Source organism: Phalaenopsis equestris, unplaced genomic scaffold (assembly GCF_001263595.1).
Source record: "Phalaenopsis equestris unplaced genomic scaffold, ASM126359v1 Scaffold000134, whole genome shotgun sequence".
Classification (NCBI taxonomy): Eukaryota; Viridiplantae; Streptophyta; class Magnoliopsida; order Asparagales; family Orchidaceae; genus Phalaenopsis; species Phalaenopsis equestris.
The window spans coordinates 1704737-1772058 of record NW_018164576.1 but is presented as its reverse complement, the minus strand read 5'-3'; the positions used below and the strand labels follow the sequence as shown (position 1 = coordinate 1772058).

General features: G+C 35.4%; 3 protein-coding genes across 3 annotated transcripts; 1 reads left to right on the top strand and 2 right to left on the bottom strand.

The window, feature by feature from the left end:
* The first annotated feature begins 11552 nt into the window (after nucleotides 1–11552).
* LOC110021523 (activating signal cointegrator 1) lies at nucleotides 11553–49312 on the top strand. The gene is made up of 4 exons (XM_020720050.1): nucleotides 11553–11729; nucleotides 22412–23059; nucleotides 40223–40321; nucleotides 48858–49312. The coding sequence occupies exons 1-4, from the start codon at nucleotides 11583–11585 to the stop codon at nucleotides 49173–49175; spliced, it is 1212 nt and encodes a 403-aa protein (XP_020575709.1). The 5' UTR covers nucleotides 11553–11582; the 3' UTR covers nucleotides 49176–49312.
* Nucleotides 49313–49918: 606 nt separating this feature from the next.
* LOC110021379 lies at nucleotides 49919–55887 on the bottom strand. The gene is made up of 8 exons (XM_020719852.1): nucleotides 55759–55887; nucleotides 55232–55565; nucleotides 54109–54180; nucleotides 51365–51426; nucleotides 51073–51229; nucleotides 50868–50945; nucleotides 50675–50764; nucleotides 49919–50290 (listed from the first exon to the last, which is right to left on the bottom strand). Exons 2-8 carry the CDS (start codon nucleotides 55493–55495, stop codon nucleotides 50168–50170), a joined length of 846 nt encoding a protein of 281 aa, XP_020575511.1. The 5' UTR covers nucleotides 55496–55565; nucleotides 55759–55887; the 3' UTR covers nucleotides 49919–50167.
* Nucleotides 55888–60502: 4615 nt separating this feature from the next.
* Nucleotides 60503–64007, bottom strand: LOC110021390 (vacuolar amino acid transporter 1-like). The gene is made up of 3 exons (XM_020719874.1): nucleotides 63754–64007; nucleotides 61730–62334; nucleotides 60503–61185 (listed from the first exon to the last, which is right to left on the bottom strand). Exons 1-3 carry the CDS (start codon nucleotides 63893–63895, stop codon nucleotides 60670–60672), a joined length of 1263 nt encoding a protein of 420 aa, XP_020575533.1. The 5' UTR covers nucleotides 63896–64007; the 3' UTR covers nucleotides 60503–60669.
* Nucleotides 64008–67322: the final 3315 nt, after the last annotated feature.

Here is a 67322-nt window from a genome sequence, read left to right as displayed (position 1 = left end):
TAAGCCTCACACCCTTAAGATTTCTTCTCTTGCTCTCCTAAGCCTCGCACCCTCTCTATTTATAGCAGCAAGAGAGTGGTAGGTGGGAGGTATGTGAGCGGTAGGTGAGCGGTAGGTGAACGGTAGGTGAACGATAGGTGAGATGTGGTAGGTGAGCGGTACCACATTACAAAAGTGTCATTTTACTTTAGTTCATTAATTGATGGTCAAAATAACATATCATTAAGACATATAACTATTGAAAAAACTATATGTGATCAAGTGAAGCAATTTTTGTGGACTAACCGATGGAGTGTTTTGGAAATGGTTGAATTTATCAAATTGACTCTCTCAAAAAATACAAAAAAACCTGCATTCTTTACTTGAAAGGGAAAGGAGAAAAAAAGAGTGATCTGACTACTAAATCTTAACTCTTAAAGTTCTGTCAATTATTGCTAGTCATCGAAAATTGTGGCAGATCACTTGAGTTCGCCGTTGACCACAAAAGATCATCATCGACCACCAGAGGTCATCGTCGACCACCAATCGTTGTTGACTGCCACCAACTAATATTTTTCATATTTCCACTATTATAGTCTACAACAACTATGACTTATGCAACCAATTATGGATGTTATAGCCACCAACTATGATATTGGTAGCTCTACTATGACTGTCATAAGCATCAACTATGGCTTCTATAGCCAACCAATACTACCATAACCCCACTATAACTATTATTGCCAGGCTACAACAATTTTATTCCCAAGTATGCTTAAAAGTTATATATGTTTGGTTATTTCAAATTCGTTAACATTTCAATAGTATCTTGTAATATCTCATTCCCTAATCCAAGTGAAGAATGAATCTTTGTGCTCTTGATTACATAATGGAGAGCCAGACCCCATGATTTTTCCATATCCTGAGTTTTTCCATGTAAAAAATTGTACTATCACTTCCCACAAATTTTCTCTTATCTGCAAATATGTTGGATCTTCGTGCAATCCTATAACATTAAAATATCAATCTATTACCACAAATTTTCTAGCACGCAATTGGTATATTCGAAAAATATAGTTACAAAACTCTTTTTGACTTGCACATGGTTATGTTGAATTACCCACTGCCATAAGTTCATATATTTAAAATCATGAATTGTGAAGATAATATAATTATACGTAAGTAAATTTGTTTATGTAAACGGTTTTGAAAATCCCACCTTGGCCATAAAACTAACGTTCAGAAATGTCTTATTTGGAGTGTGTTCCTTAACTTGGTCATATTTGTTATTGACATATCATATACATGCAATAATAAAATGGTATAATATTTTACATAATAGCAATGAGCATCATGTGCTTAAGTCAATCATGAGCATGAACCAATTAAATTTTTTCATGCCATTGACAATGTATTTGTTTCAAATCAATTTCTTTCTGGTTTCTAACATAATGCTTTCTTCCTTCAGTTCAACATATCATTCAAGTTTGACTATTTATATAGTTGTATGTTCTCCTTTAAATTATTGATGTGTAGAAATGTGAGATGATAATTCCTATATTTTCTCAATTATTTGTGTCATTTTTATACTTTTTCAGCGTATATTTGTTCATATATACAAGATATAGGTTGAAAACCAGTTAAGAGGAGCATAAGAAGCAAATTACATGCTAAATCTCTGCCAAGCGCCTCAGTGCTCAGTTCAAGTGTTTGTGCACCCGACTAGCACCTCATTCGACCAGAAGAATAGAATAGGTGGAAATCTAATGCCTGGTCCTATGCCCAAGCGCTTGAATTAGCCATATCCATTGTGTGTAAAAAGACAAAGCAGGTGGAAAAGCATCGCTCACAAATGAAGCCTAGGCACATCAGCCTAGAAACCCAATGCCTCAATCTGGCACCTAGACACATGAAGTGGAAATTCATATGCATGTGAGATTGAAAGCATGAAAACCCAATGCCCTAGCCTAGTGCTCAGACGCCTAAAACCAACCTTTGATGATAGACATGATTTTGACAGGTTTTGGTGATGAATAGCATGTGTTCAAATGAGAACATGCTCTAGTCTAATGTCTTCATTAAACGTTGTGTGAGAGCAAAGTGAGATATTGGGGTGTGTAGGTGTGTTTGTGTTTAGTGTGAGCCGTGTGAGTGCATCTTCTATATTATGATCATGCGAGAGGGTTGATGTGTGTTGGAGAATTTATGGTGACAGTAATGAATTATTATCTTAACATAACATGAGAATCCATCACACACTCAAGTAATAAAGATGATAAGTAGAAACACCAGAAGTTTTTATGTAGAAAACCCGAAAAAGGAAAAAATCATGAGGCCTACCCCTATTAGAATAATTCATTTTGAGTTGGCGAATACACTGTAGGCACTTGTCCCATTGATGGGAAAATGGTTACACAGTTTCTGAAGTTGCAACGATCGTGCACAAAAGAGCTTGTTGTCCGTGGTATGGAGCGATTACATTGATGAGTAGTTTTCAGAGCTTGAGTACATTATCTTCAAGGTTGACACAATATTTAGGATGATGCACTACTCCATATGATGCTTCATGCTTTGTGACTATATGGCGGGTAGTGGTTGATAGTGGTCAACGGTTGCATGAGTGGGAGAGGTTCATTAGATCATCGGTGCAGAAGCGATGCTGGGCTTGAGCATCTTCAACCATAATTAAATCACTAGATTCAATGACTTGACATAAATTAGCAATTTTTTGTAATCGACTAATTTGCTTAATCGAACAGGTGTTTGCGAACAATGAGGCGGAAGATTATCACCATCCATTACTTGTCTAATCATTTAAGTAGAAATAAGAAAAATTATATGAACAACATTATACAAAATAATTTTTTTATAACCCATAAAAAATTATTTATTATTATTATATTTATTTGACAAAGTTTAATTCAATCAAAACTCGAAAGATATGATTGATATATCTCTTAGCTGTTATAATTAAATTAACTAAATCATCAAATATTCAAAAACCGATTTAAATATAAAGCCCCCAATCCAAATGCTACATAAGAATGTGACATCACAAATGGGAAAGGTAGGTAGCTGATATGAACAGACCCATAAACATAAATTATAAATATAACGTATCACTAAGTATTATTATTTAAATTTTATTTATAAAAATTATTATTAATTGGTGGCTGGTCTTATTCACACTTGACGCCTAATGTGGAGAGGGTTAAATGTTCATATTTATATTGGAATAATATAAATTATTTTTTTTTCTTATTTTTAAATGTACGTAATATCATACACGTGTGCGATTGTCTGTAGGTAATATATAAATAAAATATAATTAGATTATATAAATTTTATCAATATTCTGAGTGGCTACAAAATTCCACATCAGCGGAATTGATATTTTTGTGTTATATGAATTTTTTAAATGCAAGTAAATGTTATGATTAATATAAATCTTTTGATCTTATCATTACTTTTTTTTTTTAATAAATGTGCTAATTTTTATGAAAGCATAATGAAAAAATAATTTTACTATAAATTTGTAAAAAAAATAAATCAAATAAATTTATTATTTCATCATCTTCTTAAAATAATATGAAAAAATCAAAGGTATTAACGACACTAATATCCATTGAAATTATTATTAATAAATATTTAGACTGAGTTGTGATGTGTATCCCGACCTAATGATTGGCATTCACGGTATATGATCCCTCAGGTCAGGTGTTCGAATCATCTCTGGCACAGTAAGCCTTAAGAAGAGGGTATTCGAATTGTTAGTCTGAATTAGACAGAGTTTCAATAATTGTTATTCCATCCATTTTTCAATTCATGTTTAACGAAATTTTTTTAGCTTAACAATATATTTTAAAAATAATTAATGATTTTATTTAACATATCATTATCATGTCTTATCTGACACTGATTTTATGGTTATCTTTGCTGATATTTTTATGATGACAATAATTTTTTTTCACAAATCTCAATATTAGTTTATTGTTACCAGTCTGAATATATTATCACTAAGAAATAATATTGTTTACCCAAATAAATTTAATCCGTATATTAATAATAACTTTAACTTTGTTATTATATATCATCACTTTTATTTATAAAATTTAGTTTTAAATTGTTAGTTTTTTATTTACGTGGCCCAATATTATTTATTTTAATAGTAATTCATTAGCTAAAAAGCAGAGGGTCATGTCTCTTCACAGTAGACACCGCATTCTTTCATTTTAATTAATTAATTTAATTATCCTAAATTAATTTAATTATCCTAAATTAAAAGTCATGTCTCTTCTTAAAAGACATCGTATTCTTTCGCTTTAATTAATTAATTAAATTATAATAAATCCTATTGGTCAATAACCATCATGATGGATGATGGTTAATAATGGATAATTAAGAGAGAAGTTGTGTCTCTTCCCAATAGACTTATATTTTCTCTTATAAATAAGAGAAGGGTCATCTCTCTCTCTAGAAGAAGAAATATATATTTTCTCTCCATCAGAAAGTACATAAAGAAATAGAGATTAGAGATCTTTTCTCTCCATCAGAAAGTACAGAAAGAAATAGGGATTAGAAAGAGAAAATTTATCTCTTCAAATTGAATTCTACGATCATGAATACATGTACGTATATCTCATTTATGGGTATGTGAAAATCATAAATTCAAAGATCTTGGTCATTTAAATTTTATGAGTTTGTTAGATTTTATAAATTTAAAAATCCTAACATAAATAAATTAGAGAAAATTTAGCATAGTAATCTGTTTATATTAGCTTAATTTGGACATTTTCAGAATGCTGATTTATGATTGGAATCTCGCAGAATCTTCTTCTTGCTCGCGGGCTCTTTGATTTTTCTTTCTTTTTGGAGCATTTACATAAAAACCACCCACTTCTTAAGTACTTACACATCTAACTCCTAAGCTTTATATTTGAAAAAAAAAATCATTTTCATGGTTAACTAAAGTGTCATATATGTAAAAATTGAAGTTTAGGTGTTAGATATGTAAATACATAAGAATTAAGTGGTATATTTGTAATTTTTTCCTGTTTTTATGAGTCACAAAAATATTTTAATATATAATAGTGAAAGCTTCATTTATATAATAAAGAAATATAAATTGCTTATCTACCCCAGCTAACGAAATTTTGGGTTTTGGAAGTATCAGGCAATGAATAGATTAGTTTCACATCAGAAATTGAAATCTTGATTAAGAAGTTAATGGCATCTTAGATAATTAAGCATATTGATTATGGAGCTTTAGCATTCAGATTAGTGAGATTAGTTTAACTTAACATATTAATCTAATATTTATTATTTTTTAAGGTGTAAAACTATGTGATGGCATTGTAATTATATTATAACCAACCCCAAGAAAATATTGAATTGCAAAAAGAAACTCCAAGGTGGGTTTGAGTAAATTCGAAGCATGCATGCAAAATTATATTTGGAATTGTGTAATGGCCATTAATGCATGCATTTCTACATGATAGAAATTGGATTGCTGGTTTAGTAAGATGCCTGTATTGTTCTTGGTGCGAAGTACAGTAAAACCCTCACTTCCATGGCCGTATTAGCATTAATGAAACTTATTTTTAGATTTATTTTGAATTGACTAATCAATCTCTCATTTTTTAAAATGATTTTATAAATTTAATTCGCTTAAAATTTAAAAAAAATATATTTTTTTTGTGTTGACTAATTAAGTTCTCTCGCCCATTTTCCTCTCCCTCTCCCTTACGGTTTCGCTCAAAACCATAGCCTTTTTGAACAAACCTTTGCGATACTATTGCCATTAGAGCTAGTTGGGGAGAGAACGACCGGATCGTGGTGACAAATGCCATCGAAACTCCCCTCCTCCCTTAGCTCCACTCCTATTAGAAAGCATTGAAGAAAGCAAGCATATTGGCGTTATTATTTTCATTCATATGTGGTATGCATGCAAAAATGAATGTTTACGTGTTTAGGTGTATGAAATGTAAAGGTGATGTGGTATATATGTAAAAATTGAAGTTCTGTTGTTAGGTAAGTATGTACATAAAAGTTCAACGGTATGCATGTAAAAATTGTAGTTTCTTGTAGTGTCAATCGAATATTAATCTAGTCTAATATGAATTATTCTACGAATGCATTGGTTCATTTATAACCCTACTAGTGGGATAACATCATCTATTTCACCAATAATTCATAGGAACATTCACATACATACTACCCAATTCCTATGTATGCATATATATCTCACACTAATTTATTTTTTAAAAAAGAAAATACATATTTTGTTAGCGCTGGAGTCTGATCCCTCCTCCCGTTTCGCGAATAGGCGTCAGCACTCTCGCGAACCGTCGATCTCGCTGGCGTCGCGACTCCAACTCCCAATCCCTCTTTCGATCCCAAAACCCGCTAATCGCTCCCACGCTCGGTCGCAAACTGTTCCCGCGAACAGTTTGTTATTTTGCGAAGAGTCGCGTCTGTCGCGAAAGTTCCTTCATGTTCGTGATAAAGGCTTCAGATGGCTCACATTGAGTTTTAGAAGTCATAGTTGGTGTTCTTCTTCAGGCTTCCTCATGATAGAATGGAGGAAAGTGCAAATAATAGTTCCTAAAGAAGAAAAAAGAAGAAGATTGTTTTCCCTTAACTTCTTCTTGGTGGTTTGTGTCTGAAAAAAAATTGAGTTTATTTCTATCTCGGTGTAAATATTCTTCGGTATATCTCGGTGTAGAGAGAGACGAACAGAGAGAGAAGAAGAGAGAGCAACGAAGTGAGAGTGAGAGACTCCTCTTGTAAGTCGAGGTGATCGACTGGTGTAAATCTCTCAAGTAGTAAAATCTTCTACAACTCCATGGACGTAGACAATTTGCCGAACCACGTAAATCTGTGTGTTCCGCTGTGTTACTGTTTTCTGGTGTGAATTTTCTTGTTCTATTTTTCGTTTCAAAGATTATTCTCCTGTTTGATTTATATATATATATATATATATATATATAACATATCAACTGGTATCTATCTCTCGCAACATATTTTTCATTCTTCGATAAAGTGTTATACATGTAAAAACTAAATTTTTGGTGTTAAATATATAAATATAAAGGAGTTTAAGTACTATGTATGTAAATCTTCATAAATAATATTTGATAACAACACACTAACAATAGGTTCATTTTTAAATTATTAAAGGGTTATAAATCGGCAGCATTAAATTCATAGGAGTGAGGAAGATTGCATGCTTAAAAAGGTAACAATACTTAATTCTAAGAGCATTGAATATGTAAGTATGGTTCATGGGAATCATACATGGGATGCTTCTATTCTTTCTCGGGCATTGGACAGTTTTGCAAATTTCAAAATTATAAAAAACCCCCCAATAGGTGACTTGGGTTCCAAGGGTTTGACATTGACCTATTTCTTTTTTGACTTGGATTACACGCTTGGCTACACGTTTGGCGAGCCCGAGGTCGGGCCACACAAGGGGACAATGAATGGGCTTCAAATCGGGCCCAATTACTTATTTATTGTATTTTATTTTGAAAATTAAATCGATGCAAAATCATTAATTGGAAGGTTCGGTTGTTGTTGTGTGATAGGGAGACATGGGTATGAAATCTTGGTCATGGGAATTTGTTGTGATAATTGGAATAGATTATGTTTTGCTCGCTTGCTCACATCAATGGTATGTTCAAATTTTTTTTTATTGTGATAATTGGAATAGATTATGTTTTGCTCGCTTACTTACATGGATGATATGTTCATTTTTTTTTTCTTTAAGTTGACATTTTACTTCAATGATTATTTTCATGATATTATTTTTTAAAGTAAACTGCACAAACAATCTTCGATTATTTACATGGGACGGTATTAATCTTAAATTTTATAGAAGTATAAAAATAGTCCACATGAAGTACTATTTGAACTCATTTTTAAAACACTCAGGGACATGCTTTACTTTTAAAATCCGCAATTTTATTTATGTACCATAACTTTGTCAGTTGATTCAAAAAGATCAAATTTCTCTTTAAATTTGGAGCACATCTAACTTTAGTAAACTTTCAAACAGTTATATTTAGAAACTAGATAGATATTCACATCACTCGCTCCCACGATATTATAGACCTTGCTGTCTCCCAAATAAATATTCTCTAGATCACTCTAGAGTGAAATTTTTAAACACCTCTTTTTTAATGCATGCATGGAAAGAGGTGCCTGAATATACTATCTAAGACTTAGAACTAATTAGAGATAAAACTAAGGAGTCCCCTTGAATTTTGTCTGTGGAGACATTTATAGAGAGATTCATTTATTGTCCTCCACCACCAACCTTTATTGAAGCTTTAGAGTCCTTAAAAATGTCATTTATTTCTACATTTTTTAGCATTCTCCTTTGTCATTTACTTTCCTTAACATGGTCTTTCCTCATTTGGACTTGAATAAGTTTATTCCTGTATTAATATCCAGATTCTCCCTCCCGTTTTTAGCATTCAATGCAAAAGTTGAAGATTTACCATTTGCTGCCTTTCTGTAATTTTTTTCACTCAACACTAGCCCCACAATGTCATTGAAGTTTAACTTCATGTTTCTAGAAGAGTTACTCACTTCCATGAACAAATCATCCTAGTTATACGACAATGAAGACAAAGTTAATAGTGTTCTTACCTTATCATCAAATGATCTCCACAGAACACAACTAACTAGTCACAGTATTGAAATTGTTCAAGTGTTCAACAATTGAACTGTTCCCCACCATCTTTATATTTAATAACCTTTTCATTAGAAAAATGTTTTAAAAAGTAAAAGGTTTTTCATATATCTTTATTAGCGCCTCCATAAGATCCATCATGATTTTTCACAATATTGATTGTAATAAACGAAAATGTTTTTCATATATCCTAATTCTCATTTTATTTAGAGTTGTTCGACCAAGCACTTTCCATTCCTTCATAATTATAATTCAGGCTTCTTGGTGATTTCTTGTAGTGACAAATATAATTTGTTATGATATATTAAATCCTTTATTTGCATCATCCACAATGTGAATTGTATCCACTAAACTTTTCCAATTTGTATCTTACTTCGTCAACCATTGCTCATACTTGAACCAAACACCTCGCTCTGATACCACTTATTGGGATCCAAATACACATTTAGAACTTTGATCAATATAAATCAAAAGCACAACGTGGAATAGGATCACAACAACTCGAGAAATTCTGAACAAAATTTTGAACAACACATTAAAAAAAACCCAAAAAAGCACACCCATACATATATGGAAAACCTAAAGAATACAAAAAAAACTATGGAGCCACACCACCAAGAAATTTCACTATGAATCGAAGAAACTTATAGATTATATCACAAAGATCATCCTTCTACAAGCTCAAAACTCACAAAACTTCCCTCCAAACTTTTCTCTCGATCTAGCAAGAGAGAGCCATCACTATGAAATACCCTCCTGATAATTCACCTTCCACGAAGAAATCTTATTGAAAAGAATCACACACGGAGAGACAACTTTCGTCCCTCGCATCGTGACTTACAAATCGTAACATGAGAAACTGTCCTAGTTGTGTGGCCACGACCCAAAGTAGTGTAAATATTTTGTGTGCTTGGTTTCAAACACTAGAACCTAAAGAGCCACTACGCAACCATGCCGAAATGCAACGTAATCACACTACTTGTTTCAGGCGTGCCTGCGCCAAGCTTAGGCACAGAAGCACCCATTTGGAGGCATAGAAGTTTTGCTCCATCTGTTGCTTCTTGCGGTTGTGTGCTCCTGGGAGCTTTATGCTCTACTTCACAACAATCAATATCTTAGATCACAAGAAGTTTTATCATTTAAATTGGTCAAATTGAAAGAAATTAAGATTGAATAGAAAACACACTAACTTGCAATAAAACCATCACTTTTCTTAGGGAATCACATAGAGAAATCTCAATTTGCTCCACTTCAAAAAAATGTTTCATAAAGATTTTTATAAAACACTTTAATATTTTTTTATTTTTTTCATTGAAAATAAAATAAAAAAGTGTTTTATAAAAAAGTACAATCTAATTAAAGAGAAATCTTACTTTGCTCCACTTCAATTCTTCTTTGTACAATGATCTCCACATAGATTTACTCTTGATATATCATGAACAAATTTATGATTTGACATCATCATGATGCATGTCATAAATCATGAGATAACTTTTTGAGCAATAAATGTTCAAACTTTGATTAAAAATTATCCATAACTCCAATTTAAAAAAACTTACAATCAAAATTGTTGGCTCGATGAGATGAGCCCAATGATACTAAAATTTGTCCAACCTGTGTCAAATTAAGCACATATCAAGCTGTTAAACTATTTTTGGAAGGCGTCAGTGCATAATTGAAAGATCAAATAGAATTCAAATTTGACAAGCTTATAGAAAAATCGAGCATCTCGTCAAGACAAGTCCAACGAGTCTAAGATTGGAAGGCGTCAGTGCATAATTGAAAGATCAAATATAATTCAAATTTGACAAGCTTATATAAAAATCGAGCATCTCGTCAAGACAAGTCTAACGAGTCTAAGTTCACTTAATTCTGACATGATTAAGACATTCAAATATTCTCCAAAAGTCGTTGAATTGAGAGAATCTCTCTAGGCCATCTGATGGATGGTCTAAATTCCTTACTAATTTGTAGAGAAATCTCTCTCAAATCCTATAAATAGAATCATACCCTTATTTTAAGAGATAATACATACATTGAGACAGAGACAAACTAAAACTTGAAAATTCCTTCATAATTTTCAAATATATTTATTTCAAAGAAAGTTTAATGAATTCATAGAAATCATGGATAACTGGTCCAATTACTAAAGCTTTAAAGTAGGGGTGTAAACGAGCCGATAGATTCGTGTTCGGCTCGTTTATATTTCGAGCTCAAAAAGTGTGTTCGTGTTGGGCTCGTTTGTTTAACGAGCCGAACACGAGCTGTTCACGAACAAAGAGTCTTTTTAACAACCCTAATCATTTAGCCATAAGACATAAGACAATAAGGGTTTGAGCAAATTTTAAAAATTATTATTTATATTAAAACATCATTCGAATCTAATTTAATGATTTTTATTATATTTTATTTATCAATATTTTAATTGATTATAAATCTTTGTAGTCTTGTAGTCAATTAGATTTTTTTAAAATACTACTTAATATATATATAAACTTGATGAGTAGTATTTCGAGCCAAAACGAGCCGAACACGAACGAACACATCTTAGTTCGTGTTCGACTCGTTAACTTATCGAACAAAATTAACGAGCCGAACACGAGTTTCTTAACGAGCCGAACACGAGCTGTTCGCGAACAACGAGCAGTTTTGACAGCCCTACTTTAAAGAACAGACGACACCGCGCCATTATGTTCCTAAACTAAGCCCAATTCTTCTTTGGGCTTGTTGAGCTAGCCCAACCTCTATTAGGCTAATTTTAATAACATTGTCCTGCCCGGCCAACGATCCACTTTTTCAGATCCATTTCAGGATCGACGTGGTTGAACTGTGATCCGATATCTTAACCTCCGTGACTCCGTCGGTAGTGATCTAGTGATCGCGGGTGGCCGATAGAGAGAGAGGGAGGATGGAGTCGGGGGAGTGGCTGAAGAAGGCTTTGATGGAGGTCTGTGAGAGGATGGAGACTGGTTTGGATCTGGATGCGGATCTCATATCGGGGCTCGTCTCCTTCTGCGAACTCGCGCCGCCGCCTGACGCCGCCGAATACCTCATGGTAAGCTCCATCAACCACTCATGAATTGTTGTCTCACGTCGATTGATATAATATTTATTGCGATTTCTTGTTTTGAGCTAAGTTGGCTATCAAATTAAATGTAGCTTGTTCTGCCATTCAAATGGTCGTAGAGCTCTGGTATTCTTACTCCCTGCTTTTTCATCGTTGATGCTTTTGTTTTGTTCTTTTCCTTCATAATCAAATTTTTATTCCCTTCGAAGCTTACTGGACTTGAACTGAAATACGGGGTTTAATAGTTTAGAGGTTTCAGTTTGGAGAAACTCCCGTTGTTGTAGGAATTATTGTTTGTTTGTGGAGACTATCATAGGTTACCGGAATATTACTGGGGGAAGCCATTTTCGTTAAGAGATAAATATTTTACCACTTTCTACCCTCTTCAATTAAAGGGGTTGATCATATACTTCACTGCTACTTGTTCTTCGAGTGAAGCCTGTAACCATTTTCTCCTTTTCGTTACTCAACCTCTTAGGGGCTCATTGTTTGGATGATATCATCCTACCATGTCTGCTGCATTTTTATTTGGTGTCTATTATTATCACCACTGATCATCTCTCAAACTTCAGTTAAATATTTTTGGCACAAAGTTTTGTTCCTATTTTTAAATATGGCTAGATTTTGGACTTCCAAGGAAGACTATGGGAAGGTTGTCATTTGCTATTCATCGATAAGTTTCCCACGTCAATAAATTTTCATTGGAGCCAAGTTTTTAAACCCTTATCCTTCTTGATTTATAGCTTGGTATAGTTTCTCCCTTTGTATTGCAACATATTGTTGTTTCTGACAACAAATTTAAGCGAGAGGATATCCAACAAAACCCGATTACCTTCAATTGGAGAGTATTGAGATGGGAATGCCAAAAATCGAGGGCATCATTAATTTTGAATTGAATGTTGGATTTATTCTTCTAGATATACTAGAAAGAATAAAGGAATTTGACCCACCTAGTATGTCAACTCTCAAACTTACTATGGCTATTTTGATATACTAAGGTGTCATGATAAAAGTACAAGATAAACTCATTAGCTAGAAGATAGTTGTTTCAATGCTTCAAGGCTTAAATAATGGCATAAAACTCCTTATCTTATTCGAAGTAATTGCTATGTGCCTCTTTTAACTTTTCATTCAAGACTATGATTGGATTTTGGCCCTGACTTAAAATAACACCACTTTCCACATGGGAGGCATCACAATCCACTTCTAAGTCAATTGAAATATGCTAAGCCAACATATGAGCTTTTGTTATATTATCATTTACAACATCAAAATGAGATTGAGTTACTGACATCAATAGAAGCTTCTCTCCTTAGTAGTTCTATCGATGGAGTGAAACCATATTGAAGTTGTTAATAAAATTTTGATGAATGAACATGAGATTACATGAAAGTCCTGAACATCAATAAAAGATTGAGTACACTTATCCATGATAGCCATGACCTTTTCCGCTATGGGCATTTAATAGGCAAGCTTCATTTATATAAGAATGTAAAAAGGCAATTCAATAAAAAATTGTTTAGGCAACTTTGGGGCTTAAAATCGTAGAATAGGCTTAGGTTAACAAGCAAGGAGAGCATGGAAGATATAATAACTCGTGATATTTTCACATGAAGTTGTGAAATTATGAAAGTGTGCATGAACTACTGACTTACAAATGACGGTCCAACATGCACCCAACACAAATTGGTTTAGAAGGCAACCATCGGGAATATTTGTTGGAGCAATATTTTTCCACAAACCCTATAATTTAATATGAAATATGTGATGATTAGTGATAAACTATGAAGCAATAACTTGTGTATACAAACACGAACACGATGCTACATTGACAAGGTTTTTATATTTAAAGAATTACTAATATAAAGTCTATTTTTTTTATTGTTCTCTACTAAAGACATTCATAATTGGGCTTTTGCATAGATATAGCTTATAATTGTAAAAAAACTTAATATGAAATATAAAATAAAAATATGATATAAAAATAAATGCATTTGAATAAGTTTTCCTAAATATACAAGACAAAGGGAAATAGGGGTTCAAATAGATACACAAGCAATTATAATCTACATGAATTTAACGAGTCTATAAATCACAGTGAAATAAATGCTAATAGATGTATTCGAACAAGCACAATTTCTATAAATCAAAATGAAATTTTCTACATTTACATGAAAGCCACAATCTGAGTTGTTGAGACACACGAGACTTCTTCATATCCTGCGTTTGACTTTGTATATTACTTGTGATTGAAAGATCTTCGAACAAACAAGATCTGCTGTTGTTTTCATCCCATTCCATCTACACCATCACGCGTTTGGCTTCAAAATGAACTTCTTGTCTTTGTATCTTCTTCAAAATGAGCTTTAATAAATATATTGGCATCCTCATTATCTTCCGTGTCTCAGCCTGAGAATAGCCAGGTTAGGGCAATACATGTTTTTTATTTTTGGATTAGTTGTGACTCATAGCCCGTTTCTCATGTCTCTCATGTCCTACATTGTTTCCCTACCATATCAGAGCCCAATTTTACAGCTACAAAAATCCCGACATAGTTTGTAATGTGTTGAGCACATCGGGGCTTCTTAGAGCCATATCCTACTTAGACTTGTTTGTTAGAAATGTCCGTGCTTCATAGGCGATAAAGTTTATTTTCTTCAATCGTTAAAGAATATTGCGGGCTTTAAAAATTCTTACCCAACTTTTCTACCATAAGAGAGTGAGTTCTTTCAGATTCTAAATTGGATGTTAGATAAGACATTACCAAAATATTTCAGCATTTTATATGAGTTTTATAATATTGTATGAGTTTTCTTATTTGTGTAAACTCCTATGGTTGATTACTTCTCTATAACATGGGAGAAAATTCAATTAATCTTTGTTTATATGCTCTATAATATTTATTTTTAGTAGTAATAATTTAGATTGGGGAAAGAATGTGCTATTATTTGCTTTGAGTGGATAGTAAGGGAATGATTGCAAGCTCAATCAATATCCTAACTCCTAATGTACCATAATTTTTAGTTTTCATGGACCCGAGTCAACTTATTTAGGGAGGCAGTGAACCCAGCCTACAACAACAACAAAACAACAAGCATTTATCCCATTATGGGGTCGACTACATGAATCCTCCACTGTCATATTTTCATCTAATTCTAATAAATGAAGATAATTTTTTATGTAACATTCCCAAGTCTTTTTAGGTTTGCCTCTACATTTTTAAGCATAAGTCAAATTTACAGCATCTACTCTCCTAACACGGTCATTAGATGGCCGTTTAATGTGACCAAACCATCCAAGACAACCCTCTCTAATTTTGTCTGCCACTGAAGCTACTTCAACCCTTTCATGGATATATTCCTTTTGCATTTGGTCTCTAAGTGTAAAACCACTCATCCACCTGTGCATTCTTATCTCAACAACTCTTAACTTTATTTTATGCTTCTCTTTTACATGCCAACATTCTAGATCATAAAGCATTTCGAGTCTTATCACCATCTTATAAAATTTTCCTTTTAAGTCTACGCGGCGCTCTTCTATCACACAAAAGGCCGGATGCATTCCTCCACTTCAACCATCCAACTTGAATTCTCATCATCATTTTAACAATAGATCTAAGATATCTAAATCATTTACTCATTTAATGACTTAATCACTCATTGTTATAACCCCACCACTTGATCTACTATTACTAATATTACAGTCCTTGTATTTAGTTTTAGATTTACTCGTAGCCTTTAGACTATAAAGTTGACCTCCATAATTTAAGTTTTTTTTCTGAATTTTCTCTAGTCTTATCCATAAGAAGGGTATCATCAACAAATTGTGAACCCAACCTAATAAAAAAAAAAAAAAAGCAACTATGAGTTACATCGCCAAAGAAAGTAGCATAAACTTAGGTTGAAAAACTTAAATAATGGGCTAATTGAAGACAAAAGTGGCTAATTAAAGGATTCATGCCTTATCATGTGCATCTTAAGTCTGATTATTGAAAAGGCCTTATTGGCTTGGGCAATAATTGTAGTAAAATGACACCATCACAATCAAGCTAAGCACACGAACATGAGACGTATGCACGTATGCTAGTTTTCTTACTATCATGGATTTATTAGTTTTCTTGATTGCATATGCTTGATGTTATATTAACTCTTTGTGAGATTTGGTCAAATTTAAATCTATCATCTTTGGCAAACCAGTAAGAAGGATAAATGAATGACAATTTTGAACTCAAAGTAGCTAATGGTTGCTCAAAGTAGGCAATGATGAAGGGTCGTAAAGAGAATTTTAAACAACATTTTTTGTAGGATTACCCGGCTCTCCATAAGGAGAAGAATGCAAAGCCTAATCAATTACATTGACAATGAAGCATGTAAATCAATAAGCAACTCAACTTAACTTTAAATTTCTTCACAATGGTATTTATAAAGTATAAAGCATAAAATTTGAAGAGACAAGGAATATTATGTGCTCGTTGTATACAAAAGGTGTTAATTTGAATGGATATTTTTTTCCTAAAATATGACTTTCAGGTTCTTTGACTCATGAATTGAAAATGATATTTCAGCTTTTTCACATGTTTTAAGTAGCAAATTTTCTCTTATTTATGCAAAAGTTACTTCAAGAACATTCCAAATCTTCATGGAGAAGCAATATCAAGTTTACTCCTATTTTTCAATAATACTCTTCCTTTATCCAAACATAGATCGATTGTCTCATGCTTAGCTCATGAAAAGTAGCAAATAAATCAGTTTTTAAAGCAATATATTGCTTCAAACTTTCTCATTCATTAATATGTCAGATAACTCATTTTGAATATATACTTTATCTAAATATAAAATATAACCCATGAAAATATATCAGAATAACATGAGTTATCCCACATCACCATATTTATTGTGCCTTCATATGTAAAAACTTCTTGTCATAGCAATTGTTAGTTTACGGGCTCTGCTGACTTTACCCTTTATATGTGTTGAGGATTAGATCATGATAGTATTGGGCTATGGGCCTTTTATGCTTTGCCAGTGTATTTAGAGGCTCCGACCACATATAAATGTTCGGTTATGAACTCTGTCAACTTCGTCCTTCATATGTAGAGGATCATGCATTGATATGAGTATAACAACTCCATATTGAAGAACTTCAATGGGTGGAACTGATGACCTTGTATTATAAGAATAACTACAAAGATAAATTTTCTTGTAGTACAAATTTTTCGTCACAAAATATTCTTGAGGTCTTATGCAAAATACATTGCAAAGCTTTATGAAATTTGGCTATTGAATTATTGCTCTTTAATTTGCAGTGGAAAATATCACTTTAACCTAGGTTAAGAATCCATATATTAAGATTTAAATGTTTGTTGGGATGCAGGCCCTATTGACTGTTTTTTTTTTTTGCACAAAGAATTGAGCTTTTTCAAACAACATAATTTTTAGTTTTTTTTATAACCAATTCTTGTTCTTTTTGAAAATTTTTAGTATTTATATGATTTATATTTGACAAAGAATTTTGTCCACGGGGTTTTTCTATTTTCTCTATATTTATTTTGTATTTTTTCCTTTTTTTTCCTTTGAAAAATACTCAATGTATCATTATGGATTCCCAATCTTGTTCAAATTGTACAACCTATCGACACTTAGATGTGATAAAGCTTGATACCTGTCACCCCAGTAGGAAGGAGACTGCTAGAAGATGAATATTGCACACTTTTGAGGTAAGTCAACCCAAGTCAAAGTAGCTTAAATAGGCATGTATTTTGACTTATATTGTCAACGTAATTTTTTATTTTGATCTCCAATGTTCGTCAAAATACATATTGTAGAAATTACTTGGGGATGAAAATTGCCTAAGTTCATTATTCACAAATAGGGTACATATGTATATAGAGAAATAAATCCTTCCTTATTTTGAAACTTATCAGGCATATCTTACCTAAATTAGGAAAGGAAATAATTTTGAATAAAAATAGAAAAACATAAAATAAAATTGGAATAAATTATATTAAAGTTTTTCTAAGATACCCAATCAAATCTTATAAGATTTGGAAGTGGTGGTCGGCCCACATGAGAGAGGCATGTTGAAAGAACTAAATTTATCATATTTTCAGTCGCCCTCAAGCTCGTAGAAGTTTTACAGACCAAGCATGGTATTGAATTCGGAGAAGTTGTTGATAAGAAGAGCATTAGTGCATTTTAACACTAGAATCACATTCGTCGACTCCACCCATCTTGATGTGTCACGAGATTGGTGTTGTTTGGAATTATCTCCAGAGTAGAACTTGAAGTCTTCATCCCGTACTTGGTCATCAACCCTAAGTGTACTTAGGGATGCTTCTAGTTGACTGCAGATTATGTAGGTAGACGGAAGGCTGCTACAGGAAAGAGCTATAGTTAATGTTGTAGGAAAGCCTGCAGGGAAGCAGATAACATGCAAGGAAAGTTGTAGGATGCGGCCTGCAAGGCAAAAAGAAAGTAGATGTAGGTAAGAATTGAGGAAGAGCATGTAGCAGGGAGAAGCTTCAATGAAGGTGATCCAACAGAAAGACTGCTTGCAAGAAGAATTTTGGAGGGCCTACAACAGTGACACTTTCGGCTGCGAAGAGAATTCTGGAGGGGCTACAATAGGAAGAATTTCTAATGTAAGGAAGAGCTACAAAAGGGCTTGCAAGGAGAAATCCAGTTGAGGAAGTTCCAACTGCCTACAGGGAATAGCTTCCGGTGGATGTGAGTTTGCTACTAGGAAGATTCTGACTGTAGAAATTGAACAGAGGAGATCATGTTGGGAGAATTACTGTGCTAGGAAAAAGAGGAGGAGATTTGGAGGAGGGCATGCAAATTGGCTAAAAGAATTTTGGTGGAGGGCTTGTAGTAGGAGGATTCCGACTGTAGGGAGAGTTCCGACGACAAAGGAGAATAGAGGAGGATCTGCAACAAGATACTTTCGGCTCCAAGGAAGAGTGCTAACATAGAAGATTTTCGGGTAGCATGAAGTTATAGAAGCCTACAAAGAGAAATCGGTGTAGGCAAGCATGTAACAGGGAAATTTCGGGGTAGATGTTACTTCTTGGAGGATGGATAGAGTTGTTGATGCTTAATATATCTTTTTGCATGCTTAATTTCCCATTCTTTTTATATTTGTTTATGAATAAAGTTGCACTTTAAATGAAGATATTTTCATGTTTTTTGTGCGAGTATAATAGATAAAACAATTGGAGCGAACTGGAGCGAAAACGGAGCGAAATGGAGCAAATGGAGCAATGGATGTTTTGACCTGAGCTTTCGACACTTAGGCGTCGAACTCTGTAGAATTTCTAGAGAATGTGACGTCTAGTCGCTACATACTGGCGCCTAGGCGCTTTTTTTTCTAAGCCAACCGAGAAGATGATGGTGCCTAGGCACCAAAACTGCCTGAAAGTTTTTTGTGAGTTATTTAGTGGTTCAGGACGATGGAAAAAAGGATTTTTTGTCATTTGGGGACGAAGTTCCAATGTCTGGAACCCCCGAAAGACTGCAGGAAATCCATATTAGGAGTAGGATTCAACTTATTTAGAGGGATTTGAAAGGGAATTTGAGAGCATTTGTAAGGGATTGTATCAACAATTGAAAGAAGCAATAGAGAACTTCAGTGGAAGGATTTGATAGAGATAAAACTAAGTATTGTATGTTTTGATTGCATTATAATCCAATAAACACGTATTTAGTGAATTTATTTTGCTAAGTAGAATTTGTTTTATTGTATTGCGATCCTTTAAATCACATATTTAGTTTAATCACTTTGTTTCATGAAGTTTTTTTATTGATTTTATCATGCTTTGTGAGTAGAAACCCGTGCTTTTCTTTTGTGCTTGGTAATATTTGTAGGGTGTAAAAGTTTAAAGAATAAATCTTAGTTTTATATGTGATGAATGTTTTCCTAGATTTAATTTACATATCTTATCGACCATAAGATTTGTAGATCTTGTTGTGACCTATTAGGAATCGTAAGAGCGGTGGTGAATCAACATGAGAATATTCTCATTATCATTTAACCATGAAACGTAGTAGTTAGGTGGCTGTGCAAAGTTAGGGAGACAAGTATTTTGGGTGGTTCATATAGAGTTTTTTGGGTGATAAGCGGGGCATACCGTTACGGGGAGCCTATACGTGGCACCAAATAGCACAATTGCCAAATATAACTAACTAATTAGTGAACTAATCTTATTCATAACTCGGGAGAGGGTAGATAGAAATATGCTTCTTTTGTCACTACTTTATTCATATTCTTAAACTTCTAACATATAACCTACTTAATTATTTACAAAAGAAAAGCACTTTTTATTACTCTTGAATTTAACCTTATTAATTGCTCTAGATAGGTTTTTTCATAGGATTAGAATAATTATTTAGGAGTAGTGATAGTAAAACCACCTTTATTGGAACTCCAAACTAGGACTTTATAGGTGTGCCGTAGAGTAACCAACGATCAAGTTTTTGGCGCTGTTGCTGGGGAATCGCAATGATAGAAGAAATTTTCAGGGGAATTTTAGTTGAATCTGTAAGACTTAGATTTAGAAATTGTAGTATTTACATAGGGTAATTAGAATATTGTGATTTTTATGTTTAAAAAGAAAAGTTAAAATACCAAAAAAATTTTGAGTGTTAGAAATCTATCATATTATTCAAATGTTTAGTATTTAATGCATAGTTCAGGAGCTGCAAACCTTGAAACGTACGACTCAGAACTATAGAGAACTGTTAAGAAGATTAAAAAACAAAGAAGATTTCAAAAACTCATTGAAGAAATGGCAGATCAAAATCTGGAAATCCAGATATGGATCGTAATGTTAATAGACCTTTGAAGGATTATACAAACCCTACGAGGGATGAAATTCACTTGAGTATACAAAATTCCGCTGTAGAGGCCAACACTTTTGAACTTAAGCCTGCAATTATTCAGATGGTGCAAAATAATCAATTAGGAAGATCTCTATCTGAAGGCCCTAACTTACATTTAACAAGTTTCTTAGAACTCTGTCACAGTTAGGTATGATGGTGTCTCTAATAATGCTGTTAGACTTAGACTTTTTCCTTTTCTTTGAGGGATAAAGTCAAAATGTGGCTCAATTCATTAGCACCGGGGTCTTTAACTCAGAAATTTCTTGCCAAGTATTTTCCAACATCCAAAATAGCTAAGTTGCGGAATGATATCACATTGTTCAGTCAATATGACGGTGAATCAATTTACGAATCTTGTGAACGATTTAAGGACTTCTTAGAAAGTGTCCAAAGCACGCATTACCCGATTGATTTATTATACAAACCTTCTATTACAGATTAGTTGATTTTTTAAGAGCAATTATAGATGTTGCTGTAGGTGGCTCTCTCATGTCCAAACCTTATGAAGAAGCCTATTCTCTCGTTGAGGAAATGACCACTAATAACTTCCAATAGTCATCTGAGAGAGTCAACCTCAAGAAAGTAACTAATATTCATGAAAATGATGTACTTACAATCTTAACATCTCAAGTTGCAGCTATTGCGCGAAAATTAGACAATTATGGGATGAGTCAAAATCAAGAATTTCCTGTCATTGAGGAAAATTCATTTGGACAACTGGTTGATACTAACTCCGTTGATACTGTCTAGGGCTGTCAAAATGACTCGTTGTTCACGAACAGCTCGTGTTCGGCTCGTTAAGAATCAACATTTAGCAATGTAGAGCCCCAGCCTTAAAGTCATTATTTTGTGATTAGATTTATTTTTGAATAGTATTTACCCTTTCAAGACAATATATTATTACAATATTGTATCTAATCCCAAAACAAGAAATTTCAGCATTTGTGTGGTTCTTATCACGTCCACGTTAAGCACTTAGCAATTGTTGGTGTGGGTGAGGAATGCTGCATGGGAAGGTAGTCCTAAAAGGTGGTGAAATGCTAGTGAGTGGAGTTGGTGAGGTGTAGCCATAGGGTGGCAGGCAGATCGATGAGTCTAGGGGTGGTGATGAGCAGAGAGTTGTGTGAGAGGGATTGTGGGAAAGCAACTGTGATGGGAGTGGAAGGCAGGTTGTGTGGGTCCACCATGCAAATGGCATGTGAAGGAACTGATGCAAGGAGGAGTTGATGTGGTTGGTTTCGATTTTCAAGCTTTCATTGTTTTAAGATGGAAACTAGGGGGGATAGGCTGGCTGGGAGCAGGCATCAGGCGGCAATTTTTGTGGTGGGGATCTGCATTAGCTGCTTTTTAAAAAAAGAGTAAAATTTATTCTTTTGTTGTAAGCACGTGTGTTGGTTCAGTTAATTGATCGTTTTAGCACCTACATGAAGTGGGTCAACTATTTGTTGACCATAGTTTAATCCACAATTTAGCATTAGAACGAGCTACAGTCCAATTCAAGGACCTTTTTGTCATACATGAAGATTTCTTTCTTCCATGATTTTTGTGCAACACTAGCTGGTTTTGGGATAGGCAATAATAACACGTTGTTCAATATTCATTTCTTAAACCAAAGTTGACATGATTCTTTTTTGTTCAACGGTTTTCCTTTTATTGGCTTTATTAAAGTGGTTTCTTTAGGTGTACTATTCTTTTTTGTTCAACGGTTTTCCTTTTATTGGCTCTATTAAAGTGGTTTCTTTAGGTGTACTAATTATCAACATGTTTCGTTTCTTATGTTATATTGATGTGCAGAATATCATCGGTTCAGAGGTCGCTCAAGATATTATTAAGGGATATTTGGAAATAAGAGGCTATGGTGATTCTAACAGTAGTAAGTCAGAAGCTCAAACATCGATGTTTCAAGCCTATGTGAAGCCCCCTGTTGATGAAGGTCTTATTGTTGGAAACAAGAAACAAAATAGAATACCAAAAGAAGGATCCATAAACAACAACCAGGACCATAACAAAATTCTACAAGAAAGTTCAGATTCAAGAAACACTCATGGAAACTCGAATACCACTAAAAGAAAAAAGGCTGGAAAGGTGATATCTATTGCCGAGGCTGCTAAAGGGTCTGTGGTTTTCCAGCAGGGAAAGCCATGTACTTGCCAAGCTCGTCGTCACCAGCTTGTGAGCAATTGCTTATCCTGTGGTAAGATAGTTTGTGAACAGGAAGGTGAAGGCCCATGCAGCTTTTGTGGTGCACTTGTGCTGAGAGAAGGTAGCACATATGCTGGTTTGGAGAATTTTTCAATTCCAATATCAGAGACAGAAGCTACTGCTGAAGCATATGCGAAGAGACTTGTAGAGTATGATCGGAACTCTGCAGCTAGGACAAAAGTTATAGATGATCAGAGTGACTATTATGAGATTGAAGGAAATAGTTGGCTATCGGCACAGGTTATTTTCTTCTCCACACCTTCACACTTTTAACTGCATTAGCGACTGCTGTATTTTATTAGAAGTATAATTGATGTTTGCTAAAGCAGTTCTTATTCATGTGCAAGATCCATTATGGACTGCATCAGATTAAATCTAAAACTTTCGTAAGCACTTGTAAAAACCACATCTGCAGTTCTACATTCCTTTGGAAGTTGGCTTCCATGACTTTCTCATGGAGGAAATTTTTAGAATTACAGAACCTACTCTTTTGGACCTTGTTTATCACCTTAAGAAATGTTTGTGAATGCTAGCTAGTCTAGTTAATAAAGACATTAGGAGCCGTTGCCAAAATATTGGGTTCTAATCTTATCAATCTCATAGTAATTCTCATAAGAAAGTTAAATGAATGCATATGCACTCGGTAAATTCCTTTCAAGATAACTTCTTATGCTTCAAGGAGGGTTGTTTTCTTTCACGGTAGTTTTATTTCAAGGAAATATGAAGTTCTTTTTTTTTTTTTTTAGCAAACTGCCAACATGTTCCCAACTAATATTTCACATAATCAAGTATGAATAATGAATAATATTGTTAGTTATGATTCATGTAGGGTAATGAAGAATATATGCTTGCTAATGCATACACCGTAGAAAATTAAAGAAAATATATGCATGAATGTATTCTAACAAACTTTCTTTTAGCAGTAGGCAAAGCGTACTCTTATGTTTGATTAAATAATGTGTTTATCATATTAACTGGCATCCTCTTTAAAGATGAGCAATCCAAATATTATAAAGAAAAAGTGTAATTTGGTACCTTACGATTCAACCTTATGGATGAATCTTTAATCTTTATATTTTTTTGAAGGTAGTTATCATATATTGATGCAATTTAAGTTTGTTAATAAGATTTTTTTATGAATTTGCAAGTAAGAAAGCAAGGGATCAAAAATGAAGTTGATATCATTTTGATTTGTTGACATAAGTTTAATCTGAATTGATAATTCTTTTACGGTTATATTATCAAGTTATTTATGTAATTTAAGTAATTTGATATGTATTATTTGTTCAACTTTTTAATCTGGAGGATTCGGGATTGATATGATCTGATATTTAAAATCAAATTTAGAGTAGGCCTTTTTTAGTCAAATTCAATGTTAGGTTCAGGTGCAAGAATAGGTTCTAACGTGTTTCTAGGTTTTGATGTAGATCTCAGTACATGTTCAAATATTGATATACATAGTATATAATTAATTCCTCAACTTTTAATCATTTCTTAATCTAAGGTACCATTTCGGATCATTTTTGTTTTTATTTTTGTTTTTATTTTTATTTTATTTTAGCTATGTTATTATTTGAATTAAAACATATTTGGTGGTGGTACCAATATTTAAAAACACTCAAAATACTTAAATGATTATTTTGAGTATTTTTAGAAACATATTAATTTATTTTAAAAAAAATAAAAACAAGTAAGAAGTATACTAAACGAACATGTTTTTAAAAGCAAAACAAAAACAAAGCTAAAATAAAAATATTGAATTGAACCCAGATTGACCCTAAATTAATATTAGAAAGTGGTTCAATGAGTTTAAAATCCTTTGTAGATTCTGTTATGGCCCAGCATAGTGTCGGTCCACCTTAGTGGACCGGCTAGAAATCACATAACCGCCCATAGGCGGGCCGGTCTGGGTTGCATGAAGAAGCGAGACTGGCAGAGTGGGCCGCAGAAGGGAGCGGGCAAGGCACATAGCAGAAGCAAATTTGGAGAGGGTGGGGTCCACTAGGGTCATAATCACATATTCAATGAGGAGGAATTAGAGGAGTATGGAAGGTAAGGGGAGAAAGAAAGTTTTTGAAATGCTGGGAGTGGAGTCTATTAAGAGGGAGAATTTAAGGTTTGCTTTCTGGATGCATATTTTGTCGTGGCTGTTGTTTTTCTTTCTTCGTGTTGTGTTCCTAGCGACGTCTAGGTTGTAGGAGAGACGATCTACCTCTCAAATAGTAGATTAACCATGTATCTTACTTGTTCTCTTTTGGTTTTTGTAAGAACCCTTATTTTGTTTCTTCTACCTATTTATTGCCGTTCTGTTTGGTTTTGTTCGCTGATTTTGATACCCAGGAGTATCAAATTGGTATCAGAGCATAGATCTTGGTGGGAGGGTAGCAAAGAAAGTTGATGTACTAGAAGGAGAGGTAGGACAAATCAAATCAGGAATGGAAAGGAGGTTCGCCAACATGGACGACATGTTTTCTTCCATTGAAAGTTGAATAAAGGATGGCTTTGAAAGCATAGGAGAATCACGGGAGATGATAAAAAAGCTCATGGAAATGCAAGCCAAGGCCGTGCCAATAACTCCAGGTGCCAATTTTAACCAGGGGTTGATCAAGGAATACTTGACTAGGTCAAAAGGGAAGGAGATCAAGTGAGGAGACATCGAAGAAGACCTCATATACCTACAAGAGCGTCCTCCTAGGACTGCAACGGGAGGGGGATGGGCCAAAAATTGAAAAAGGTATGGTGTAAGGGGCGCGAAAGAGCACGATGGAGAAAGGAGGGATTCGGGGGTGGGATATGCCTATGACCGAAGGAGGGAGTTCCATCCTAGACACATGGGGGAAAATACTGGAGTAAGAAGAGGTTGGGGTGGAGATGCAATGGTCAGAAAACTGAGGATGCCAATCTTCGAATGGGAGGATTGCGCATGGATAGGTGTATCGGGTGGAGCGATACTTTGCAATTAACAGGTAGACTGAGGAAGAGAAGCTCATGACAACAGAATTATGCTTGGAGGAGAAGACTTTAGCGTGATTGCAGTGGATATAAGCAAGATATTCGATACACTTATGGGAGGAGTTTAAGGATTTCTTGTTGGAACGTTTTTGCGCCATTCGGGAAGGAGACCTACACGAGCAATTATATGGTCTGACTCAAGAGAGGATGGTTATGGGGTAGAGAGAGAAGTTCGAGCTCTTGTCAAGGAGGTTGATGGGGATTACTACAACAGGCTTGGGAGGAAACTTATTGAAAGGCCTAAAGCCCTGACATACGAGTGGCTACGAGCAACCATCCACCCCTTGAGACCACGAGGATTGAGGGAAATGATGGAGCTCGCCCAGTTGATGGAGGATAAGAAACAGGCGATGAAGCCCAACAAAGGCGGCAACCTCAGAGGATTCTACAAGAGTGTCGTGACAGCCACAACACTGAGGACCCAGACAATGTCATTTTAGAAAGAGACGCCGAAGGAGTACATGACCCCGCCCTGGGGTTAATATCAAGCAATTCGCAGATGCAGAAGTGTAGGGCAAAAGAGCTAAATGATTGTGCTACCTCTGTGACGAGAAATACGCCCCAGGACACCATTGCAATGAACATGCCCTTCAGGTTTTTTTGGTTTAGAAGGAGGATACAGAGTGAGGAATCAAAAGAGGAAGCAGCGGAGGAGGAGCGTATGCATTTGGTTGCAGCGTAGGTGCCCCTCAATTTGGTGGTGGGATTTACCCAGAATCACACCGTGAAGTTGAGGGTGGATAGGGGAACAACCGATTGTGGAGTTGGTGGATAGCGGGGCCACACAAATTTATCTTAAATCAGGTTGTAGAGAAGCTAGGGTTGAAGCCGGTGACTACAAGGAACTTCGATGTCATGATGGGAACAAGGAAGGTGGAGAATAGTCGGGGAATTTGCAAGGGGCTAGTTCTAACACTACATGGCCTACAAGTTGGTAGAAGACCTTTCAGATTTGCGCAACGCAGATGTGATTTTGGGAATTAAGTGACTGCTAATATTGGGAGAGATGAAGGTGGATTGGAAGTCCTTGACAATGGAGTTCTAGGTGGAGGGTGGGAAGGTGGCGCTGAGAGGAGATGCTAAATTATGTAAAACCATGGTGTTGCTTAAAATCATGGTTAAATCAATTCAGGGAGCGGGACTAGGTTACTTGGTGGAGTTGCAAAGCATTGAGGAGATTCGAGAATCAGAATCTTGGTGGAGTTGCAAAGCATTGAGGAGATTCGAGAGATTCTGACAAGAGTTTTCGGAAGGGGTCCAACGATTCATACAACCGTTTACAGATGTCTTCTAATAGCCAAGCGGGTTACCTCCTTTGAGGGAGCACAAACATGCCATTACATTGAAGGAGTGTTTCTCCCGTTAGCATCTTACCATACAGATACCCTCAGATTCAAAAGGATGAGATAGAGAAGATGATCCGAGAGATGCTCAAGGTTGGGATTATCAGGCCTAGTGTGAGCCATTTTCTAGTCCCGTCCTGTTGGTGAATAAAAAAAGATGGTATGTGGAGATTCTGCGTCGACTACTGGGCTTTGAATAAGGAAACAATGCTGGACAAGTTTCTTATGCTTGTGATTGATGAATTATTGGATGAGCTTTGTTGGGCAGCTTTCTTAAAAATTGATTTTTAAGTCAATGTACCACCAAATCAGGATGAATCCAGCAGATGTGCACAAGACAACATGAAGGACACAAGAAAGACATTATGAGTTTTTAGTGATGTTGTTTGTCCTCACCAACGCTTCGATGACATTTTAATCCTTCATGAATAGGGTTTTTTAACCTTATCTTTGAAAATTTGTTTTGAGTTTTTTTAATGGTATTCTAATCTACAGTCGTACAGAGACAACATGTGGGGCACTTGAGGACAGTTCTGGAGACTTGGAGGGAGCACCAGTTGTATGCTAACTTGAAGATATGTTCTTTTGCACAATTATAGGTGGAGTATCTGGGATATGTGGTGACTAAAACGGTGGTAGCAGTAGATCAGTCAAAGATCGAGGCTATGATTGATTGTCCTTTACTAAGGAGTTTTAAGGAGTTGAGAGGATTCTTGGGACTCACAGGTTACTACTGGAAGTTCGTGAGAGGAAATGACACGATAGTTTGATCATTGACGAAGCTGGACTCACAGGTTACTACCGGAAGTTCGTGAGAGGAAATGACACGATAGTCTGATCATTGACGAAGCAGTTGAAGAAAGACAATTTCTAATTGGGGGAAGCAGCAATGCAGACATTTGAACATCTAAAGAGGTTCATGACCAACATACCAATAATAGCACTTCCAGGTTTCCGTAAACCATTTTTGGTGGAGACGGATGCATCAGGGTACGGATTGAGAGCTGTGCTCTTGCAGGATCAACGATTGATTGTCTACCTCAGTCAGGTTCTAAGGTTCAGAGTGAGACTATAAATTCAGTATAGGAATAAAAATTAATCGCAATTGTCTTGGTCATTCAGAAATGACTGCACAACCTCTTGGGATGACATTTTCTTGTTAGAACAAATCAGAGGAGCATTAAGTGTCTTATAGAGTAGCGAATGGTGATTGAGGAGCAACAAAGATGGCTATCTAAGCTACTGGGTTATGATTTTGAGCTGACGCACTATCAAGAAAGATGGAGGAGCCTCAATTGACGACTTTATCGGTACCCTTGGTTCTAGATTGGGAAGCCCTGAGATAGTAAAATGAACATGATGAGGAGCTGCGAAAGATTAGAGCCGAGATACTATAAGATTCGAACAGTCATTCAGGATATGCATTGAGGTGGCAACGATGCTCTACCAGAGGCTATCCGTGCTACCCAAGACATTGGAGTATATTCCCAGATTATTACAGGAGTTTCATGGCAATGCGATCGGGGGACACTCGGGAGTGCAAAAGACATGCAGTCGTCTGGTGGCGGAGATGAGCAGAGATGTCGATGATATGATGATAAAATGTGATATATGTCAATAACACAAGTACTTGATCATGACACCAGGAGGGTTATTACAACCATTAGCATTACCGAGGAAGGTGTGGGAAGAAGTGACGATGGATTTTATCGAGGGATTGCCACTGTTAGAAGGGTTCACAGTGATCATTGGTAGTGGTGGATCACTTAAGTATGCACATTTTATTCCCTTACAACATTCCCATACCGTTGTCTCAGTCACAGTGGTGTTTATCCAAAAAGTGGTCCGCTTGAACGGGGTGCCAGAATTTATTATATCGGATAGGGACAAGGCATTCCACAACCACTTTTAAAAGGATCTATTCAGATTGCAAGGGACAACACTCAAAAGAAGCATCGCATATCACCCCCAGACCGATAGGCAGACAGAGGTAGTCAATAGGAGCGTGGAGACATACTTGCATTGTTTGTATCCAATACATCGAAGCTATGGGCTAAGTAGATTGCATGAGCCGAATATTGGTACAATACTTCATGCCACACCTCAGTATAGACGACTCCTTTCAAGATATTGTATGGTCGGGATCCATCTCACTTGATTCATTATGGGCATAGTACTACACCGGTGTCCAACATTGATTAGTATTTGGAGGAGAGAGACATGATACTAGCAGAGCTCAAGGGGAATTTACTGAGAGTTCAACAAATTATGAAGATGAAAGTGGATGAACAAATGAGAGAGGTGCAGTTTGAATCAGGAGAAATTGTCTACTTGAAGTTGAGGCCCTACCGACATTAGACATTGGCTAAAAGGTGGAGCGAGAAACTTTCATCTTGATTCTGTGAATCATATGAGGTGATGACACTCATTGGGGCAGTGACTTATCGTCTGAGATTACCTCCATCATCCTTACTACACCATGTCTTTCATGTGTCACAACTGAGATAGGTGATTGGAGATCACACCTTTGTCTACACTACCGCCGATACTGACGAAAGACTTGGAGGTGATTCTGGAGCCATTAGAGATCGAAGGATTGCAACGAGGATAAGGGGAGCAAAGGAGATATTAGTTAAGTGGAAAGGGTTGTTTTCCATCGTTCCACATTTAGGACAGAGTAAATTTTTGGGAATGGAGTAATGTTATGACCATCATAGTGCCGCTTCACTCTGGGTCGGCCAAAAACCACATAATCAACCCACAACCAGGCCGGTCTGAGTCGCGTGAAGAAGCTGGACGAGCAAAGCATGTCGCAGAAGGAGCGGCGCAGGGAAGGCGTGGCACAACAGAAGCAAATCAAGAGAGGATGGGGTCCACTAGGGCATAATCACATATTCAAGGAGGTGAAATTAGAAGAGTTTGGAGGGAAAGTAGAGAAGGAATGTTTTTGAAATGTTGGGAGGGGAGTCTATTAAGAGGGAGAACCTAGGGCTTGCTTTTTGGATGCATATTTTGTTGTGGTTGCTGTTTTTCTTTTTTCGTGTGGTGTTCCTAGCGACATCTAGAGTGTGGGAGATGATCTACCGCTCCAATAGTAGATCAACAGATGTTTTCCTTTGCTTTTTGTAAGAGCGTCCATTGTTTGTGATTCTTCCACCTCTCTATTGTCATTTCATTGTGTTTTGTTTTTTATTTTGGTACCGTGATGTATCAGATTCATACTTAAATTTTATAGGAGACTAGTGTTTGTTTGATATGCTTTAATATATGATCAAGATTTTTTTTAGAAATACTAAACAAAAAGTATAATTGGATTATCTTTCATGTTATAAAGCTTTATATTAAGCTTCACCTTTTTTTATTTGGGGAAATGTAGCCCAATTAATATTTGGTTCTTTTCTTATCCATATTAATAAAAAAATCAAACCAATTAATGCATAGTTACATGTTTTTCAAGCCAATTAATATGCTCAACACACTATGATATTGCTTAATTTTTTTAATTGATTCTATGAGTGATCTGTATAAGATATGAATGAAAAATGTTATTATTAAATTTACTCTTTATTTTATTCCAGGTAGTCTTTACTTTTAAGTTGACCTTACAAAATCTTTAAATCTTATTGTTGATTATTCAAGCAATGACCAAGTTTTGTGCGTTCTCCATCTTCATGCACCAAAGACAAGCTGACACAACTATACTTCCAAAACACCATCATTAGATACATCAAGACCTATGCAGGCCTCTTCAATGAATCCAAAGAATAAAACATTTTGAACCATCAACTATGATTAGATGGTCCATTGTATATCGCACATAACACAAATCTTAAAGCCTTCCAATAGCTTGATTTTAATTTCCAACGACTTAGATCCCAATACCTAAAGACTCATCTTTATATATATCACCCCAAAGGGCATGAGGATTTTCTCTTATTAACCATTTGATCGACTGGAGGACGCAGATATCCTTCAACCAGTGATATTTATTTATTATCATATATCTCAGAGATAAGGAGATGATGGCCTCCTCTTTTTTTCATCCATCCATATGTCATTTAAAACTTCCTTTCATCCTAACATCTACAATTACTCTTCTTGAGAAAGATAAAGGAACTTCAAACTCTTGAAAATTCATTCTATTTTGGAGTTCCTCGGGAAATTTTAGATTTTTCCTTCCATTTTCAAGTAGTCGATTCCATTTTATTGCCTTGAGCGTTGATTGCTTTCTTAGGGAAACATTTCTCGAGGCGATACTTTATTTTGCTGTGTTTACAAAAAGCGGATGGTCACTTTGAACATGATTAAAAGTTGCTGCTGACTTCAAATCATTTTTGACATGCAAGAATTTATATTGGTAGCACTCTCTAAGTAATTAAGTAGATACGAGTTCGGATAAAATTATATGTTGGACTTATTATTAATCAAGAATAGTAATACAATATTTAGAAGATATTTGATATACTTGCTCATTTAATTTTTATGATTACTTGCTAAAGAAAATAAGATATAATTTGAAGTTCAAATAAACATGAATCTATCAATTGGTTGTGAGTCATTTAGTCATTTATATCTAGGGGATTCATTCCCATGCAATGAAAACTGTTATTTTCCTCATCCAATCAACGCCTCTTAAATCCCAAGGTCATTTTCTTATTTTTCACACTTCCCCTCAAGTTAAAATATAAAACATGCAATTAATTCCTACTTCAAGGTTTTTTGTATAAACTGGATATCAAACTTAAGAGGCTTGTTTCTATAGTGTTACACAAGTTTGTGGGCTATACATTTGTTGTCTTCTTGTCACGATATGGTTTCATTAGAGAATTTATAACTTTTTTTGGCTCAAACAATATCCATTATAGTCACAATATTTTGCATGTCATATTGATCATAGATTTATATTCAGCTTCAATGCCACTTTGAGCTGCTACATTATGTTTCTTACTCCATGTGATATGATTTCTAATTGTATAATAACGGAATATGGATCTTTTTTTCATTAGTAAAATCTACCCAATTTGCATCAATATAGGCTTTAATAAAATTATGCTGAGTGCTTTTATTGGAAAGTAGTTCTTTTGCAAGGTAATGTTTTATATATCTCAAAATCTGTATCCAGCTTTTAGATGTTTTTTCTATGATGAGTGCATAAATTGGCTTATTAATCTTACAACAAAGGTCGTGTCAGGTCTTGTGAGTAAAATGTTTTCACTATTTTTATGGTATTTAGTGATATCAATAGGCTCTTTATTCTTGTCTTCTATAATCTTTATTTCTAGATCAATTATAATGCCATTCTTTGATCTTATATCCATCCGAAAAAAATATCTGAGGCTTGTTAAATCCTTAATTTCAACTTTTGCGGTCAGATTCATCTTTAGGATTTATTTCATCCATATAGTTACTATCAAGTTGATGTCATCCATATAAAAAATAGACTGTTGTCTTCTCTTCTCTTGAGTGTTTCATGAGCATCGTATGATCAATCTTGACTTGCTTATACCTTATTTTTTTGTGATCGGGTAAAATTTTCAAACCATACTTTTGGAAATTATTTGATGCCATATAGTAGCTTCTTTAGATAGCATACTTTTGAGATGAATTTTCTTTTAAGTTTAGAAGATTATTCTATATAACTTTTTCTTTTGGGTATCGCTTAAGGCATTATTGATATTTAGTTGATGTAAAGGCTAATTATGGTTTACTATAGTAGATATTAAGTCTCTTATAGTATTCAATTTTGCTACAAATGCAATTTTTTATTATATAGTCAATGCCATAAGTGAAAGTAAACATTTAACAATCAATCAAGCCTTATATCTCTCAATAGATCTGTAATTTCAACATCATTGGAAACCCCACACAAAACCATATGTAGTTTTCCTTTTAGGCAAATCTACCATTATTCGAGGTCTTATTTTTCCCGATCAATCTCATTCCTTAAGAAATGCTTTTTTCAGCTGAGGTACTTGTAAAGCCTTTCATAAATTTTGTGGAATCTTCTCAAATGAAAGTTGAGTGGTGAAAGCAAGAAAAGATGGCGAAATTTTTCTATAGAGGATAAAATGTTTGAATATGGGATGATCAGCATGGGAGTACAATGATTACATTGAGGTTATCAAGTTTCTTCTTAGAATTTGGACACAACTTAGACATAACTTATGATTTGTTATAAATTCTTTGGATTGGAGTCATGATTTTATAAAGAATACTCGAAATTTATTTCCATGAGATAATATTTTTCTTGAGTATGTCAATCCAAAGATGTTCGTGTTTGGTTCACCTCTTCTTTTGGCATATTCATGACCTTGTGTAGGGTTTATAGATTATCATTGGGAGTTTTCAATATTTAAACTATTTTTATTTGAATTAGATTAATACTTTGTATAATGAATTTGTCATTAAAAAGAATTGGGCTTAAGCCAGTTTTAGATAAAATTATTTATTGAAGTAATAAATCTTTCAATTTTCTCTTCTCTTGAAGATGAACTTAAAGAAAAGTTGTTCTAATGAACGGTGCATCCATTGCTACAATGTGCAAAAAGTTTTTTTAATTGGATAATAAAGGTTTTTAACCTTTATTTGGTTGATTGATACCCAAAAAATTAATATTTTCTTGCTTTGGGATATGTTTTCCCATCCTTCTTAATTTGACTGTGTGCAAAACAATATAACCATAGATTTTAATGGGAAGATTAGATGAGATTCTACAAAAATATTTTTAAAATTTTTCAGAGCATTTGATTGATTAAGTATGCTACAATTACTATGGTGTCATCCTATAGATATGTTTGCATGTGATTGATAACAAAATATATTTCTTGCTATGTCTAGAGCTATTTATTTTTTATTTCAGCTATCCTATTTCATTAAGTAGGATTACAATAATTTTATTGAATAATCTCTCTTAGGCTCTGTTTGGCGCAGCTGCAGCTTCTCAGCTTTTCAGCTGCAGCTGCACTGCCACAGAAAGCAGCTGTGGGGAAGCTGCTTCGGAGAAGCTGGCTGTCTGTTTGAGACAGCTGTGTGAAAACAACTGTAAGGTAGTTGTTTCTGCAGAAATGACAATTCTGCCCCTATTTTGAAATGTTGTGTTTAACAGAACTGTGCTAATCATAAATTTAATACTTTTAAGGCAACAATTCACTTAAAAACAATATAAAATTACAAATGCATACTTCACTTCGCGGTGAGTATCTAGAGTGCAAAAAAAAATCTAAAACTATTAAAATACTAATTAATAAGATGATTATATTAATTATAACGTTCAGACGATGAGAAATGAATTAAGTTTCTATCAAATCATAAAAGGCTCGTTGGAGGATTTATTTGATCTGCAATGTTGTCATTATATGAACGGGGTCAGGAAGAAGAAGAACGGGGTCGGGAAGAAGAACGAGGTTGGGAAGAAGAACGCACGGGGTCGGGATGCCAGGCGAGATGGCGAGACGGCGAGACGACATGGGAACAACAGATGGAACGCTAGGGCAGAGGGCTCGTTTGCGCCAAAAACGGGGGCAATGTGGAACAGTAGCGAGGGGAAAGCTGGGCCGCAGGGTCGATCCCGCGGCCGGCTTTCCGCCTACTTTAGCTTCCTTTTTAGCTTCCTTCGGCCGCGAAGCCTTCCTTCGGCCGCGAAGCTGGGAGCCAAATGGGAAAAATTCGGGGTTTGGGGCTGCGTCGCTTGAAAAAAGCGGCCCCAAACGGAGCCTTAAATAAAAATGAGCCCAAAGCTTTATTAAAAAAATATGTTCTATTGGCACTCCTAAAATTTGATTTTTTTTGAAAATTTGCTTGTATCATAGCAAATAAATTTCTAAAAAATTTCTCAGTCTCAAATTTATTTTTATGTAAATAAACTCAACTAGTCATAAGTATGATAATAAATGAAAGTAACATAGTATTTATTTTTTCGAGTAGACGACCTTTGGGATCTCCACACATTACTGAATTAAAAAATAATAATTTTTATTATTGTTAATGTTTTAAATTATGCAAAACATGATTTGACAAATTTCACATTTTAAAATATCTCATCTTTAATGTAGAATCGATTTGAAAATAATCATATTAAATGTAGAAAACTATGGTGGCCAAGTTTGTAATGCTTCAGTGTTAATTCATGTAATCAAAATTAGAATTACACAAAACAAGTGCTATGAACTTCTTTACTCAGATTTATTCCATCGTCAAAGAAAGTGTTCCTTGCACTTCTTATCATTGCCAATCATCTTCAATGAGGCTGGTTCCTGAAACTTATAATAGTTGGAATATAAATTAACATGATAATTGTTTCAATTTTTAATTTATTAACAGATAATTATTTGCACGGCATGAAGAATATTATGAGAGGTTAGTAAAGGAGAAATTTAAATTGGACTATCCTGGTTGTAGCTTAGAAGGTCCCATTAACAAACCTTTTCTTTTTTTTTATTTTGATAGAAGTTCTATTGGAAGAAAATAGATTTGTGCAACTTTTCGTGTGATTTTCCGTGTGATTGGTTGTTCCATTATCAATAATCCACGAGTCTTGTGGCTCAAATTTTTATGTGGAACAATCAATTTTAATATCATGTTGTGCCAATTAATAAGAAGTTATAAAGAGTAACCACATAAAGTTAAAAGTTAGAAGAGTTTCCACAAGTGCTTTATTTATACCTTTCGGAAAGGAGTGTTTCTGTTTCAATGAATTGCTCCTAGGAAAATTTACTCATGGTTTGAATCACGTTTTCTTAGGGTTAGCTTTTAAGTGTATTTGCTTTCCATAAATTTTCCAAAAAGTCTCCTTTTTATGTTACAGTTTGGTGGTGTTGACACCATGTTTTTTTTTTCTTTTTTTTCTCCCTCAATAGTTGATCCTCAAGAGAGCATATTTTTAGGTTAAAATTCTAAAATTATACCCTGGATAGTAGTATATGGCAAATTTAGTTTCAAAATAATACATTTCTTCAAAGTATTATTTTGTCTTATACAAAATCAGGTCCAAACTGGTCCCTCAATAATTGAATTAGGACCACTTTTCTATAGCCGAAGGATTGAGATAGATCAGTTTTGCATCTCAATTTCAATACGGGGGCCTATTTTGAATTATTTTTGTAGAATTAAAAGATTAATTTAGAGAAATATAATACACAAGGATCAAATTATCACACATGAATTGTTGGAGGGCTATTTTAAGATTTCCAATTCCAAAAATATTTCTTGAGTTTCATTATCTTATTTTCTATATTCTTCCTATTTGATCTCACAAAAAGCCTCATAGGTTGATGGGAAAGGTTTTCTTCTCAAAATTCTGCTCTTAACTTCATTTAGATTGCAATTCATTAATTTTTTTCCAACAAAAAACATGTAAACATCATCATTTACTTTATTTTTTTTAACTTAAAATTGAAATATATGTCAAGGTTTTTCCACACCTTTACACATTGACACAACATTTGCCACAATATTACCATCTTATTGTAATAGATGATAACTTCATATTTTTTATCTTTTAGATTTCTAAAGCCTTGAATTTAATTCATATATTTAAGAGGGATCTTTTAAATTTGAATAGGTTTCGCCAACAACATCCTAAACATTTGGTTTGAACAAATATATTGGTTTTTGCAATAGTTCCCTCCAAGGTTAGAGGTCAAATTATCCTTAGAGCTATTTGATCTCCGCATCATGAATGTTGGATCATTTGTGATTGATATTCTTACTTTGCAAGCCAAATAGCCCTATATTCCTCTTCATCAATGGCTAATTTTGATGTCTGAGGCCATTATAAATAATTTTTACCATTCAATTTATGAATGGTTATTTGTTTGGAATTGGAGAGGTTGTGGTAGTTGATGACCAAGATATTTTCAGTCATACTTACAATTAAAATAGAGGACTTAAGCTGTTGGTCATGTTTGATCTTCATTCTGCGGCCCACGCTTCCATAGAAAAGGTGGCCGTCCTCTAATCCTCTAATCAATTTATGTCTGCCTTGAACCCTTAGGAAACTCAAAGTGACGGCCTAATTTTGGGCTGTTATACCATGCAAGTTGGGAGAAGTATATAATTTTTTGAACTTATTATTTAACAAGTACAATAGTGCTATCTTTTTATGACAACTTACCAAAGAAAAAACTATACAAATTTGAAATTCAAATGCAAAGATATGTTCCAATAACTCGTGAAAGCCATTTATTCATTTTCTTCTAGAAAAACCATTCCCATGTAATGACCGCTTTCCTTTTCCTCCTAAGCAAACTGATGCCTCCTTGGATCCCATTCATCATTTTCTTATTTCCCACAAGATCCTTTCAATTTTGTTTTAGTACATTTTTTTTAAAATCACACATGTTACAGCTTTCAAACTCTTCTACTTTTTATAACCAATATGAAAATAACTTAGAATTATACCTCCCATTGAAGCTTTGGATATTATTCTATACTTTATAATGATCGTCTTGAAATTTTCTAGAATCATACCTAAATTGAGTTTGTTTAAGTTTCATTTAATTGTTATTTCAGATTTAAGAAAATTGTATTTCCTTATTTTTCGTTCACTAACCGTAATATTAAGCCCACTTCTAATTAACACTTATCCTAGAGCTTTAATATCAATATTGATGTAGCTCGTTCTAGAGCATGAATTTTCTACTTCACAACTAACACTAACATTTTAAATGTAACCAACTGATGACATAATCATTGAAATTTTGCAAGGAAAGCTAGCTAGGGTTAAAATAATTGTTTATTAATTCCTGTGAAAACTAGAGATTGTAAAATCTAGTTTAGAAGAATGAATTCTAGTCATCTGATAGAAATTAATGACAAGGCAATTAAGTCTTACAAAATTTACTCAAGCGATTGAAAAAGTTCATACAAATTAAACTCTATTGTTCCAGATCTGACAAAAATCAATTACACATTCAACCAATAACTATATAAGAGAGAATAAGAAGGAAGAGAGAGAGAGAAGAGGACGGGCAGAACTCACAAAGTGACAAGTCACATGCCTGAACAAGGAGGCAGTCTTACGTGGAGTACTTTTAAGTCTCACATTTTGATCAAAGATTTGAATCCCATAGAGAGATTGATTTACACATCCCAAGTTAAATTTATATACAGCGGAATAATAATTTTCATACATTTCTCTGCTGATTGAATTTATAGAGCTAGCGTAGCACCAAATGACACAGAAACCAAGTTAAATTTATATACAGCGGAATAATAATTTTATGAAATGACACAGAAGTAGAACTGCCATAGAGAAACTCTAGAAATAGAAGCAGTTGGAGTAATCACATATTTTTTTTATTCAGTCCATACTGAGCAGCAATACCTGAAAGAAGAATACCGTTAAAACTCTGTAAAAGTGTAAGCCACTGAAGCCACTCTCAGGAAAAATCGAAATGGTAGCCACAAGAGCCAACTGTAGAGAGAAGCCAAAGTAAGCACCGAGCCAATTGAGATGAAGCCACGTGGATCAGAGAAGCTGTGCATAAAGCCTGTAAGATGTGCTGAACCCGCACAATAGCATCATTAACGTCTATTAAGACCCGCTGCTGAAGAATTCTGATAGATTGCCTAGCCTGCTACAGTACCTTTCCACAAAAATGCTGACAACAAGCCGCAGCTTGAACCACATTATGTAGATCTGTGGTATTTACTGGTGTTTCTGTTTGTTTTTTCTGCTAATCTCACAGTAAAATACTAAGAAATCTGTTTTATATTTTTACATTTCTAGTTTATGAAAGCATATTTTTCCATGCCTTCCTTCCCATGCAAGTCATGGACCACATTATGAAAATCTGTAGTATTTATTGGTGTCTGTTTGTTTTTTCTGCTAATCTCACACTAAAATACTAAGAAATCTGTTTTATGTATTTCACATTTCTAGTTTATGAAACCAAGCATATTTTACCATGAATTATTTCCAATGCAAGACCTCAATTATAAAAGAAGGTCACCCAAATATAAAAGAAAAAGAAGAACTTATCTGGACTGACACGAAGAACCTCAATGTTTTACACGGCTAGATATCCAAAACAATGCAGCATAACTTAGACTTATAAATTAATTTAAATGCATACGTTACACATATTTTTATTTATAAAGCTATTTAATAATAATGTATTTTAAAAAATATAAAAAATATAAATTAAATTTTTTTTTATTATTATAAAACACTGAATAAGGGTGACGTTAAAAAAATTAATATAAATTATAACTAAAAGTAATATAATTTAAATAAAATATGATTAAAATTTTATGTAAAATTAAGGCTTTGTTGTTGTTGTTGTTGTTGTTGTTGTCATTTTATCTATGCAAGAAAATATGTGTATTTACATATCTAACACCTAGATTTCAATTTTTACATTTGTCATTTTATCTATGCATGGTATAAATGTAAAAAAAACTAGAGTTTAGGTGTTAGATATATAAATACATAGAAATTGCGTGGTATGTATGTAAATGCCAGCAAACCCTTACGTTTTCTAGCTTTTTTTTGTCTCACATTGGAAAATATTACAGCAGTGTTGCTCTATAAATTAAAAGCCATAGGTCTGGCGATGAAAACTCTCTAGGCTGTAAGTGTGGTGTTAAACTTTTATGTGTGAGAGAGCTCTCAATTTAAAGTTAATATTTGATTTTAATTACTTTTGTTAGACTTGTATTAATGTTAATTAAGTCATTTTATTTCCAGCTTAAATAAGGGTTAGGCCTTGAACATGAAGAGAAATCCAGAATAAAAAATTAGAGAGGCTGCAGGCTGGCTGGTCAGAGGGGGCAAATGATACTCTAGAGGGGGAGCAAGAAAATAAAGAAAATAATAATAATAATCACTGATAAAAATTATAAAAATCTAAATGTGGGGAGGGGGGGAGTGGCTTGCAATTGGAGTTCCGCCCATGCAAGTCCTGCTAAAGAAGTAAATATCTAAGAATAGCCCTACAACATAATGCAAGATTCTAGATTTAGGTGGTTTACAATGAACATATTTTCCTTCTTACATCATTCGTCTACTATTTTTTGTTAATGCTTTTAACAATTGCTTGTATTTCAGGAAAAGGAGCTCTTAAAGAAGAAGCAAAAAGAAACTGAAGAAGCTGAGGAAGCCCGGAGAGGAAAAGTTATTGTGACATTTGATTTGGTTGGCCGCAAGGTGAGTACCTACTCACCAAAGTGTTGTTATTCAATTATGTTTTTAGATATTGAACTAGTCGGACAACAAATGCGCTTTATTTTTGCTATTTTTTTGACAGATTTATCCTTGATATTGTTGAGACTCCTGACTTAGCTGCTCTTGTGCCTCATGTTAGCTTGTACTTAGAATTTTGATGGTTTTTACAACAACAGTTTACTTTTCTATAACTATGCTAAAGAAAATGTCAATGTGATAATTGAGTAAGTTTATGAAAATAATGCTCATAAATGGTAATATCCCTTAATTTCACTATGCTAAATAGAAATTATGCCAATACTTGACGTGTGATTTACCAAGTCAGATAAACTGATAATATGCAATCCAGTGTTGGGCTTTATTCTTGAAGCCTCCTTTTATTCTCCAGGGTTATTGAATCATTTTCAGAGAGTTTATCATTCAGCATTTTGCTTTAAGGGATGACCTTATCATAGAGAAGATATGGCATTTAGTTAACAGTTGTGTGATTTTTCATAGGACTAACCTCATTTTCTGGCAATAATTACTTAAGAGTTGTCTCTTTTCTAATTAACATTCTGGATATGAAGTTTATTTTTAAACTAATCTCTAGATGATGTAGGATATCTTAGGTTTTAGGATTTCATATATAAATTTGCTATCTGCGAATTCTTAAATGTTAACAATTATACTCTATTTCTGGTGAAAACTGAAAATACAAAATCAAATACAATGAAACTTTAATTTCTTTCTATTAGAAATAATGAGTAAATGTCCAAAATTAAAATACCAAAGAGTTGAAATTGACATGTTCATTTATAAATAAATTGCATGTCGATCCAAGAACAAAGTTTAGAGCAAGAGGTAAAAAGTTGAAGGGAAGATGTCATTGAAAGTAGAAGTATTTTGTTGTACATAGAATTTCCTTAAAAATTTTCGAAGTCCTTTAATTTTTAAATGAATTGATTTCCAAAAATTAAAAAAGAAGTCATCTAATTAAACTATGATTCTGAACAATTGAGTCTTTTACATAATTAAGTTTCTTATTTATAATCATGAAGCCTAAAAAGAAATATCTTATTGAGCAATTAAAATAATGCCAACCAAAATGCACCCACTAATTCCTTTACCAAAAGGGCCGCACTTCAGCATAATATTTTAGTTTAGGTTTTAGAGTTTAGTTTCACCTCCATACTTACGGAAGGTGGCCCAATATAATAATCTATAGAGCTGTGTTGTAAGCCCATCTAAGCTCTTATAAATATACAACTGATGGGATTGGTCCTAGCAATCTAAAGGCTAACTCCTACGTTGACTATAGTTGTGAAAAGTATTGCAACTAATCGAGAAAGTTCTCTAACTTCATAACCAAGTAGCACATTTTAGTCCAAAAGACACTATGGTGGTGCCCCAGTGAAGGTAGAATCTTATGGAGTGTATATAAAAAATATGTCAGCATGAATCTCGAGGATATTATCCCATGGCCAGCAGAGGAAGACGACATGGCATCGTGGGGGCCCTTCAGGGACAATCCGATATCTCATACCTAGCCAACCAACTTCCATAGACCAGGAAAAAGTATTTCCCAGATGGATGAAATATGACGACTACCTGAATATCAATCTACCGACACAAGACTCACACAGATGAATCTAGTACCTTTTTTTAGTTCGGCGACTTCGGTCAGAGAACTGAAGCAAATCGCCCGGTCCCAAAACAGCTGGTCAGAGCTTTTCACCCAACCTGTGCAAGGATAAAAATCTTAACAAATAGCCAAATCGATAATTTACACTGAGCACCCAACGAACGACCGCCCTGTCAAAATGAAGCTAGGTGAAATGTTGTCATAGGCACCAGGCCAAACGACTTCTTAGGGATCCGACTCTGTTCGGCCGTATGTCTTCTTAAGGACCTGGCCCTATCCGGCCTGAAGCTTTCAATGGTCCCGACCCCGTCCGGCGAAAGGGCTTTCGACCCAATATTCATGTATTGGCTACCCTCGTCATATCTATGTATATTAGGGGCACAATATGTAATTATTCATCTCCTATTCTTATAAATATTGGTACATTTCATGAATAAATGTTAGGCAAATTTATTGTTATATACTGTACTTTTGCTCGCCTTGCTCTCTCTCTCCGTTTAGCGCTTCATTCCTTAGGCGAGTCTCCTTAAAATGAAGACAGTCAGTCGTGACGCCAAGATCGCTCGGCTGAGTATAAAAGAGAAGAACGGTAGGTCATGGCGCCAAGATCGCCTGATCTTGCCTGGAATGAAGGCTTTAATCCATGGCGCTAAGTAGCACGGCATGACATAAAATAGAAGAATGGCAAGACGAGGCATCATGATCGCCCCACCTTTTTCGAAAATGATAGCTGCCAGCCGTGGCGTCAAGATCGCGTGGTTGTGCTTGAAGTAGAACAACAGATTGGGGCTCCAAGATTGCCCGACCTTGCCCGAAAATGAAGGTTGCCAGCTGTGGCACCAAGATCGCCTGACTGAGCATGAAATAGAAGAACGACAGGACGCGGCGTCAAGATCGCTCGACCTTGCTCGAAAAGAAAGGTTGTCAGCAGTGGCACCAAGATCGTTCGACTGAATATGAGATGGAAGAACGGCAGGACGCAGCGTCAAGATTGCTCGACCTTGCCCGAAAATGAAGAATGCCAGTCGTGGTGCTAAGATCGCTCGGTTAACTATCAAATGGAAGAGCAGCAAGTTGGGGCACCAAGATCGTCCGACCTTGCCTGAAAATAAGGACTGTTAGCCGCGGTGCCAAAATCTCCGGCTGAGCATGAAATGGAAGAACGACAGGTCGCAGCGCCAAGATTGCTCGATTTTGCCCAAAAAATGAGGGATGCCAAATGTGGCGCCTGAATTGCCCGACTGAACATGAAATCAAAAAGTAACAATTCATATCAACAAGTTCGCACATATTAGGTCCAAAAGCTAGATTGAATAGCCGCACCATTTAGGCTGCTCCGCCAAACTCAGCTTCCACAAACAACTCATTCATCTCTTGATGAGATCTTTCGCTCCAAGTCGGACAGCCCACGAGGGCGGAAAGATGAATAATCTCATAAAGTCATACAAGCACGTGTTAGCTACTGAAAGGTGAGCACTTTGCTGAAGGCCGAAAAGGCAAAGCTAATTGAATAAAGTTAAGAAAATAGGAAAAAACTTATATTCATTTCCTCAAAAGGTGTACAAGATTTTCCTGTGAATCCATGAGTGTTCGCCAGCCAAGCATGGTTGAATTGTGCTAACATTTTCAATTTTGTTTACATATAAAGGAAAATAATAATAATAATAATAATATAAATAATACATATATGAGACATAGTCGGCTGCATGTCTGCCACCACTTTCGGCTCCGTCTCCACTCGGTTGATCCGCCTCGTCATCTTCATCCTCAGAGTCAACAAAATGAGAGGTGAATTAGTGTATATCCGATCATTTGGGCTCAACCAGTCCTCCCTTTACAAAGTGTTACGCCGTTATAGCCAAACCAACTTGAATCTGCTTCGAAAGAGCCACCACATGATCTCCTTTGGAGATCAGCCTGACCATCTTTTCCTTCATATCCTTATTTTTTGCAGACTACATGGCGATGGTCTGCTCATAGTCGTGGTCCTTCGCCTCCCATGCCTGGGTTGAATCTTTCAATTTTTTCCTTAGGCACGGAAGTTCCAGCTCAGCCTTCCTCTTGCCTTCCGCCACCTTGGCTACCATTTGGTTGGTGGCCTTCCTCTTTTGTTCCTCATGTACTAAGGCCTTCGCCTGGTAGTGAGAATCTGACAAGTTTAAAGCGTTGCATCGATCAGAGGTCTTACAAAGATCGACATAACCGATGCCCGCCAGCACGGAGTTGAGGCCATTAGATCAGATCACTTCTGCTAGGAGTTGGGGAAGATTTGGCTCCTACCTAGTGGGGAAGACCAGTGAACTAGTCCCTCTAGGTGTCAACCATTATGTACCGACCACCCGAACTCTCGAACATGGTACTCTCGCCGTCTAGACAGCTTACCCACCCTGGATGTGACCCCATTTTCTTAGACAAAGGAGGAGGCGGTGATGAATCTCCATCAGCGGGTCTTCCCCCTTTCTGATCCCTATCAGCTCGCTCCTGGATTTCGATTTTGGAACCCTCATCATCTTCAGAGTCAGATACCACCAGCAAGGGAGAAGAATGTTGTGTGGTAGTCCTTTCCTGAGGGTCGAGTTAAGAGGCACCTAAATCCTTTATCCTCTTAGGTAGTCTGCCCGGGAGAGCCACTTTTCCAGAATTCGACTGTTGGAACTCTGACGATCCGGATGAAGTCTCTCGGAGCACGGCGGAAGTCCTTGCACCTGCTTCAATGAGCCACCAATTAATATATATATATATATATATGAAGAAGAAAAAGAAAGAACAAAAGTAGTGTTTTTACCAACGTCAGACTTTCCATGGGGCATCCTCAATCATGAAGTTGGGGGCCCCCCTTCTCTAGAGGCATCTTCGGCCGAGGTTTCTTTTTGGAATCCTTTGACGTCGCCGCCTTCATCATTTTATTCTCTCTGACATATGATTCTTCCTACAAGCGCACACAGTTATGTCGCCAAAAGTGTCGGGCCATAAGGCCGTGCTGATGACGTCTCGCTCAACAAATTGGAACCCTGACAGTTCCTCCCCCTCAATCATGTCAACATAGCATCGGACGTGTTCCGGTAAAAGCTTTAATCTCTTCACCTCCTTCACAGTGGGTCGGAGGGAAATCCCTCATCTCCTCCAGTGCATGCCAACTACAAACTTCACCGTCAATCTTTGACATTACTCCCGACCCATTACCCTAAGTTTGGGGCGGAAAAAAAAACGGCATAGCCATCCCGATCCACCTTGAACCCGGAGAAATAGGAGAAGAGTTCGATGGACCGTGGTATTTCCGCCCGTCGAAGGAAGATGTCAAAAGTCATGATTCTCGCGACAGAATTCGGTGTCTCCTGCGCAGGGATGACATCGTAACAGTTGAAGATAGATCTTATATCACTGCGGAATGACAGCTTTATGCCGCATCGAAACTGATCGACATACACAACCAGGCTATCGCCAAAGTTGCCCACCGATTTTTCACCTTCTGCGGTTGGTCGAAGGACGTCCTACCTGAAAGCAAATGACTTCAGCGAGCCCACTACTTGCTCCTCTGTAAAGACTGACTCAACCCCGGGAGTCATGAGCGATGAGGAGAAGAAGAGGGGGTCACACAGAGGAGGAAGATGGCATGAGGAGCTAATCAATTGATTCACTACTGCATAATAGTAATCAAAGTGACACAAGGGCCGTAGGGTATTTTCATTACATCAAATTAAGCATGCATATATGAATATGTTAACAAAAACAAATATTTATACATTTCTCATCCGGTTACAAACACTCAACCGGAGAAAGCTCGTCTGCTAAAAACTACTTAATTGGAAAGGAAAAAACTTTACAAAACTATCGTTCGTAGCATCAACCAGGACATAACCTAACAAAGACAACAACTTATACATTGCCTCTCCTCCTATCCTAACTTTATCTACTCTATTCATCTCATAATACAGCCGGGAGATCGAAACTTACTCCCATACGACAGTTAACTCGGCCCTTAGAGATGTTAGCAGCTTCAGAAGAGTGACTTGCAAGCCCGGACCGCAGCTAATTCTCTCTCCAACTAATCTAGTCGCACATTACAGAGTTGAAGACAATCAGTTTCTTGACCCGACGAAGCCTCAACCTCATGAAGACAAAGCTTAGCCAAGCCGGACGATCCTGACACACCTGTCACTCCCGACAGGTCGACCGTCGGGCACATTGATTTGTCATTGTGTGGTCCTCCAGAAGGTCTGGATCCTTTGACGGACCCCAAATCCACTACGACACCGGTCTGGGCAGCGTCAGGTTCAGTGGGAAGCGAAGTCTTCTTACTGTCGTCCGTCATTTGATTCATGTCTGAAGTGGTGAAGGAGCCAAGCTCCCTCTCTAGCCTCATGCACCATCGACGGAAGATGAGAGACGAGCTGGGAAGTATCTGCCAGGCAAAGGCGGGAACATCCGCTTAGTCATTAGCAGTTGGAGCCTCCAGAGGTATCAACATAAAGGTAGGCTCTTGTCCTGCTCTTACCTCAGTTCGAGAAAAATTGAAGGCCGGATTGATTGTTTCGTCGTATCATCATTAAGATGGGTTTTTCCCGTCATGCGATGTTTCTTCACAGGAAAACCTCCCTCCGCTATTAAGGAACCCTCTGCAGGGCGGCCATTGTTTGAATCCGACAATTCTACTTCGACAATCGGTTCGGAAGCCTTCACCTCAGGCACAACAAATTTACCGAGCCTTTTTCCCTTAGAAGTTGACTTGCCCCTCTTCTTCATGGTCTAGAATATCTTAGCACGAGCTTTCTCACTAATATATTTGGGAAGCAGTTAATTTACCGAGCCTTTTTCCCTTAGAAGTTGACTTGACCCTCTTCTTCATGGTCTAGAATATCTTAGCACAAGCTTTCTCACTAATATATTTGGGAAGCAGTTCCCCCTCCATATTTAGAGCCGCAGAGAAGATGAGAGATTAGTCCAAAGGGATGCATGAAAGGTGAGCCCTCCTATCTCATTTTCTTTATTTATAATTGTCTTGGCACAGAAATGAAGAAATAATTAAATATTGTACATTAAATAATCATGAAGATCACTAATATTTTTGAAAAATTAAGATTTTTTTTGTTTTTATCGCAGTTGTCGTCATCAAGGAAGAAGAGAATCAAAGAACTTTAATATGTATCTTAAAAATGTGTTAGCACAAATCTCGAGGATATCCAATCCCACAGCTGGCGGAGAAAGATGGCGTGGCATCTTAGGGACCCGCCAAGGATAATTCAATATCCTATGCTTAGTCGGTCGGCTCCCATAGACCAGGAGGAAAGCATTTCCCGGATGGATGGAATACGACCACCTCCCTGAAAATCAATCTACCAGCATAAGACCCATGCAGATGAATGACACTTTTTCTCAGTTTGGCCGGAGAAGCAAAGTGAATCGCTCAACCCCGTAATAGTTGGTTCGAGCTTTCCACCCGACCTGTGCAGGGATAAAAATCTCAACAAATAGCCAAATCAAGTTTACACCGGGCCTCTAGCGAAAATCCGCCCCGGCCAAAATGAAGCCAGATGGGAGACTGTCATAGGCACCTAGCTCTATCCGGTCGGACGTCTTCTTAGGGACCCGGTTCTGCCTAGTCAGGAGCTTTCTAGGATCCAGACCCCATTCGGTCGGGACCCTTCCGGGTTTCCAGCCTAATATTTATGTCTTGACTAAAATTCCCTTGTCATATAGACACACACACACACTAGGGGTACAGTACGTAATTATACTTTCCCTCATTCCTATAAATATGGGTCCATTTCATGAATAAAGGTTACGCAAATTTACTATTGTACAATATACTTTTGCTCTCCTTGCTCTTGCTCTCTGTCCCTTTGGCGTCTCATTTCGCAGGCGTGTCTCGCGAACAATTTTGAATTTAACATGGAGGAAGAAAAATGTATCAACGTCCATCAACAAGTTCTATAGCTTTAACTAAGCCATCTAATCTTAGTGGCAGTAGTTTCCGTTGATAATGATTTCAGTGCTCAGCTCAATTCATTCTTTTTGGATGGAGTCAAATTACCAGGATCCAAACCAGCCAAGAAAAAGCACCCTCCCCTCCAACGCTTTTTAAAAACTAGTAAGTTTCGAAGGCGATGGCCTGTAAGAGAAGTTTGAGAGTAATGGAAACGATCAACTCTGCAACCACCAGCTGCAGAAATCTTCCTCAACGGTGAACCATTGTTTGGATACAGTTTTCAATCAATGAAGCCGTGCTTGTTTAGCATCGGTTTTATGCCATCCAGCTGATCCCTAGAGACACTGTTAAATTATGTCCTGACGTTCAAAATTATGAAAATCCAGGCCTTATGGAAAAGGGTCGGTCAATGAGCTTAGGATGTGATTTGGGCGTTATAATTATAGATCATACGCAAAAGATCCCACCAAGTACTAGTCTCCAAAAAAAGCAAGCCTATCAATCCCTCCTTTGGTTGCTTGATGTGTTAGGTTGACAGCTCCGGGATTCATCCACAAAAGAACTTTAATTATTAATCTCGGTCATAAGATGGAAGGCTTCACTTTGATAATCGCTTGAAATTTGTTGGAGGCAGTGATTTGAGATTGGAGTTGACAATCTGGATAAACTTGAGGAGCGTGATACGGTGGTGATCAAAATAGTCTTCATGCCGAGCATAACATCGACTCGCATGATAGAGTTTGAAACTGGAGCAAACTTGAGTATTATTTGTTTTTGGCTTGTTAAGCAAATGAGCGCCGAATTTTTCATTTTTATCGACTCATCTGCTTATTGAGTCAAATACGAGCTGTTCGAAGATATTAACATTATTATAATTAATGAAGAAAAAACTAGCTTTTTAAGGTTTAAACATTACTATAATTTAAAACAAAAACGACCTTCTGAACCTTTTTCTTTTCTTTCTGCAGGTGATTTTGAACAAAGATGAGGCTGCGGAAATGGAGTCCGAGTACAGAATACTTAGACCTGCAGAAGAAAGAGAACAAAACCGCATAAAGCCGAATCCTACTGTCAGAGTACAACCAGTATTCGTTAATACTGGACCCAATAGGAAGCCTGACAAGATGAAATTAAATGCCCTAACGGCTAATGGTTTCTGCCTAGAGAAAAGTGGAAGGGTGCAGCATGATAGCAATGAGTTGGGTCGTTTTGTTGGCAATTATTCAAGGAATGATACTTCATTAGGACTAGCAGATGAAGCTGAATGTTCAGTAGATTATAACTGAGTTTTTTTTTCTCCTCCCGCTTGCAAAGAAAGAAATTTAGCCTACAACTCATATTTATGGATGATTTAAGTTAAGTTTACTTCTGCTGTTGATGAATGAAATTAGTATTTTGCATCGTAACATTGGTGGATAAACATGCATCCAATGCTTCTCTAATGGAAAAAGTGATTTTTTTCTTTTGGGGCATTTACATACATAGCACTCAGATCCAATGTAACTCCTAAACTTCACTCATTGATTAAATATGTATATACAGTACAAATCTTTCAAATCTCTAAAAAAAAAAATTACCATTTTAACTCTCTAACAAATGAATTACATCTTTTCATGTTTTGCAAGGTAGCTTGTATGCAAGCATTGAAGTTTAGGAGTTTTATGTAAAATGCTTTGGAATCATTGTGCTGAAAGTGATCGTCTTCCTGATAATCATGATCACAGTTGAATTTTATATTTTTTCAGTGGTTGATTTGATCATAACGTTTGCAATATTGTACGCATGGCGTCAGAAAAAAATGCATAATTTTTCTTATATGCACATGGACGTTGTTTTGAAACTTTTTAAGCATTTAACAATCAACAACACAGATGAGCTATAAAAATGTGAAATATATATATGCAATGAAATATTACATTTTATGTACAAAACTTTAAAACTGATTCCATAGGGCTTGCTCAAATTTGGCTCGTAGAAATGAGAAAAAAACTAATCTGATATCACCAATACGGTACACTTTCAAAGTAATTCAAAAGCACCTTATCTCCACAATTCTGAAAATCATTTCAATTATTTACAAATCTAAAATTCTAGGTTTCTTGGACAACATGCAGAAAGTTACAATATATATATATATATATTATAAGAGATAGAGAAAGAAAACAAATAAACAAATATATTATAATTTTCGCCATGAAGCACAAATGGGGATGAATCGAACTCATGGCTGCTGTAGGCAGCTGTTTTGTACATAATGTAAGCTATCTGAAATATGCATTCATTGATGTGGCTCTTGCTGAGGAGTTGCAGGGGTTTCAGGCGCAATCGTAAACTGCAGGCTCCTTCCTCTTCCTGATTGTAGAATAAATGCTACTTCAGCTGCTGCCAATGCCGCTGCTTCCTGTTCAATTAACATTGAATTAATATTTTTACTATACATGTAGTATTTTAAATATAGCTAGAATAGATCAGTATATATATATGGGAAATTTTCATGCATACAATTCTTATGTATTTACATATTTACACTTAAGACACATTGAAGTCATAAACTTAAGCATGAAAATGTGTATTTTCACTTTCTAAAGAAAATAGTGATATAGAATTTTTTATGTGATGTTAAATATTTGAGAAATATGAATGCTTAGGTGTTACAATTGTAAATATGTGAGAATTGTATGGTATGTATGTAAATGCCCCTATATATATACACTACAGAAGGGTCATGCAAACAACATATTGATAAGCTTGAATTTAGTGAAAATGCAGAATGTATTTTCCTTACCCTTCTTTGCCTTCTCTGATGTAGGATGCTTATAGCCCATGCCATGATATAACATGGCAATAAAAATCCGGCAGCCCGAAGCAAAAATAGCTACATAATCAAATCAAAAGATATGATAAGGGTCATAAAAATAGAGGAATGACAAGAATAGTATGTGATTTCTAAAAGAATGCAAATCAAAAAGTTCACATACGGAAAAATAAGTGGAAGGATCATCATCTCCATCAGTAGTGATGCTTAATGCATGCCTCAGAAGAAGAAGTGCCATTAACTGGAACAAGCGAAGAAATATAACGAATTCAGAGGAAAAACCATACAAGCGAGTTAACACCAGACATTTTCTTCCAGCGAAACTCAAGTTTAAGAATTTGAAAATTGTAATTAATAAAGTGACTTACAATTAGAGCAGCAGAGCGGCAGAATGCAGCGCCACTACTATTAGTAGCGGCATACTCATCATACTCTGCTTCAAGAAAGTGGTGTTGAGCTGTTGTCATTGCAAGAATACGAGGATCACGCAAGTCCATCGGTGAACCCGTGATGGTCCACGCCCCACTGTACCACAGAATGATATATATCAGTTCTAACATATATTCAACAAAATGCCAGAAGAAATAATTTTTTCAAGATAAATGGACTGACTCCTCAGGTTCAATACTGAAGTGTTAAACACAAATTATAATAACTTACGTTATATCAATAGTTGTTTCGTCAGGAGGACGAGGAGGTGCTGTGTAATCAGGCTTGTATGTCTGAAAATATGAAAAATACTCCCATTAATCAATATGCATGAAGGGATAGAAATGCTGAGGTTAGCAATATATAATAGAAGTGTTAATTAATAGAATAAAACATCAAATAATATATGGAACTTTGAGTTTCCCTACTGTCCCATTGTTGTGGGCAAGATATTGTCTTGGTTAGAATTGAACAGTATCACTTTATTTTGATTCATTTTATGAGTGTTGTTGTAAATTTTAGGATGGTTAGTTATTAGCCATTCTCAGCTTGAAATCCACAATAATAGTTCTTATGGAAGTAAACTTATACATCAGAAGTGAATAGATCTCAAAATTTTGTGCAGCAAAATTTATTAATAAGTATATACAATATTTATTCAAAAATAAATGTATTTTTAAATATATACATTTAAAAATCTTCATTTCCTCGGGTTAGTGCAGGGGCCCAATCAAAAATAGATATATACGATAAAGGTTTTGATAAACTTCACGTTACAGATTATAGATCAAAGCTTTTCAATCATAATGCAAAATCAAAATTTAGGCCAACTTTCAAATAAAACTAAACCTAGCAAAATAATCAGAGATGCACAACCACATAAAACTAACAGGTAGAGTAAATTTCCCATACAAGGAATCTTTTCTAGACCAAAACAATTTTTAACTAAGCCTACCATTAATTATATCAATGAAAATCATGTCATGTAATCTTATATTTTCGGCAGCGCTATGAATTCACATGCAATATACACGTTTCAAGTTTCAACAACCAGATATGTAGAAAAAAATAATCTACTTATAAAATTGTTAAGCCTATTAATGAAGACTAACTCTCAAATCATGCAATTAATTATCTCCAAATCATCTCAAAACATAGTAAAATCACGAGCCTGTGATTTTGAATGCCTAAAGAAAGTGTGATTTAGATATCATATTATAGGTAAGGTAGTAGTAGTAGCCCAACTGAAAATAAGGCACTATGAAATTTTGAGAGAATTGGGCATGCATTACTAGTGGAAGTAGTGAACCAATAAGACTCTTACCGTTTTAAATGTTAATCAAGCTTAACAGACAAAAGAAAGAAGAATCATAAGCCTGCGATTTTGAACGCCTAGAGAAAGTGTGATTTAGATATTATATTATAGGTAAGGTGGTCGTAGCCCTGACTGAAGATAAGACACGATGAAATAGACTAGAGAGATTTGGGCATGCATGACTAGGGGAAGTAGTGAACCACTAAGACTAATAGAGAAAAATAAAGCAAAATTATTACAAAATAAAAATGGTAAATGTAGCATAGCTAGCAGTCATATAAATAGGTTTGCAAAAAATGATATTTAGTAATGGCATAGGAACAAATGATGTGTGACGAGCCATAACTCCAAAAGGTTGGATTAGAGTGAATGGCATTGATAGTGTATTTGACGTATTTTAGTCATGGCATAGGCTATTACATCTTCCTTTCATCTAAAAACAAATCCATTATTCTAGGATAAAAGTGTGATGAAATTTACAGTCATACCACAAAAATTTTACGTATTTATGTATCTAACATCTATTGTTTAATATTTGTATTTATAACACTTTGGAATCATAAACTTGTGAGTGAAAAAGTGGGCTTCACTTCTAAAAAGTTAAGTAATAAAGATATTTTTTATATGATATTAAAGATTTGGGTGTTATGCATGTAAATAAAAATTCTGAAGCGGTAAAAAGTGGGCTTCACTTCTAAAAAGTTAAGTAATAAAAATATTTTTTATATGATATTTATGCATGTAAATAAAAATGCTGAAGCGTTAGATATGTAAACACATAAAAATTGTGTGGCATGTATGTAAATATCCCCAAAATGTAGTGAATTAACAAAAAACGTAATCCAAATTAGTGAATTATCAGATATTGATAGCAGTAACATTGTTTTCTAGGTAATCCAACTAAGTAGTGAATTATCAGAAAACAACAACTTCATCTTTATTTTAAACTTCATATATATATATATATATATATATATAGGGCGTACCTATGCTTGAGGCCCCCAAAATATAGGGTTTGAAATATATATATATATATATATATAGGCGTACCTATGCTTGAGGCCCCTTAAATATTTTGGAGACAAATTAATACATGCAGTCTAAACTTCACATTGCAAATAAAATGAATCCATAAATCAAACCCACAAGTCACAATGAATGAGAAATAACCACTCACAATGAATGGAACCTAATCATTTCTCCAGACCTATCCTCTAATGCATATATAAAATCTATCATATATATCCACTTTAGAGAGCAAAGGGCAGGCAATGCCACAACCAAATGGTTATTGCCAAAGTTAAATTAATGAGCACTTTATCAAATTAGATCCTCACTTCAGCTAGACCAGACGATTCATTTCTCTAGCTTTAAGTAACATAATGTTTAAAACAAATTAAAACCCAACTGTTACAACAATATGAAAACTACAAATAGCTTGAAAATTAAATTGTATCTTTGTTCCAGTGAAACTGATAATGAAATATTAGTTCAATAGAATGAGAAATTAAATATTTTCACTGATTCTATAAAATAAATATCCAGAATTGCCAGTCAATGATAATGAAGTACAAAAGTTTGGTAAGCAAAAATTGATTATGATTTAGCATACACATTACATGAAATTTGCGAACCAAAAAGAATGAAAAACTGAACAAACCTCATGGCAGATTTCACAAGTTATGTCTCCTTTCTCATTGCACCATCGCTGAACACAATTCCTATGAGCATACTGCATATGAGAAGCCAAAAATCAGAAAATAAGAACTATAACTGCTAAGAAAAACCAATTTGAAGTACGAACTTAATATAAACAAATAAAGAGCTGCAAACTCCAAAACACAGCATTATAAGAACAAACAAAACTGCCAGTTTAAACAAAATAACAAAATATCCTCTTTAACCAGAACTATGATTAAGAAAACAGCTTGTAAGCAAAAGCAAACCATGCTTGAAAGCCTAGCAAACAATAGAGGTACGTTTCAATGAAAACTACAACCGATTACATCAATCCCAAGTTAATCGAACAATGTATAGAATATAGTCCAAAACAAATGAAAAAATACAAGGTAAATAGAAAGAGATGATGAAACAGAAATCTGAAAGAATTCTTGTTTTCAACATGAACTGGGCACAGGGAAGTATGTTAGTGCTATATCTTTCAACGTAGCAGGCTCGGAAATCATATTTACTATATATAATGTACCTTTTAACATGCGTATAATGATTTTCCTAAATTATCTTAACCCAATGAATTGCTGACATTCCATGACAGGGTGGAAACAATCGCAATTCTATGACTCAACGAAAACCTACAATGCTTTCTCAATAATGCATAAGATAGAAGAATTATGGATGTAGCCATTGTTCCTAAGGAAAAGGCTAATGCATGATGCATTTTAAAAATTTGGGGCGTTGGCTCAACCAAATTACAAAGTACAATAGAACAATAGCAATGGTCTTGAAAGAAATGGAACACTGGTTGGATAATAGCAATATTCAAAAATCATAATTAGACAAAAAGGACGCTAGAAAATACAATTTAATTTTCGAAACCATCTCCAAAAGAAAATTCAGATAACCTTCTAAATCTTTTACAAAACAAAACAGGTAGCAGAGTTGATAGGAAACACAAAATCTAATCAAAATCAAAATTATATCTAAAATAATGAAACAAAAATATACCAACTAAGCAAGAATTCAAAGGAATAATATTAAGCACGGCATGCAAAGCAACAAATCCACTAGTCAAAACAATTGGTAAAGGGGATGAGGACGTCTACCTTGAGGCTGCCGCTACAAGCGCAGGGGGTCTCGAGGTTCTTGATATGATCCTCTTCCTGGCAAATGCGACACTCAACCATCTGAATCAGCGGATCCTCTTCTTTCGCATCAACCATTTCTTCCATCCCCTTCTCCTTGCCACCACCCACAGCTGGTGGGACAGAAACAAAGGAAGAAGCAGGGGAACGCTCTCCCGGCTGCTTCGTTTCCACCTCCTGAGGATCTGTCAGGCGATCCACACACAACACAACATGATCCCCCATTTATATACGAAATCAACCTCCGATTGGCGAAAATCTTCCAATATAGCAAGAACCAGGTAGATTCCGCCACCTGAAAGCCAGCAAAAACGCCACAAAATAAATCTACCAAAAAACTAAAAGGAACTAAAGAAAAACGTTGCAGGAAATCCATTCCAGCTAAATCAACGCCAATTGAGAGATTAATACATGAAATAATCGGTGAACAAAAACCGATCGAAGAAAAGTGAAGAAGAAGATAAAGAAGAAGGAGAAGGGCTGCTTGCCTCAAGATCTTCTCTCCCTTCTCCGCGTTCTCTCTCTCTCTCTCTCTCCTCGATCTCGATGAGAACGACGAAGACGAGCTCCTTTCTATAGAATTCGACCAAGGACCTAGCCTCCTTTGCCGTTCTTCTCTTAACGGCAGTTGGGAGTCATAGCTTCGTAACTAACGGATATAAAAACGGACGTTAGTCAATGTCGCCGGCTCTGGACACTCTTCCACCAGTTCCGTGACACGTGACACGCGGCGGAGCGAAGTTAGTAAAGGAAAATAAGTTTATAAATTCATCCAAAAGTTCATTTTGACTAAACCCTCACCTTTCTTTTGATTTATTTATTTATTTTTAAATCATCATAATATTTTTATACAATAATAGAAAAAATCAAACTTATATTGCCATTTTAAATATATCATGCTTGATACTTTCACATAAATCTTGAGACATGAGAATACTCTAAAGATAATTTTTTAAATAAAAAATATTCAATTTTCGACTAAAAGCTATTTAAAAACTCTGATTTCAACAAACTTACAGTCAAACTGATCGGCTCGACAAGATGAACCCAATGATATCAAAATTGGTCTAACCCGAGCCAAATTAAGCCCACATCAATCTGTTAAACCTTTTTTTTGAAGCTTTCATTGTATAATTAGAAGGTCAAACGAATTTCGAATCTGATCTTGACAAGATAAATCTAATTAGCCCAAGATTGCTCAAGTCTGACACTATTAAGACACTTTTGATCAAGTGAACTTTTCTAGGTCATTTATATAAGAATGGGTTGGATTTATTTATTATTTATAATCTGGAATCTACAAATAAAGTCATACCCCCATCATAACAAGGAGGCTAAATTCTTAGTTAGAGAAAGGCCAGAGCCAGGAGAAGAGGAGTTGGAGTCCAGTATTCTGCACAAACGAACCAACGGACGCTTCATGCTTCTACAGTCAATGACCACTGTCAACGCCCGCTTGTCGGCCACCGTCAACTCCCATCAAACGCCACCTACTCTTTGTGCAAAACCCCTTGTGGAGTCGCAATGAGCATTGTGGAATTCTAACATGTTTTGTGTAACAATTAAGCACCTAATTGACCAACAAATCATGCTAAATATTGATTACTTACACACCTCTAATAAGGGATATCTTAGTCCTGATACTGTTACAACGCCCCCCACCCCCTATGTATCTTAAAAAATTGTGCAGTCATCTCCCCTTCACGAGACAAAGATCTGAGTGTGTAATTATCAATTCGTAACTGATTATTCTGAGTATGTTAGCCCCCATGGATTTTTTTCTTTCAAGATTTTTCATGCAAAAATTTGAGGAGTACTTAATGGTTGTTTTTCTTTTACTTTAATGTGTGATGAATTCTTGTGCAAAAATGAGACAATAATTCATTACTCCAATATCATGAATTGTCATGCATGCATCAATAAATATTTAATAAATATCATTCTTATTTCTACATGTATTTGAGGGCTATATTGTGGAGGAAGAGATTAATTTGAAATTACCATAAAAGTTATTTCTAGGGATGAATATTTCAAATTTAAAATTAACTTTTGTATAATTTAAATTTTAATCAACTTAAAATTAAAAATCTTTCTAATTATCATAGATAAGTTGCTTAAAAAAAGATATAAATTATTTATTAATTACAAGAGCATCTTGTCATCTGCCACATAGATAAGCTTTAGCATATTAATTGTAAAAATATATTTAAATTTTGGGGCACTGACATTCATATCACCTAATTCCTAAAACCTACACTTTTTTTCCCATCTATACCATCCAAATCTTAATATCACATTTTCAAGCAAAATTTTTGGTGGCATGAATTTCAAAGTTAAAATTTAGGTGTTAAATATGTAAATGCATGGGAATTGAGTGAAATGTACGTCTGTTTGGGTGAGTGAATTAGTAGTGCAGTGTAAATTTTTCTTTTATAGGGATTTAAGAAAGTTATAAGTTGGGCATCAAAACTTATAAATATAATATAAAGTATTAATTAATTTGAAGTTTACACCGATTGAATTTAGCCGATTTGATCAAATTTGAATTATATAATTTATGTAAAATATTATATGCCAGTCACCACCACGCGCCTCCGCCCACCGTTCGCCATTGTTGGTCTTCCTGCCACCTGACCTCCGCCTCTCACACGCCTATTGGTTGATAGTCGCCGGCCGCTCGCCATCGATGCTCGCCATCCCCAACCGTTTGTTGTAGTTCGCCATCATCGCCGTCGGGGTATCATGTCATTGTCGGCAGTCGCTGCGGCCTACCCTCTTTCATAACCCATTGTATACCGCCCTCCAACCATGATCGGCCGTTGCCCGCCGCCTGGCCGCCAACCCCTCTGTAGTTTGTCGCGACGACCACCCACCAGCGCCTCTTGCCGTATTCATCGACCGTCTGCAGCCGCCGCAGTTCGTCTTTGCCGCTGCCGCCTCTCACCTTAGCTGACGGTCATTTGTCGCGCCGGTCTCCCTCTTTTGCCAACAAAAATATATATTTTGAAAAATAAACAAAACATGTAAAATCATATGCATTTTTTATAATAAGCTAAACAATAAAAAATATTTCAAATATATTACAATCATAATATCATATAAATCTCTTACATTTCATTTTATTTTTGGCCAAGTAAACGGCCCCTATGAGAAAGGGGGCTACTCAGCTGTTTCCTCCAGTTTAGAGGTTAAAAACATGCAATTAAGAAACGGATTAGTTGTTTTAAAACACGATTAGCTAGACTTTGACGACAAGAGTGCGACGAGGGGAAAACATTGAGAATTCATGGTTTCCATGTCTTTGCAGCCAACCTTGAAAATAATTATGTTTTATTTTTCGTTATTATTTATTCGTCTTATTTTCTATAAACATGAGAGTTTCGTGATATAAAAGAAGAGCATTTTTTGGAGGCACTCTTCATTTATAACCTCTAATTTCATAGAAGAAAGTGGATCAACGAGCCCAAGAATGCCTCATTTTCTCCCAGCCTGGTGCACTGGTGCAGTCCTCTCTCATTACTCTCGCTCTCTCAATCTTCTTCTCTTAGTCCAACGCTCCATTCTTTATGCATGACCAACCAGACAGATTTAGATTCAATTATCATAATTATTTATTAAAAAAAAACAAATTCACCTTTCATGCACAGCTTAGTGACACCAAAGAATACTCTCGCTCTCTCAATCTTCTTCTCTTAGTCCAATGCTCAATTCCTTATGCATGACCCACCAGACAGATTTAGATTCAATTATCAAAATTATTTATTTATAAAAAAAATGAAATTCACCTTTTCATGCACAGCTTAGTGACACCAAAGTTCTATAAATATAAATATTAAAATTTCCCTTTTTATAATTATCAGTCGATAAGAGCCAAATGAAAGCTGGTAAAATAGCCAATATTAAAGGAATGACAGTTACACACACAAAACTAACATAATTATATTGCATCATGTAACGTTGACATTTTTGTATAATTTATGTTCATGTTGCTGTAATTTGATAGAAACGCTAGGGTTTATTTAAGATTTCTCTCATAATTAAATTTATACAATTATAAGTTTTATTTTTCTACAATAATATATGAATGATTTTTAATAAAAATAATTTTAGAAATTTAGTTATTAAGATATTTTATTTATTTAAAAAAATAAAAATCTCCTAATATCTTCCAACTATTCCATTATTTTATCATTCTCATTAGTATTATTTTATTTTGTTCATAATAAAAGGGGCGTTCTTTTGGCTGCTGTTTGCAGGGAAGGAAGATTCACACGTAGCACTCAGTTTTTCTATATTTACATATCTACCATCTATATTTTGATTTTGACGTACATAACGCCTTTACTTTTTAAAAATTAAATTGGTGGTAATTTTTATGTGATATAAATAAATTGGGTGATATAAATATAAAAAAGAAAGTTTTGGCTGCTGTTTGCAGGGAAGGAAGATTCACACATAGCACTCAGTTTTTCTATATTTACAGATCTACCATCTATATTTTAATTTTGACGTGCATGCCGCCTTTACTTTTTAAATATTAAATTGGTGATAATTTTTATGTGATATAAATATAAAAAAGAAAGTTTTTTTGTTAGATTTATAAATTCATAGGAATTGAGTGGTGTGTATGTGAATGACCTTATAGCCATACAACCTGGTCAAAGATCAAGTACTATAAAGAAGACATAATAGAAAGTGAAAGGTGGGCCAAAATGCTAAGAGAATCTTAGGAAAGATTCTTAACTACGATCAATCCAAGGTTTAAGAGGCAATGAAAGAGAGGGCAGAGAGAGAGAGAGACTACCTCCCATTCCTTCTTCTTCACTTTTTATGCATAAGAGAAAAAAAACTATAAAATAATCGATGTAATATATAGGACGCCTTTCTCTGATGTCTCTGACAAAAAGACCGTGATGTAGGTGTTAGGCATTGCTGGTAAGATACTTGTCCTTGAAGTCTAGATGAAGAGATTTGAGTCTCAAGTGTCGAGTGTTGCTTTTTAATAAGGAGTTGACATATGTCTTTACTAGCCATTATGACCTCTTATTATATTTGTCATTAATATCTTTACTAGTCATTAATTCAACCACTTCGGCTTCGATTCAGCCGCATCGACAGGTAGACTTTAGTTCAGCCACTTCGACCACAAGGAAAAATATATAAAAGTTCTGGTATAATGATACATGTGCATGCGCTTATGTTCGTGTATTCTGCTGATTTATGTAAAAAGAAAATAAAAACTATTGAAACCAATTTCATTCAAGGTCTCCTTTTGAAACTTGATTCAATCAAGCTCAAACATCTGAAAATTAAACAAACTAGGAACCCTAAATGTTCCTGCTAGTAGGATTCATTCAACGAAATTGTGATTGACAGACATCTCGATACAACAAATTCCTCTACAAACTGGAGATGATTTGTGCAATAGATGAGTAAGTGCCTACAACAGAAATCAGAACACCTGTAACCATAACTCCCACAATCACAACCATCTCAAACCCATTCCTTTGAAAAGAAACTCTGTAGATCTTCATATAAAACACGCAAGGAAACAAAACTGATACCATGATGCTAAGAAAAGATCCAATGAAAGCCATAAGGTAGCCGAAGAAAGGTATCGATGATGCCACCAAGACTGTGCTGAGCAACAGGAGAGTCCTCACTAGAGTGCCGTGAGATCTTTTCAGATGGAATGCCAGCCATTCTTCTACGGAAAAACTAATTGGCGTTATAGTTAGAGCGTACTTAGCCAATGGATTGATCAGTGTTGTGTAGATTGCTATCTTCGAACTAATCTTCCCGGGTGGAAGATTCAGTGTAACCTGTGATTTTAGGTTCTCCCCATACATAAGATAACCAAGAACAGCCATTGCTCCATAGTTGAATATGCAAAGAGCAAAAGAAATTACGAGTACCTGTAATGGGAAACTGTTTCATTGAATCAAAAATAACAACTTTGCCGTGAATAATTGAACTTCAATTGTATTGGCATAATTAACGCATGAGTGGTTTCATCTTCTGAATACAGCAAGGGCGGCATCAGGCTATGTCCTGGAGTACTCACCTTCAAATTTGAGAATTTTTTTATAAAAGGGTAAAATTTAATAATTTTTTGTCATATATTTAAGGCAATTCAACAATTTTGCCCCTTTAAACATATTTTTTATCCAATATTTTAAAAAAATTAATCACCCTAAAAAATAAAGTTGGACTTTCGGCATATGTATTTGGACAAAATCAAGAATGTAGAAGGTGGAGTCGTGACTTATTATAATATTTATATGTGTATCTAGTCCATTTTATGAATTTTTAATTTTTAAATTTGTCCTTTTTCAGTGTTTAAAAAGGTTTTAAGCATCTATGCTTACGAAGACTTCTCCGAATAGAGACATAAATTCATGGAAAAGATTATAAAACTCTTAGAAATCACATCCCACAATAGTTCATTAGTTACTTCACCTTGGAGAACCTCGTTTTCTCCCTCATTGAAGCCTGAATGGTCGGAAACATAGCATGACTAGTGAAACAAACAAAAAACAAGCCCAAAGCTGTAGGCAGTCCACCCAAATTGAGAACTCTTCCCTTCATCTGAAATCCAGTTTCAGTGACTCCAATCCAAAGCAAAGAACACATCAAAATCACCGATGCCACCACTCCTCCGGCAGAGATGTATGCAAGACCACCCAAATTTCTTAACCATGTTGTTGGCAGTATAATCAGAGCAGAGACTAAAAGAAAGAACTGCTTTTGTTTTATTGTCAGAGATAGAAGCTGAAATTCTAAGTTGGGAAACAGATTGTCCAAGTTATCACCCTCTAGGATCAGAAAGCTAACTGCAACGAGGTAAAGCTCTATATACATGAAAATGGCGACAATAATTCTTCCATTATAACCGAAAGCAAACTCTCCAACGTCTAAATAGCTTCTGATGTGTGGGTCTGCGTCCATGCAACGCTGGAGGAGTAGACCGGTGTAGAAGCATACAAGGGCAACCAGGAAGAAAAGAGCAAGGCTTATCCATCCTCCTTCTGACAGCGCGTATGGTACTGATAACACACCAATTCCTGATGGAACAAATTAAGAACAAGCCAGAGAAAACAACAACTTGAATTAGTTTAATTCATTAAAAAATTTGACTTGATTAATGATTGAAACTGATAATTTGCTATCAATTTTAGGACGAAAAGGTTGGGTTGGTTTCAATCAACTGTGTTATTATTTCCTAAATCAGTAAATGATGCACGATTAGAAGAGACTAAGAAAATTATAACTATTTCACGACATAAGAGTATTTAAAGTAAGAAGGGGCCTTCATATACTTATGCAAATATGCCATAAAGCAAATATATTACATAAACATTAAAGGATAATTGTAATATTGTTATGGACAAAATAACCCTAAGTTGTTGAGGGTGTTATGAATACTATGTATCTTAAACATTCAGAAATCATTTTTTATAAATTTCACACTTCTCAAATCTCGCTTTAAAAGGAGTTTCCCATCATAAAAATTTCTAAAACTTAATGAGAAAGTAAAGCAGCAAAAACACTATCACAAACAAACCCCTAGTCCCAATATTAAGATTTCAATTGAGAGATAAAAAAAAAGAAAATATTTACCCAAAATTATGTAAGAAAGGACAATTGTTCAAGTAATATATATAATTACTAGAAGATTTAAGTGTGAAACCATGCATAGTTGCTTAGAATCTTCTTATTTATAGAAAGATAAGGGTAGATTTAAGTTAAGTAGTATTTACTAAATTCAATAAATTTGAATTTATCGGAGCTGAGAACTTCGTCGGACCATCAGTATCTCTCCTACCACTAGGAGAGCTTATCCTACATGAAGAAACACAACATCTAACGCCACATTGATGAGATTCTCTAAAATTCCTCACGTTTTCTTTTTAAGCCAGCCCTATGAATAGATTTTGTTAGGTGCACTTGTTGGTCATTCACACGAGACTAGTATGACCGATCATCCGGTATAATCCGACTCAATCTTGGGCCATCTCTTCTGATTTCAATTAAATTCATATAAAATAGTATGCTATGTTTGGCATTTCATTTCAGGATTTAATACTTTAGCACGTGATTCCCTTAAATCCATCTCCCAATCCGATTTAATAACTCCAAGATTTGCGTTACGCCAGAGCAATTTTTGAATTTAGGTTGATAGAAAAATTTAGGGTCTGTTTGGGATAGCTACAGTTTATCCAGATAAACAATTTATTCTGATAATCTACTAATCACGGTCTGTTTGGGATAGCTACAGTTTATCCAGATAAATAATTTATTCTGATAATCTACTAATCACATTTGATGTATTTATGTTAAATCCCACCTAAATCCACCTTAAAGAAGCATACCAAACACAGCCCTAGGCTTACAGCTTCTCTGACTCCACCACTACAACTATACTGTTCAATTCAAACAGACATGCAGAGAGAGAGAGAGAGAGAGAGAGAGAGAGAGAGAACCAGAGAGGGCGTTGGTAACATTGAAGCAAGTCCTTGCAAAAGTAGCTTCTCCCTCATGGCCTGGTAGGCGTCCATGTGTTTGAAGAAGAGGAGCTCTCATGGAGGAGGAAAGCCCGTTTTCTTCATCTGCTGGAGATGCCATTATTTTACTTCTCCCCACAAAAGACAGAAACCTGAGTAGAACCCTGTAGACGCACAGCACCGGGGGAAGAATCTAGCCTGGCTCTGTACTCCCAATTCACCTGTTTTTATAACAAGCCAACCCCACAACAACGCCACGTTCCAAACTTCCTGCATATGTTTTTTGACTTCTGCCTCCCAGAAAGTCTGAAACAAAGAATCCAATTTTAAATTTTTTTTTTGGGACATTTATATGCATACCACATAATTTCTATGTATTTATATATCTGCAACCTTATAAACTTGCTAATTGTATTACGATTTTCTTGCAAATGTTGATTTATTTGGGGCCGTGCTGTATTTTCAGGGTGGGCAAGTGACACACTGACTTGATGATCCCATGCGCAGCAATATTGCTGCAATGACGAATTTGTTGAATTGTAACATGAATACAAAAATTTTGTTTTTCCAACATATAGAATTAAATGTTATGTCAGATATCAATGTTCATTATCTTATCTTTTTCATAATATTTTACGTTTTAATGAATGGTCAAACAATTATTAACATTACAGCAATTTAATTACTATAATATTTAATTTTGTAATTAATTACTATACAATTTTTCTATGTGTATATAATACTTATTTATGAAAAAATACAGGAGACTTGCATGTGAACTCATTTGGCATATAGTTGCATTTTGTCTGTCATATCCACTGCGTAAAACATTTAAGCATATGTGTAACCTCGTGCTTCACAAATAATAATTGATAGTTATACTGATGGAAATCCAACCTGATCCATTTGTTGGTTAACAAAACAAATATGAATTTGCTGAGAGAATTAGGCTGGCAGGGAACTCATCAAAAACGTGGAAGAAGATGGGGGATGGAAATGACTCATGCAATAAAAGAGGAGAATTCTTGCTTCTATTTTCTTTTAATTTCTCTCTAGAGACACTGGCGGAAAATTATTATGTAGGGTTGACTGTACATTGGGATGACTATTTGGATATGAACATGTTGTCGTGGATTGCATGATAATTCATCCAGACGATCATCTGAATTTGTGGTCGCCTCATGCAATAATTATTGACATATGCCCCAGGCCAGCGCGTTGGCTATGTTAGCCCAACATTCCCCAGTTCGGCCCGTTGGGGCCTAGTTAGCCCATGAGCCTGACAATAGACTCGACCTATTAAACTGCAGTGGCACAGACTGGCCCACTGCGTGAGTCTACTAGCCTTGTCCACTGGCCAGATCTGGGCACGACCGGCTTGCTTGTCAGCAAAATGAGAACTTAACGTGCAGACAAGATTCAAACCCCGGTGACGAAAGGAGAGCGCACTCCTGGCCAATTGAGCCAACTTTTCTTTTATTTCTGTTTGTGCGTGTGTGTATTAAATATAAGTCTATTCTTATATATATAAAAAAAAAAGCAAACTCTGAATCTTGATATTTTAGGAAGACAACGTTGGTCTTAACAGAAAATAAAGAGAAACTGACACGCCATCAACAACGACATGAAGCTTGAGGCAAGGAATGAATATCGAGCAACTATTTTAAGCAAGAAATGTTCAAACTTCAATTTAAAACTCTCCAAAACTTTGATTTCAGCAATATTATGGTCAAATTGATTGGCTAAATGAAACAACCCCAATGATACCAAAATTGGTCCAATCTAAGTCAAATCAAGCATATATCAACTAGTTAAACCACTTTTGGCAGCTTTCAGTACATAATTTAAAGAATGAATTTCAAAACTGACATGCTTAAAATCAAATCGAGCGTCTCAATGAGATTAATCCTAAGAGCTATAGATCACTCAATTCTAACATTATTAAGACACTCAAATTTTCACCGAATGACATCCAATTGAGGGAATATTTTTGGAATGTCCAATGACGTGGTCTGAATTTATTTTTTAGTTGCAGAGATGCCTCTTTCAGAGTAAATAAATATAGCCCTGCCCACTTTTTGAGAGGGGGGAGACCTTGATCTAGAGAAGACTGAAGCTTGGAGAAGGAGTTAAAATCTAGCATCGCTTCTGCACTACTAATCTAAAGAATACGTTTAACTTCTACAAACATTAACCACTGCTAACCAACACTTGTTGGCCACCATCAACCACCATTGACCACCACTTTTCCTTGTAAATAATCGAGCATACATTGTTCAGTGTATCGTGCAGTGACGTACTCTGAAGATGATGTAACAATGCAAATTGAATACATGGCAACGACACGCTCCAATGATGGCGTAACAATGCATCCTACGTATGGTGCAACGACACATCCCGAAAATTGTATAATGATGCATCCCAAAGACTGTGACTTTCTTCGGACACTTAAAGCCCTCTCCTCACAGCTCGTTGCTACGACCTATATGACCAACTACTGCCTATGTGGTTCATAGCTTGTGCAGCTTCTGAACCTGGCCTCTGCAACCTACTGAATTTATCACCCATTACAACTATAGCCTATATGGCCAACTACAACCTACGTAGTTCAAAACTCAAGTAGGTTCCAACTCCAACCCCTGTGACCTACTTATGCCATCACAACTCACCACTATAGTCTATGCGACCAACTACAACCAACATGGCTCACAGCTCGTATAGTTCCATACTCGAACCCCTGTAGCCTTTAGACATCATCTTTGCTCATCAGTACGACCTATGCGGCTCACAACTTGTACATGTAACCTCAGACTTTGACCTTTGCGACCTACGAATGTTAGCACGGCTCACCATTCCTACGTGACCAACTATAGTCTACATGACTCACAGCTCATTCAACTCCCGACTCCAACACTTGCGACCTACAGACATCATCAAGGCTCATCACTATGACCTATATGACTAACTACGACCTACGTGACTCACAACTCTTGTAGCTCCCTACAACGCCCAATGTGTCCAACTGATGCTCCTGAAGCAACCATGTGCAACCCACACAACCAACAACTACCATGACTTTCAACTACCGTCTATATGATAAGCTGATATTACAATCATCATCTACAACATTCACGATGAACTACTGTCTTCATAGGAATCGAATACGACCCTTGCAGTCTGCTCTCACCGAGAACTACATTCATTACAAGTAGACTATAACTATTATCGATGAACTACTGTTGCACATTTATAATAATCAACTTTGTAACTCAATCTACTCTAATTTCAAAGAAGAGTGAACACATGCATTCAAAACTATATAATGTATTATTTCAGCTAGGCTAGCCCCCTAATTTTTTCCCCTTTCAAGGGTTTTCCACATAAAAAAGAGGTATCTTTTTGTTTGTTTCTATTTAATTACACGAGTGTATTTTGAGTTTTCATACAATGCTAAGACAATAATTCATTACTCTACCATCACAAACCTCCCAACATATATAAAACAAAAAAAAATAAAAAATAAAAATTATGAAAAATATTAAGTACTA

Excerpts from the sequence above, each read along its gene's own strand:
- LOC110021523 (XM_020720050.1), top strand. The coding sequence starts at position 11,583 with ATGGAGTCGGGGGAGTGGCTGAAGAAGGCTTTGATGGAGGTCTGTGAG. Across the intron at positions 23,060-40,222 it reads ATAGTTGGCTATCGGCACAG|GAAAAGGAGCTCTTAAAGAA; the intron begins GTTATTTTCTTC and ends CTTGTATTTCAG. Across the intron at positions 40,322-48,857 it reads TTGATTTGGTTGGCCGCAAG|GTGATTTTGAACAAAGATGA; the intron begins GTGAGTACCTAC and ends TTCTTTCTGCAG.
- LOC110021379 (XM_020719852.1), bottom strand. The coding sequence starts at position 55,495 with ATGGGGGATCATGTTGTGTTGTGTGTGGATCGCCTGACAGATCCTCAG. Across the intron at positions 51,230-51,364 it reads GAAACAACTATTGATATAAC|TGGGGCGTGGACCATCACGG; the intron begins GTAAGTTATTAT and ends TCTGTGGTACAG. Across the intron at positions 50,946-51,072 it reads GCCGCTCTGCTGCTCTAATT|TTAATGGCACTTCTTCTTCT; the intron begins GTAAGTCACTTT and ends CGCTTGTTCCAG.
- LOC110021390 (XM_020719874.1), bottom strand. The coding sequence starts at position 63,895 with ATGGCATCTCCAGCAGATGAAGAAAACGGGCTTTCCTCCTCCATGAGA. Across the intron at positions 62,335-63,753 it reads TGTTACCAACGCCCTCTCTG|GAATTGGTGTGTTATCAGTA; the intron begins GTTCTCTCTCTC and ends TTGTTCCATCAG. Across the intron at positions 61,186-61,729 it reads AGAAAACGAGGTTCTCCAAG|GTACTCGTAATTTCTTTTGC; the intron begins GTGAAGTAACTA and ends TTCCCATTACAG.